The sequence below is a fragment of the Drosophila erecta genome, unplaced genomic scaffold, assembly GCF_003286155.1.
Source record: "Drosophila erecta strain 14021-0224.00,06,07 unplaced genomic scaffold, DereRS2 tig00000021-arrow-pilon, whole genome shotgun sequence".
Taxonomy (NCBI): Eukaryota; Metazoa; Arthropoda; class Insecta; order Diptera; family Drosophilidae; genus Drosophila; species Drosophila erecta.
This window is the reverse complement of record NW_020825198.1, coordinates 21832509-21897061: the sequence shown is the minus strand read 5'-3', so window position 1 is coordinate 21897061 and position 64553 is coordinate 21832509. Positions and strand designations below refer to the sequence as shown.

Below are 64553 nucleotides of genomic sequence, written 5' to 3'. Positions count from 1 at the left end.
GAATTTTATATTGTGATTAAGTTCTGTATTTTCGGGCCTGTGGATAACATGTGAAGACCGTCGTCTAAAGGGCTGTCCGGATCTGTAATCAAACATCAAACCAACCAATCCGCCACTGATCGTGGGATTTCGATTCTAAGTGAATCTGTCCCGGTCACTTCGGGTTGGCTTGCTCTCTTTAGAGTCATAATACACATTTAAGAATTATTTAAGTATTATTGTTGTACACAGATAAACAATATTCATTTCACTTATGGCTTAATTTTATTTTATATCTGAGATAGCCGTTCTAACATTGCATCGGTTCTCCTTACAGGCGTATATATGTTCCATAGTTTTGTTTTGAGTGTACTGTAACGCAAGGGTTCCTGTTCTGCTGATGCTTTCAAAGTTCACCCTGGAACCCATGAATGCGAAAGAGTGGTGACGATGTTATGTATCTAAACGTATGTGGGTTGGTTAGCCTCTACACTACACTACACACTTTGGTTCAGATCGAAAACTATGCGGTGCTGGTGCTACGTGTTGGTTACGTTAGTCCGACGGTCCTGGCCTTCTTAGGTCCGCGGTGTCTGTGATTTGAAAGTCTCCCAAAAATTGGTGGTTCTGAAACCAACTGTTCGTTTGCATTTACTTCTTTTTTACTTCGGAGTATCGTAAGTAACGTTGAAATGAAAACAAATACGCAAAAATTTGCACTAAAAATTGGCACTAACTTTTGGTTTTGTTCTTTAACCCTTCTCCTTTTTCATTTTGCTTTAACCACAATAACAACGCAAATAGCTTAATTCATTTGTGAGTATTGCTCAAATATATATTTATCCAAAACACTCTCTAGGCATTTTCAACTGGATTTTTAGCCATAATTACGCCCCGTTATGACTTTTGTCCTTTTTTTATTATTGAAGCTCTAGTTATATGATTGCCTTGCAGTTTTCTTCAACTTGTAAATATGTCTAGATAGTTTTTGCTTTGTTTACTTTTAATTTACCCATTTCTTCGGTAATTTACTTAAGGTGCGACTGTGTTGCCTTTTGTCCCTTCATCTAGAGTCTGCAGAAAAGCAACAAAATCTCTGGGTTAACCGAAGAGCAACGCAAGTCTTAACGCCTTAAAGTTTTGCCTAAAAGTACGCAACGAAACCAATGGGGAATGAACTGCTTTGGTTCAACTTAGCTTTGGTTCATCTGGGATCTTTGGCACCTTCTAGCAATAAAACTGCGAGTACAGCCAGATTGAATGTTATTTTTGTTGAAATGATTACGCACATCTAGAATTAGTATTTGTTTGGTTTTGGTTTCGGTTTCGGTTTGGTTTTGGTTTTGTTTTTTGTTAAATAAGCTCCTTTAAGTGCTTTGCATTGAGCAAATGTGAACATTTAAATACTTTTGTGAGTAGCATTATGTCGACTGTGAATCCATTGAAATTCGTATAATTCCTCTGTGTTGTTCCCCGAAAAAAGCAAAGAATTACATTTACTTTGTGTTCTCGTTTGTGGCTGCTGTTGCGCTTTTGGCCAGTTCAAGTTGGTGTCTATTCGTCTTCTACATCATTGTTTTGGCACAAATTGTGTGATTCTCCTCTACGTTTTTGAGGTGCTAGATTTACGTAACTTCTACAAACTTCGGGGCTTAATTAAGGGCTTGCCTACGTTTGTTTTTACAATTTAATCTTATATTTAAAATATAAGTTGATCCCAATTGTTCAGTTTTATCAATTTTATGCTGCTTATTCATTCTTTTCGTCTTCTCCAAAGGTGAGAGTAAGAGAGAGTACGACATGGCGGCAAATAGTTTGCCCCTTCATAATCCACATGCTGATTAACAAGGAAATGCAGTGACCTTCTTGGTTTTCGGCTCCCATTTTTGGATTGAGATCTTCAACTTTATTGTTACACATATACAAACACACACATATTTATAAACATATGCTTACTTCATTGAAAACACCCGCTGAAGTTGAAGTGCTTCTATCCGATTCCAATACCCATTATGTCAATACCCAGGGATACGGCTAAATACCTATATTGTCTGAAGGAGCTACGGGGCCCTGTCTGAGTGTATGCATGCATGTGTTGTGTCAGTGGTTAAGTTGTGACTCTACGTACATAGGGCTATAATATATTATGAACGATATTTGTTTTTGCTATGATTCACTTTGTTATGCTGAGAAACCTTAGATGTTTCGTATATTTCTAGTGGCAAGTGGCCGTAGCTCTATACTTGCCTAGGTGTTCTATTAATTCTTCAATTGCTTTGATGAATTGGAATACACGTAGTTATATTTCTCCATCTGTCTTTGTGTATGCGGCTCATACGCAATAAGGTTGCAACTAAAATGGATACTCGTATGTAAGTAACAGAATCGAATTACAGGATTGGTAGCTTTCTTCTGGGGGAACAATTGGTAGGGCAGATCCTAATACACTCCCCCGATGCTTGCGCAGCGTCCTCTCTCAGATCCTATCAGAGTTCCTTAACAATTCTAACACCGATATTTAGTTAGTTAAATACACGTAAATTTGTTAATTACTTAGACCCGATCTCCCATTTCTCTCTCCATAACTCTGCGGCTAAATTAAAACTCTGCTCGTATAATTTCTTGTCTGTTTTCTGGATATTAAATAAGAATATCTAAAATACCTTAATGATAAGTTTCATTTTTGCTTTATATTTGTATATAAATATGTTTTTTGGATTGGTTTTCCTTTATACTGCTTCTATTCTCTTATACTCTTTCCCTACAGTTGTGTTTCCTTTAACAATGACCTTGCATCCATCCAACGATCCATCATTCATTCGACCGATCAAGTGCCTTAAATGCTTTTACGTTTGTTGCTTATTGTGTAGAGTTCTTCGACATGTATTGTAAAAATGTGAGCAAATACATTCAAGTGATTTGTAATTACACTGAGAGAAACATTAATATGTGTGTTTTCTGTATATGTATATAAGTTTATTAATATGTTCTTGTTCGCTTGTGTTCTGGGTTATCATTTGTTCGGGCTAGTTGTTAATATTCTCTTGGGCCTCAGTGTCCTAATCGTAATACACTACGTGCACTTGCAGCTTAGTTCGCCTTTCAGCCGAATCCACGTGGAACTCGGACTCAAATTTGCAATCGGATTGATGTGTAACGGGCAACTGCACACATACTCGGATAGCTTTGAGCAATTGTGGGTCACCATGTGTCGCTAAAAGGGATAAGTTCTTATGTCGAAACGATAACACGATGACTTAGCATATCGCACGATATCGGCACGATATTCTCCCAATTGATCTGACCCGATCTGATCCGATCGATCAAGGACTAGAGCTCCTGGGAAGTACCGAGAAGAGTGGGAGAAAGGAGTGGAAAACTCACATGCCATCCAGTTGAGTACTGAGTTCGCTGAGGGGGGGCAGGCAAGGCAGGCTAGAAGAAATTTGCTTGGTTGGTTTTTAAGGCACCATTAAAATTGCTTTTCTTACACGTATTTTTCCTTTGCAAATTTACAATTTATCAACAAAATGTCGTTAATAATTACATTAATTACACGCATATTTAGTAAAAATTGTTGTGAAATCTTTTGAGCTACTCCTCTTATACACACACATAAATTAATTATCCCTTTTATTTAGTTTATTTTACAAATAATCCCAGTTAGCCACTGTTGACCCGTCTATCTCCGTAGCCGCCCTCACCTTTTTTTTTTAGTGTTTTTGTTTGTTTTTTCTGTGTAACTTGCGCAAAAAATTTACTAAATATTTCAAATACATTTAAATACAAGTGTACATAATAAGTATATATTTAATTTATGTATATTTATATATATATATATATATATATATACATATATATATAATTTATTTATATAGATATACGGTTTCTTGACTGATTTACCATTTCTGTTTCTCAATATTTTCGTTCGGTTCCCCTTAAGTTGGGAACCGAAGTTCTTGATTTCAAAATGATTGCTTCAAATTGTTTGTCGTCAGCGAAATATATTTGTCACTAAAATCACGAAATAGTTTCGCCATATGATATCATTTATCCACCGCCTGCCTGATACTTGATCCTTAAATAGGCTATCGGTTTTTCAAGAAGAGGAGCTAGGGTTTGGGCTAGGCTCTTCCTATTGTTTAAATGGGTTTATATGTTTCTTTTTTATACTTTTACACTTTATGCTATTAACAATTTCCTGTAATCAAGTTTTGTTGTTCATAAGTTTGTCTTTCTTGTGTGAGCAGAAGATGTAAAATTGTGAATGACTGAATGACTTAAGTTCAATTTCAAGTGCTGACAAGAGAAGTTGTTGAGGGTAAATCACTTCTTAGTGGTTTTTAGTCAATTCCTCACGTCAAAATATAAAACTTTGGAAAGTTAAAATCATAGACATTTATAAAGATTCATCTTTTGCGTTCTCTGGGATATGCTTGCCTTTATATGTATGCATTGATCGGTTTTATAATGTGATCTTTCTGTATTTTGTGTTGGTTAATATAATAAGTTGTGGTTAGATTGGTTTTCGTTTGCAGTGGATATGTTTTTTGTTTTCTTTTATGCTTTGATAATTCCTCTTACTAAATAATTAATATGTATAATAAAATTTGACACATTTCGCCATTTGCAAACTGATTCTATCGCTTTAACCTTCGGCTTTCTAAACCGATTAGCTCATATTCAGAGGCTTTATTGTGAATTAGTGTGTATAAGTAACTAAACCTTTTAGTGTGTCTTAAAGTAATTACCACTCTTGTGTTTTTGTTGATTTTTTGGTTTTAACTGCCCAGCCTATGAACTAAATTAGAATAAAATTAATTTAATTGTAACATTGAAAATCAATTTATTTTTGATGTTCTCTTTTGTTGTGGTTCTTTTTGTTTTGCTTTTAAGTTACGTTTTGCGTATAAATTTAACAGCTAATAAAATTAAATTATACTTTAATTTAAGCATAATTGTAATATAATATATAAATCCATTTCTCGTTTTTTCAACGCTTTAGAAAGTCTTTTTAATCGCCGCAAAAGTGCTTAAAAAATATTATTGTAACTCGAATTGTTTTCGCTAATTTGTATGTTGATTTAATGTGGTCACCATAACAGGCATTTTTCACTAGAAATCAATCAAAAGAAACTACAACGTTTTGAAAAGAAATTCCATTGTAAATCCCTTTGCTAGACAGATTTTCGATTATCAAGTTTGTTGCTGCCAACAAATTAAATCTAATTTTGAATAAATGAGTAATTTGATTAGAATATAGAACGAAGGAGAGAGATATCTAATAATTAGTCCATAATTGTTTATGTGTAGTTTACTTGTAATTAATAAACAGATTCAATTTTGCACATCAGTCTAAACATATTCAAAAATCACAAATACAATTTCGATAACAATTACCATAATAGAAATAATAAAATAAAAATTATCATATCAATACATCGCCGTGTCTATATATAATATATATGTATACATATAAACAAACTAACAAACGCAAACATCAAGCTAGATGCAATTTGCAGTAAATATAATTTATGTCGTGTCTGTGATCATCGGTCTGTCTTTGCTTGCTTAGTTTGTTTGCTTGTCTGTTCAATGTCTAATTCATATCCGTTCTTTTAGTGCCCAAACATTTTGTTTCCTCGTGTTTGTTGCTCCTTTTTGGTCATGCTCGTGCACAAATCAATAGCTTACAATTAACTGCATTCTGAAATTTCTGCCTTTTCGTATTCTTGTATGTTTATGTGGTTAATTGATTCTTATACTTTTTATTTTGTCTTCATTTTGACTAATCTTACAATTAATTGCTGTTCTGTTCTTACTTCGGGTGGCCCACGTTATCCGCTGGGCCCCTTGAAAACGGTTTAACATAAAAGTTCTTGTATTTGTTTGCCCTTGCATTTAAAACTTAATGAAAGTATCATAATTAATAAGAATCAATGAATAAATATAACGTGTATGTATGCTTCTCTTCGAGTCTGTCTGTGAGTGTGTCCGTGGGTATGAGTGTATTCAATAATGTATTCAATGTATGATTGCCGACAGTGTCAAATGAACGAGCTAAGTTCTCCTTCATTTTCCGTTTTAGTTATATTGCTTATGAATTAACATTTGACGTTCATGTTACTGCTGCTCCTTCTCCTTTCCCTTTCCCTTCTCCTTCTCCTTCTCCTGTTCCTGCTCCTACTCCCTCTCCTGCTCCTCCGGCTTCGGGTTGATGCTGTGGCTGCTGCTTAGCTTGCGGTTGATTGTTGCATTTAGTGAATGGGTGTTTTGACAATTGCACTGGGCGCAATGTAGTGATAGCCAGGTATGGGCAGACCAGCAGTCTCCATTGATATTCTGAAAGGCGAAAGGAAGAGGTGCGTTAGGAGTTTGTCATTAGGTGTCCACAAAACTTTTCCCCACAACGGTAACTCTCCTCACCCGACTAAGAACATAATGGGGTGCCCCTTTTGCATTTGTTTAGTATTCATTTTTCACTTTATTACAAACTCGTGTGTCTTCCATCATGTTTTCTTGCATATAAACTGTTTTGCTTTGTTTCCGACGCTGTTGCAGTTCCTTCTGCTGTTCTTGTTCTACAGGTAAGCCTTTTCTAGTTGTGCCTATTTTCGTTATTACCAAAAGTATTATAATTCATTATAAGATTTAATGTTTATACGATTCTTCTTTACTTTTTAACTACATTGTGTATGTAATAATAAGTATGTTCGCATATATGTATGTTATGTATGCAAGGGTATGTGGGTATGTATGTATGTAGATGTATGTATGAATAGTTAGGAATATAATTTGGTTATAAAATCGTAAGCCCGCTTAGCTTGATGCGATACATAATGTGTCATTCGTCTTAAAACTATCGGTAAATATAATAATAAGAAAATCATATCAAGTTCCCTTAAAATAGCTACAATAATTTCGTGTACTTTAGGGTAGAGAAAATTAAATTTCCAAATACTTTTCAACATTATTTTTGACCAATTCAAAAGTGTTTTGGTTACAAATAATAACAAAAATGTACAATCGCGTAATAAATACAATTTTGGGGTTGGGAAAATTGGTAAAGCCAACAAATAATATTTCATAAACAATCGAAGACTTAAAGTCTAATACATTATAACGTTCTCTTCAATCCTATTCAAAAATTCTCCTTTTGCGAAAAATATGCCTTGAATATATTTCTCTTTCCGCCATTTCTAAGCGTTTTCATGTTTCTCCGTGTATTCCTTTTTCTACTCAAATAGTTCGTTTTTGTACGCTCATTGCGTCGATTGCGTCAATTAGAGCGAATTGGTCCATAAAGGTCGTTGATCCCCCTCGCTCCGAGTTTAAATCTCATCGTTTTCCTCTTGGCTCGGGGGCTCTACGCATTGGAATTTCTTTTTGTAAACTTCTTATAGAAGGTTCTTTTTTATTTCTTCATCTGCCTGTTTCATTTTCATTGCTGCTGCTTCCTTAATCGGAAAATGGCTTTTGGGTCTTTATGCTTAATGTTTAAATAATATAATCGTATATATAGGAAAACTACGTTTAGTGCTTACGATCTAAGAGAGTACAATGGATTATAAGTATTGGATTGTGTTTTATGTTACAATGAATGGATTGGGTAAAGATTGTTGGCTGTTGAGGATACATTTATGCTCGGTACCTTCTCTATATCCAATATTCGGTATTCGGTATTCGGTATTCGTCTCCGACAAACGCGATTTAATCTAATCTAAAACTTCGAAGAACGCTATTAGGGGATGCGCTAAAATTTGGCAATTCTGTTATGTTCGATACAGTTCCGTGTACCGGTGTATATAAGTCATACTAGGCATTTATCAAAAGTTTGGGGTCCAAAATCTATAGCGCCTACTAGGGTCCTTCACTTGGTCACTTGGTCAAAATATTTTATTCGGGCCATACACAGATGACCCTGTCCCCCCTACATATTCGATACACAAAATTGTTGATTTTCGATTTTGATCCATTATTCAAATCTCTAGCTGCCCTATGCGGCTGATCTAAGTGTGACTTCTTATTGTTGTGGTTAGTTTGTTTTTCAAAAACGTTAATAAATATTGCGTAGGTTCTGTCTACATATTACTGGGATGATACTGCGGTTTAACTAGATGTAAGAATTTTCTTGAAACTTCGAATACGAATTTGAATACAATACCAAACAAGTTTAAAGCGAATTTATACAATTTTTCTTCTTCTTCAAGAATCTAAAGACTAAAGCTTTCGCAACACTACCATGGAAATCCTATAAATCCTATAACACTACGGGACTGTAAATCCACTGCTCTCCAGCTGACGCAGCTGCAGCCCTACCCCTAGTACGGATTAAACTTGTTGCGCGGCTTCTCCGCCTCGCCGCCGGTCTCTGTCTGGTGCTGCCGGAAGCGGGAGGTGGCATAGTGACCCTTGGCCCGATTTACGCCCGTCGTCTGCACAGGCGGTCCGCCCGGATTGGCTCCGGCCCCATTGGTATTTCCCAGCGTGGTCAGGTTGAGCAGGTCAAGGGCGCTCAGGTTGGACAGAGCGCTTAGGGCTCCAGGCTTGGTCAGCAGCTGGAGGGCCGAGGCCAGAGGACTGGACAGGGCGGCTGCCGCTGTCGGGTTAACCCCGACCGATCCGTTTGTGGCCTGGCCGCCATTGGCACTGGCGTATCCGGTGGCGGAGATGTTGCCATTGCTGCCACCGCCGTTGACCGCCGGAGTTGCACCATTGGCAACGCCGGTGGCTCCTGCGGCACTCGCTCCCACGACACCAGTGCCGCTGGTGAGGGCCACCGTCGTGATAGCTCCGTTTGTGCCCGAGGTCGGAGCTGCTGCTCCGGCGACTGCCGCCACTCCGGCAGCAGCAGCTCCGGGAGCAGCGGCAGCACCTCCGTTCTGCTGGGCCTGGGCCTGTTCCAGGAGATTGGCCTTCTGCAGCTCAACACTGTGGACGAGGTTCGGTTAAGGTAGATAGAAAGAGAGAGAGAAAGAAAGGAACAAATTGGGATATTGTTGGTATTTGTTTCGGTTTTTTTTTTTTTTTTTTTTCTTTTTTTTGCCAGGGTATAGGTATTTTCAAAACATTTGGTTCTTTTTCGATTTTGTGGAATTGAGTTGGTTTCATTTGATCTTCTCTTGATTCTTTTCGTGTTTTGTTATGCGAAAGGTTAAGGAGGTTTTGTGTGGAGGAACGGTTCGGAGTTGACGGAGAGAGAGATAAAAAAGAAGTGCTTTTTCAGCCATTTTGGGGGGGGGTTTTGTTGGGAGAGCGGCGTTCAAATTTTGGATGGTAGGAGTAGAAAACTTTTGGTGTGCTGTTCGCTATTAATGGGGAGGTATGGTCCGAAAGAGTATCATTGACTTGGAGGATGAACTAAATGGTGGTGGGATTCGGCAGGGTCGGTTTTTTTTTTTTTTTTTTTTTGGACGGGAAGTGAGGTTTTGGATCGTTTTGGAGTTGAACTGCAGTTTGAAGTACCAATTGGATCAGGTCCAGTTTTTTATTGTCATTTTCAGTTGTGTGAAAAGTGTGCGATGCGTAGATTAATTCGGTGCAGGCCTCATCATCCTCACAATCATTGGCCTCCTGCTCATCCTCGGATTCGGCCGGGGCCTGATGAACTTTTATATTATACATGGTTGGTAAGACTAGATGCTAGGTTTATACAGTTAGATATTTATAGTTTTCTATTAGCTAGAACAGTTGGTTAGGCTAGCGTTCGATGCGAACTACGATCTAGGGGTGTGAGGGTGGAAAATTATACGAATTGTGGTGCTAGTTTGGGCATTGGCATTGGCATTGGCAATGACATTGGCCTTTGGCCGGGCTTACGACTTACAGGCTAGGACATGTGTGTGGCTTAGGCTACGTACGCAACTTTGTTAATGACTCGACCGTCACCCGCCCGCTTTACCGCTTCACCGTTTTGCACTTCAGCCCACCCGCCCACCTCCCCGGACTTCGTAATGGGCTGAACATATGAACGCACCGCCACTCCGCCTCTGAGAGTTGGCCTATAACCTACGACCTTCGACCTACAACCTACGACCGACGACCTCCTTATACCTTCTTTCTTCTTTGTCAATTAGCAAGTCAATTCGACAAAATTGATGTTAGACAACAACACAAGCAACAAACGCTCACACATACAGAGAGAGAGATAGCTGATGGAAGGCTGAACAAGATCGATGCACTCACCTCATATTGATTAAGTATTGGGCCAGGGCCACCGAGTCCGGATTGCCGCTGATGGTGATGGTGCGGTCGGTATTGCCGCCCTCGCGCTCCTCGCAGTTGGAGATCCGGATCATGGCGCCGGATATTTGGCGAATCTCGGCGATCTTGGTGCCGCCCTTACCGATGATGCAGCCAATCAGGTCGTTTGAGACGGTCATCTCGTGCTGCTGCTGCTGGGCTCGGTTCGCGGGATTCGCTGTACGCAGTTGCGACCCGGCCAGTGCAGCCAAGGCTGCTGGGGCAGAGCCTAGATTAGATTGGAAATCTGTCTGGCATCTGGCCGCAGAAGCGCTCAACTCACCTGTGTGGTTGATGCCCCCAGTGCTGGCCGGATTCATCCCAGCCAGGCCCAAGGCGGCCAGACTGGCCAGCGGGTTCTTGGCCACCTGTTCGCAGAGCGAGACAAAAGTACGAAACGGATTAGATTGGATTAGATTCGTGTTTCATCTTATTCGTTGGGGCTCTGGGGCTTCGTGGGTTAAGGTGTGTGTGTATGTATACAGTTGGGTTAATTATCATCTATTTATCGGGGGCTGGTCTGTATTTTGTGGAGGGAGAGATCACAAGATCACAACACAACGCGTGTCAACTTCCAGTAACAGGTAACGCAGTTGGAACATAACAAAAGGGATGTGGTTGGAACGGAAACGGAAAAGCGTCAAACAAATAGATACAAGAACAGAATGCAATAGGAAAAGCAAACGGGTTACAAGATTATACTCCATCTTCAGTTCTTTTTACAAACACTATGAGGTTGCTTGTAGTGGGATCGTATTTATCTTTGTACATGGATCCAAGGGTTCGGTAACGAGTGTATGTAAGTATTTATAGTGCGGTGTAAGCTGATGTGTATGTATGTATCTGGCTTTTCCGCCGTCTAAAGCATCAATTTGAGTGTTGCTCTGGATTATGGTTCTACACAATTACAAGTTGGCTATACGAAATATATGGGTACGGAGGCAGATAGATGGATGGACGAGGATAGAGAAAGTTGACACATTTAATAGATTTACAGGGAATAGACCTAGAGGAAGCTTGCGCTTGAATTCGTTTCACATAAATAACTTAAACCATAAGGATTGAGGGCGACATGTCCTAAATATCTTTGATGATTGTTCTTTATTTACTCCGAAAAGTATGCTAATGCTTTTGTAAATGATTTCCCCTTTATTTTTCTTAATCTGGGCTAGGTTACCCTTACTTTAGGCAAAATTCAGTGCATCCTTAACTATTTCTGCTTTTCCTCTTTTCACCAATAACACCTACAGCAAATAACATACACACACTGACACGCACGCACACATGTGCATGTAAACTAGGACTCGAACGGGTCAAGATATGGGGTGACTTTGGGGCTCGTAAAATGGGGACTCGCACGCGCTCCATAAATTAATCAAATCAAATGCAACACTTGCAAATATGTTTCAAATAATTGCATCAGAATGCTGCGGGGAGGAAATGGGAAAATGGTGGCAGATGATTCACTAGAAAGGAGCGCACAAAAAAGGATAGAGAAAATCTCAAATAAATCATACAATATTCAAATGCTTTGTGTGCTTTTATTTCTGTGTGCATGTGCGAGTGGGGAAATGCATCTGGGTGTGTGTGTGTGTGCGTGTGTGTGTGTGTCTGAGTGGGGGGTGTTTGTGTGAAAGCTTAGGAAACAAGAACTGAAATATTTATCAAAATGCAATACGAATTTCAAATGAAACAAATAAAACATGCGCTATGGAAATATTTTATGACCCAAAAATGAATTGCAACTCAATAAAGTTCAGTGACAGAGTGGTGGGAGGGGGGCGGATAGGGGAAACTACAACGGATTATCTAGCAAAAACTGTCATACAAACTTGCGTGTGTTGGCATATTAACAAACACTTCTTGCCAAGCACAGACAGTACACATAAAAACGCTAATACACAAATACAAATAGAAAACAAGTTGTAGCAATTTCCAAAACTACGAAAAACTTTAGCTTTGGCGAGGAGGGGGAGGCTAGGTGGGACCAAAAGAGCATTTTTCTACTTTTGGCTGGGATAAAGGGTTCCAAGTACCCTCGGTCTCATTTTTTGTGTAACTTCGGCCAACGACTTTGTGGGGACAACAACTTCTGAGACCTGGACTTGGTCAAGGAGCTGCAGTTTGGCCCAATGTCATAGAAATGTGGCAAGCGGTTGCGCCGACTGGGGATCGTAAAAGAAATGCCAAAGGTAGTAAACTGGGTATACAAGCTACAAAAACCGGAACTGGGGGCTACTGAGGAGGTTGCTACGACGGGTAGAATAACAACAGCAACATATCAACACAACTATGTACACTCAGAAAAATAAACGTCAGTGATCATCATTAAGGTTTCGCTTATGTAAACCGACTATCTTATTATAGAAATTATTGCCATTCGACTAATTAAATGTTTTAACTGTTCGTTTTTCTGAGTGCTTTTTAGTGTGATGCGAGGGAGTACAGGCAGGTGTCGGGGGACGGTACATCATCATGCTCTGCCTGACGGAGTTGGGTTCTCGAGTCATGTTGCGTTTGATTATATTGGTTAGACGAGTACAGTTTCTTTCAAGAGTCTGGTGGAGATGTTCGTGCTCTTGAACCGAATCGCATCGATAACTTAAAACTCACATCGGGCATTTGCTGTAGGTGATGGTGGTGTGCTGGTATCGCTCCTTGTAAATGTGCCCCCTTTAACAAAGGATCCGCCAAGCCTGAGATACCAGCATGTAGGCCGCCGGTAGCCAGGGCAAGTGGAAATACTGGACAGGTCTATGTTCGTTCGATTGATTGATCATTTCGGTTTTGTGTGTGTGTGTGTGTTTGGTGTGCATGTGTGGAATTACAATTGTGTTTCGTGTGTTTTTGCGATTCAAATTATGTGGCCAAGGAAGAAAGAAAAGTAGAAGAACGAATATTGTATACCACAAATAAATGTCTTTCAGAGCAAGTTGGTTAAGATCTTAACTTTGTAGTTGCTATGGAGAGATGTAAGCTTATCAGATACATGTTTAGATATAGACGTATCGCTAGAGAAACTCTTGTAGAAAGCTTTCGAGACGTGTGTGCAGTTTCTGGTGTGGAGGCGGGGGTTCTCAACGGGGTTTGTTGCAACGCAGAACAAAGTTAAATGATATCAGGGGGATAGACATACTAAAACAAATGATGACATCTAATGGGGTTTATACTTTGAGTTCGAGGGTCCGGTTTTGGGGCTCGGATGATCCAAGGGTTTTGAGGTTCATACAACAACCAATGCCGACAGATTCGCAGGGGATGAGGTACAGTTGCCAACTGCCTAGACTGCTATCGCAATGCAAAATCACATTGGGTACTCTATTATATAGAAATGCATTTTGCATTTTGCCGCAGCTCAAAAACTTAACCCTGCAAAACAGTACCCATTGTGAACGAAATTGACAACTGTGGGGGGCGGGTTTGCACACTACTGCCTGCATTAGGCTAACGAATTGTAAACCAACACCGACAATAACCAGGACCAGGAGGAGAGAGTGAGAAAGATAGCGATTTGTGGAAGAGAGATAGAGAGATATCGCAAGTGGATGGTACAACTAGTTTTTGATTTATTACATTTTTTTCTGGACATTAATTGAATTTGATGCGACAACAAGAACTTTGTCTGTTTTAGTTTTGAGAAACTTTTATTTTTCGTTGGGGCAATGGCTGGCGAGGGGGCTCTGAAGGTCGGAGAACTGAACTGAACTTTACTGTGCTGTACTGTACTGTACTGTACTCTAGTGGACGGGACTGACTGTACTGGGGCCTGAATTGGATTGCATGGAATTTAATTTGTTTGCTCGTTGTTTTGTTTTAGCTGTTGTTTGCTGGTTCCTGCGGTTCTGCAGAGCACAAAATTCGATTTTGACGTGGGATTTTTAACAGAGTTACAACCAATATTTGTAGATTACAATGGAAGGATAGTGGCGAGAGAGTATTAGAGTGTAAGAGATGTAGGGCTCGGGCAGGACGGTATTGGAACAGTATGCTGTTCTTAAAATGGCAATGGGCATTGTTGTTCTGGTAAAAACTCCTCTAAAGATGGAGCCGCTCTTTATTTGTTTATGAGGTGAACTCCGCAGTTTTGTTGACTATTCATATGGATTTATCCGTTGTAGAGAAAGCTAAGCTTTGATGAATGACTCTACTACACGAAAATCAAGAGATATCACGAGAACGCAGGTCGTTGGCAAATAAGTGTATATAGTAATATAAAGATGGGAGTTGAATTATTTAATATTCGATACGATACGATTAGTTAACTGGCGCTCAAAGAGTTTATAGGAGTTTATTTTTATGTGGATCTTGTCATGTGTCGTGGATTTGATTAATAGATGTTTACTTTCGGTTCGGGTTGGATAGTTATGGCGGATATATGTATGTACGTAGATGGGGTTTGGAGAGAAAGGTGGACTAGTGTAGTTTGAACATACTTCTTAACACACGCTGCCAGCGAGCCCTCTTCAGAACAGAACTTAGAGACACAGATAGACTGAGCAGAGAGTGAAGAGAGAGAGTTCGAGCCCCCGCTCCCCGCGAGCCATTCTTTCTTTCACACGAACTCACTCGCCTCGCCTCGCCACGCCTTGAACACTTTTCTCTGAGGCGGAAGAAACCCATGGATTCTTCCCTCAGGATGCTGCGGATTCGATTCTCGGAGATCGGAGATTCCCGGAGACTATCGCAGACTCTCACAGTGAGACAGAGACAGGTGCCGGGGCAGACTGAGAGAGAGACCGAACGCGCACGCACTCTCCTCGCAGCCACACGCTCTTAACCTGAGAGAAGAGAGTGCAAAAGAAACTAAAAGCAAAACAAAAGTACATATTTTAAAGTTTATTTTAAATAATTTCGTTAATTATATTCGGCGATTCGATGGCTGTAAAGTTTGTTAACACATTAGTTCACTGTTCGGGGTCACCACTTGGACTTGAAAATAGATGAATCTCATGGGTACGACGATTGGGAGCGGTAATCGGTTCGGTATCGGTTTTGGAATCGGTTTCTTTAACGGTAATCGTTACAGTAGATTGTGAGGTTGGGTTCAGAAGGGTCAGAAACGGGTCACAAATCGCAGGAGGTTTTTCTATGGACTCAATCAGGGTCTCCAAGTGAAGAGATTACGGAGAAAGAGGGGAGGGAGTTGTGGACGGTGTTGCAAATTGCAAATAATAATCGGGGTCTATAGAGCAAGGGAAACTGGCAATGGATATTCGGCGGAAACACAAGAGAGAGAGAGAGAGAGAGAGTAAAATATGGACAAAGAAATATAATAACATAAACTAAAGAAATATTAAGAGGATAAATAGAAAGTGAAGTCGCGCAATAACCAAAAAGATAGTTGGGCTTGGACGGGACAAACTCAAATAGATACGAAATTGTTTAGCTGGACTCATGTGGGGTCGGTTAAGATAGAGACAGAGCGAGATATATAGCAGCGGTGGCTAGCAATAGAGTACACAACACTGTTCACTGATCTTAACAACACGTATAGCCTAGTTTTCTGGGTGAGAATTCGGCCAGACGTCCACCTACATACCTCTTGTGTGGGCACCGCGTAGTTTCCTTGGATGGTGAAAGCCTGTCCATTGGCCAGGATAACGGGGCCAGTGACCTGTGGTTTTGGTCGGTACGGGATGGTAGCACCGCGTGGCGGGGACTGTTTGAGAAAAAAATCATTAACTTGCGGAAATAAAAGGAGAATTCTAATAAACTTCGTCGAGCGAAACTCTAGTTGGAATAGTTTCCTGAATAGTCTATAGCAAGCTCACCTCCAACATGACAAGACATATCTGATAGATGCACTGGGTGATCTGCTCGGCACTGCCGCTCAAAGTTACCGCCCGCTCCGTGGAATTGGGTAGCATTTCACTGGCCACTTGGATGGAGCAGCCCGTGGTCTGACGAATTTCCTTAATCTTTGAACCACTCTTGCCTGTCCCGAGTGCAAATTGATGGCATTAGTGGTGGCTATTGTTTGTATTTTCAATCCGCTTACCAATTAACGATCCACATTGACTGGCGGGCACAATCAATCGAATGGGTATTTGAGTTTTTCCAACTTTGCCTACATCATTGAACTGCGAGCACCACTGAAACGGGTCAGAAGTTAGTAATGTGAACTGGAAAGGCTAGAGCCTGGTGGACGACTATAATAGGGACTGGCCAGTTGTACCGCACACATACCTCTTCGAACTTCTTTGTAATGAGCGTAAATGCCGAAAAGATTGCATTAGTTGTACCAGACACAGTCACAATACGTTCCGGGCATGAGCCATCCGAAATGTTGATTTTGGCACCAGACTGTGGAAGAATACCGAATTAGTTGCGGATTTTTGAGAGCCTTTGGGATGAGGGACTTACCTCTTCACGAAATCTGTTGACAATTTCACCCTTTTTACCAATAATACTACCAACCTCCTGCAAAAAGGCAAAACAGGGAAAATATGTTAATTATTGTAACTGGAGAAAATGTAGCCAAGAAACTTTTAAATGCTTTTAAGATGTATCTGGCTCGAGCCACTCCCGCACTTGTGGACATCGAAAAACCTTTAAGTGAGTTTCGTATTTTTGTTTTTCGCCTGATACTGTCAGCGATGAAGCCCAAATTTGATTAAATATTAAGTGATATTATGCCGGAGCACACAGCGGAAGAGCAATGGCTCTGCGTGTGTGTGTAACTACTTTTGCATATTTAATTGCCACAAAAAGCATTTCACACGCTCCACACCCCGCGTCACCCAGAGTGGCAGCCAGAAAACCCAAGCCAGCCCGAAGCGATCCCATTTCCCTTTCACAGTCAGTCGCCTGTCGTCGCTGGAAACTGTCGCACGTAATGAAATTTGCGGCCAGCGCGTTTTACGTGTTTTAATTGATTGTAAATATCAGCACTGCCACAGCCAGTAACAGAGTTTTTAAACAAAAAACCATTGCGAAAATTAAATGGGAGGAGCTGAACTACAAAAGGGATATGGCCAAGAGGTGTCCTCCTCCAAGCGCCGTTCCCACCTCGCGGGTAGGGTAATCAATATATCTGAATGGAGTTTTGTCGCTAAATGAAAGCTAAAGGGATGGCTATACTTAAAATATGATGGGAAGGACTTCAAAGAAAGCAATTATGTATGTTGAGCTATAAATCTAGTTAGAATAGCACATTTTGACTGTTTCAAGCGTACAGCCTTTTTCATCATTCGTACTGGCTAATTGCCTATGTTTAATGCTATGCTCCCCATATATATTTCAAACCATTTATTTGGTCGTTTCAAAATGTTGCCACTCTCAGCCATTCAATTTGCTGGCCATAAACCATAGAACAACCTTCACAAATCCAAAGTGCAGCAATCCATTGTGCCGACTGAAAGACTAAAAGAGCGCACCCAGAGTCAGCGAATACATCTTGATTCGGGCAGCTTGCCAGACAAAATGCAGGCTGGGCAAAACAATGTGCGAGGGAAAACTGCCTCCGCCTTTGACCCTCCCCTCACATTATCTGATTTTTATGCGGTGCTTGCGTTCTGGCCACTCTTGGCCAGAAAATTTATGCTCACGAGAGCGAAATGGATGCAGGCCAGTTTATTCGGCAGTATAGATATTTATTGCACAGAAATGTCAGAGCGTATTGGCATAATTATTGGCGCAATTATGGTCGAGCCCAACTCAGATGCATTCTACGCCTGTCTGCACTCATAGACGAATTTCTGGGCGACCAGTGTAATTTATAGGACAAGTTAGCTAAATTCTCATCTGGGCCACGACATTTAAGTGCAGAGTGGCCTAGAGACTACGCACTTTCGGTGGCACTCGGCCCTCGTTGCCATTCAGGTTGATGGCTGCTCATCAGCGCCTCGGCCTCGTCATCATCATTAATAATCTGGCCGAAAGCCGCTCAGATGCCCACCCAGAGCCCACATTCCGCCCAGTGCGTAGCTTCCATTCAATTATCTCGTTGCGATTGCGGGCCAGTTCAGTTCCGCTCAGAAGTTTGCGCAATTTGCATAAATCGGATCTCATCCCCTCGTCCGTCCTAAATCCAACGCCGTTTTATTACTGTGAATAGAGCGAGATTCGGGACTTTCACTCGATTGCATTGATTTGGCCTTCGCCCACCTCAGCCACCTCATCCACCTCATCCACTTACCAACACCCTGCTGCTCGGCTGTTGGTTCGGCGAATGGCCTCCCCGCCGGCAATTAAATCCACAGCGCTCCTCGGCACAGCTCCTGCTGCAACAATGAACCATTTGGCATTTTCGCATTTTCCGATTTCCACATGCGTGCGAGTCTTGTATGCGAAAACACTTTGCGGTGCGGCCCAGCTGGAACATTTCGACAGAATTTTGTCGAATGGAATGTTTTGGGTTCGAGCCACACAGCTCGCTGGGCTCAGTCCGATTCTGGCGGGGATTGCGATTGCTTGCATAAAATATGCATTGGAAAGTTGACATGCAGCCATTGACTGGCAGCCATTTCAGAATGCCCACATTCCGTTCTGTGGTCAGGAAATAAGATTTGACTGTTCATTGCTATTGATTTCGCTTTGTTTTGCAGCTCAAGGGACTATTACAAGTTAGTTGGCCTTTCGCCAATAAAAGCCTTCAATTAAAAATGGTAAAACTGTTGATGGGACTAGAAAATCAGAGCTTTGTTTCTAATCAATACATGTGATTTTAAATAGATAATGGATAATAGATAATAATAGATAATAATATATTAAAGCACTGAATTATTTAATGCAAAAGCCATTCTAGTTCAGTTAATTAGATATACCGTGGTTGCATAAGTGACATATGTAGATCTGATAGCCCATCCCAAATTCTTTGCGCACATCTCTTTGTATATTCTCACACAATGTCCATCCAAGCACAAAATTTGGCTAGTTCCATTTATTCCACCATGGGGCGAAACATGGAAGATTACGGCCCTGAAGATTACGGCAATAACAATGGCATCGGAGAGGAGAAACAAACAATAACTGAAAACGCATTAAAGCTAAGGTCCGAAGAATGGACAACGCTAATTGCGGGCCACAATAAAAGCGACTGAATGGGGGAGTTGGGGAAAAGAGTTTTTGATGTTAGTGGAGCAGCCAGTAGAAAGACAGAAAGGAGAAAATAACGAGAAAAAGAAAACAATCGCAGCTTTGGCCTTAGCTTTAACTCAGACAACAACCGAAAATTGTTGGAGTAGCATGACTTGTCCCATGTTTTTCCCCTCTTCCGATCTCTGCGATGTTTGGTCTTAATGTGTGGCGGCGTTGAAAATTGTATAAAAATAAGCGAAAAGCAGCAACATAGCGGCAGCCACACTAGCAACACCATCGGCAGCAAAAAATCTGCGACAGCCATTGCGAAACCGTGAGAACCATTTATGGGAGCTGCAGTTTGCTGTTGCAAAGGAAAAATGCAAGAAAAACTTGCCACAAATGCTGGAAAATGCAATCTGGGAAAGGAGCAGTGCAGGGGCCGGGGGAGCTCACATATGGCCTGCTGTGGCACACATGTGCCACTTCCCCTGCGCCTCCTCCAGCGCCATTCCACCACCCCATCCAATAAATCATCCGGCGCATTTGTCGCCCTGCAAACTTTTCAATTCGCATTTTTGGCTATAGTCTTTACTGTTGCACTGTTGCGCTGTTGCGCTGTTGTTGCTGCTGCTGCGGCAGGCGAAACGCAAAAAATTGTACAATTAAATTATTTACAATTTGCCAGGGCCAGATGCCGGACAGGGCCTTGCCACGCAGCAAGTGGCATATTTTTAATTTGATTAAATAACGAAAACAACGCACGGGCGAAAGAGAAATGTCTCCTACAGGCTCCTACTGAAGGGATACTGCAATGCACTCCGGGAGAGCTCTGAGCCTCAATTTAGGTAATTGAGTTGTGGCGATGATGAAACTAGCAACTCCTGAAGACGGAAAACGAACTTTGGGAACGAATGTATTGAAATCCATCGCGCAACCAAGCCCTGAAGTCGGACGCTTCGGAAAATAGTTAATTAAAATTAGACAAGTGCTTGGGAAATGTGGCGGACTGGGATGAAAATTCACATGAAGGTGCCTTCGGTCGTCGGCGTCGTGCAATTTCACTAATTAAAAATGCATGATTCAGAAATAAGAACAACTGCAAACTGCAAACTGCAACAAATATCTCTGTCTACTGCCCTACAATTCTAGGCGAGAGAGCAACCCACATTTCGGTTTCTTTCTATGCAATTTGCGTACGGCTGCCAAGAAATAAAAAGGTGTACAGAAAAACGACCAATTTAAAGAAAAGCAAACAGCCGGGCCCAAAACAAAGGAAAAGGTGCTCTTTTGCGCACTCCGTCGCTCGATTGCATGGCAAAGTTGTTGATTTTCCCTCCCGGTTTCCAGTTTCCAGTTTGCAGTTTTCATTTTTCATAAATTAATTAACTGCATCACGACTTTGGACGCGACTGCAACTGCGATTTTGACTCAGACCTAGAGACTGAGTGCGACATTCGTCATGGAAATAATGAGCCAAAGTTAATTAGAGACGCTGGAGAATATCAAAAATATATGCTTGGGCAACAATGGCAACTCTGGCCTTGCACTACTGCCTGCCCTGAAAGTGCATACGATTGTGTCGCTGACTGTACCTACCCACAGAGATGTACACTCAATTTTTCATTAATGAATAATTGCAATTATGACTCGCTTGCAGATTTATGCGATGATGACTCGAATTAATCACAAACGGCAATTGAGTTCAATATTATTTAACACGTTTTGCTTCCCCACTTTGTATTTATATATTAATTACTGGAAATGCAACGCAGCTATAATTGCCCATATTTTCTTCATTGCAGTGTACTATTTCAAAGTTTGGCTTCCAATTCCTAATGATTCCCCCTTGTGTCAAGGAAATTCATGAGACCTAACCATTCCCCACAATACATTAGTTATATCTCATCACATCTGTACCATAAAACAAGGTCTCCGCTCTTTAAAGGCAATTAAGCTTCATATATCGATACGGCCGTCGAGATTTGTGTTCAATTCATTTTCAAGCCAACTCAGTTGACAGCACTTGGCTGTTTATTTGCCGCGCTGGTGTTTCTTTTTCTCCTTTTCCTGCTCGCCACTTGATTTGCATTGCGCTTCAAATTTATTCACATCTGTGCGGCTGTTGAAAAAAGCGCATAAATCATGCTAATCTATAACTATCGATCAAAATACCAGCAACAACGACAAACGACAGCCTTAGTCTGTCGGCGCCGCACAAAAGTGTCTTGGGAATTTATTGCCCAAATCCTTGTGCTGGCAAGAAAAGGAAAAGCGAATCTCGGCAAATGTGCAGAATTCGCATTTGCATTTACACAATATTTATTTATTCTGGCACATTGTGTAAAAGCCCAAAAGTGCGCAATTACTCACGAGATCCGCGATCGTCTAAGGGATTCCACACCAGGTAGCCAAATCTCTGCTAGAAAGACTACCCCCCTCCATTTTGGCTTAATTTGCTTTCTTTGTGTGCTTGGCTGCTGCTTCTGCTATAAATTGTCGCGTCTGAACATATTTCTGGCCTTTTTGCCAATTTTCGACTGCACATCATGTAACGAGCCCCTTCCGCACACCTCGCTGCACTCCGCCTGCCTGTCGCCTTATGTGCACCTGCCGCGGCCCCTCAAATCTTGGTGGGATAAAAATAATGTGCAACAACGACCAAAGACTTATAATTAAATCGATGCCTGGGCCAACCCGCTGCAAATCAGCTTTTGCTGGGGAAAAGACTGAAAAAGATAAATGACGGCTTTGCCCACTCAACGCGTGCTGGGGAGTTGGGTTCCCTCCATCTTCTGGCCAAGATCTCTCAAGTGGCAAGCCTCTCATCGCATCGCATCGCATCTTAACTCAACTCAACTCAGCTCAAGAAACAACAACCACGATGCGGATTTGCGTGACAGCCTTCTCGGGATTGTTGCTGGCTACTAATGTCGTTGAATAATAGTTTTTAATGGCTGTTGACTGTTATTAAATAAATAAGCAGCTATTTAGTGTCTGTTTTCCTATCGCTTTGTTTAATGCCGCTCTCAGCTTGACTACTTTGAATGCAGTAAATCAGTCGGTGTAATAAAGAGGCTGGAGTTCAATAAGTATCTTTAACTTTAGAGATATGGGTTTTAGGCAAGCTTAAACAAACCCAAAATCAAGAGCAGCGCTATAATTGCTTTTATTGATTAAACAATATTTGAATGGATCTACTAAAGCATCATTTACGTCAATTGAACTCTCAGCTCACATATTTTTTCATAGCAAGAGAATCGCCTGGGGGTATTTGTGCTGAGCAATTGCTATCAAAACAGTTCCCTTGATTAAAGCACACACAATGCGCTGTTGTCCTCGATTTGTGGTTAATTTCGTCCCGGTAAATATTTTAATATTTATTTTTATATGCCATCTTTTTGCGACTGGTTTAACCTGTCGCCCCGCAGGCCGAGTTGCTATGCGAAATAGCCCGCTGGATGTCCGTTTCTCCGTGCAGCATTTACATACATGCGATATGGATGCGAGTGTGTTCGAATTTTGTTATTGTGGGCAATGAAAACAATTTATAAAGTGGTGTACTTTATTTGCTTTGTTTTTATTGCACATATCTGGGAGCCGTAATGATTGTTTAATAGCCGATGCCTTACTTCGTCTCGTTTTTATGGCCCAGTGCTTATATCTCTACGCACTTATATACACCCATGTATCCCCGACTCTGCCCCATTTCATCTACCTTAAATGCAATGGCATAATGTGTGACGGGCGCGTATTTAATTGTAATTTGCATACAAAATTCACGCGTTAATGTGTAATTTTTTCATTAATGTTTGCTCTGGCCGGGTTGCCCTTTGTTTGCCTTCCCATTCTGCGCCTGCCATCGCAGTTATTGATTTTGTGCGAATTGAAAAAGAGGTCCATAAATATTTAAGATGCCAGAGCTCAATGGTGTGCATTAAAGCGTTTATATTTTGGGCTGCCTATTTTGATTGGAGTGGCTCCAAAGACTTGCTTTCTTTTTTACACCTCTACATATGAGCCTATTAACTTATAATATATGTATAACTTTCAATGGGTTGTCATGGAGTTGTTTCGGCAACTCTCTGTGTTCAGCCTTTTCAAAGGGGAGCCCCCCATCGATAGATGCCCCTTTTTTAGCTACATTTGTAAAATATTTGAGAATAAAATACAGTTTGGCTTACCTTTCCTTGCATAATCAGCCTTATTGTGAGTGTCACCGAAGGATCCTCGTGTTTGATGGACGCACCGCCCGCACTGCTGCTCGTGTTATTGTCTTCCATGGTATCTATTTTGCTGGCTTTGTTTAAACGCGGTTTGGATGAAAATGTATGTGGATCTGACCGTACTCGGCGGTCTGTATCGCAGCAGTTGTCTTTTGCAGGCTCACCTTCCGATTAAGTTGTGGGTTTTGTAAATATAACTTTGCTATGCGAGTATATCAATCATAAATGACCGATACACGTACTAAACATATAGATATTTTGGCTACTTTGCTTGCGTATGCGTATTTATGTATCTAGATAAAATTAAATTGGTGGTGTCTTTTGCTAGTCGTACTACGTTATTGGCTTAAGCTCGCTGCGTTCTCTCTGCTGCCCGTATCTTCAACGTTTTTATTCAAATGCAACAAATAATCACGGCTACGTGTTCAGAGTTTTCGTATAATTATTGTTGAGCAAAAATACTGTTGCTTAGCTGATGCATTTAGAGATGTATATTTGTTGGGCGTCTAAGCTGCAAGGAGACAGAAGAAATGGAAACGGTTAGTTTGGCACGCATTAATCATTTTAGGCATTTCAAAAATGTAATTTGCCATTTAGAAATTTTGAATTTTCCACTCGGCCCAATAAATAACGAAATTAGTCAAATTTAGTTTATGCACAGAGTGACAGCAATGCATTTAATCACATTCCCATGCTGAGTTCACGACTTCCGGCACTTTTGGCTTTTGGCTGAGCTGAACAACGACAATGCGGACGGGACGAGAGATCCCCTACCGGACTCGTTCATCATCCACATTTTTCTGGCGGAGAGTTGGCCACTGTCCTGGGCCTGTTTGTAATTTTGATATGAAATTCTTCTTTCTCTGCTTTTTCGGACTTTTTTTTTGAACCTGCGCCAAGTTTTTCCGCATATTCCAAACGCTGCGCCTCATGACTGTGTACTCGAGATACAGATATATACATATAATATTGATGTACTCCCTCTGCTTCTGCTGTTGCTGGGACATTTCTTACGCTTGAAATCACTTCATATGAAATTTAGTACAGATACTCGTACAAATTTTCACTGGCTCCCTGCTGCCCCGCCCGCATCAACGAATTCCCAGCATAACTCGATGTACCCCGTGTTCACATGCATACTCGTATGTACGGATATGTACAACATCGGCATCAGGCAAAAATGATTCCCGGGGGGCACAAGAAATTTTTGCGCAGCGACCAACGCGATGACTACCAAAAGCTTCCTGTCATTTCCCTCGGCTACACGCCCCACTCCCTGCACCACACACCACACATCCCCAACCAGGGGATCCCTGATGCCTGATGGCAGAGTTGTTTATGAAATTATGCGCACTAATTCCCCATGTAACGGCGGTTCAGCTCACCTAGACAGAAAGAGAAATACCGTTCTGAAGCTCGGACTCCCCGTCAAAAATGCGCATAATTTGTCCGAAGTCCCTTGCACTTAACTTTTGCCAGGATAACTGGCAAAATAGGAAAACCTGTTCCACGGCCACGTCTAATTTGAATGTTCTGAGGGCGGTCATCGGTTGTACTCCTCCTCTCCGAAAGTCCATGGGAATAGCCAGTCTAAGTGGTTATTAATGCCAGATCCATACACCTATCCATACTGTTCCCCAATTGGTTCTATCAGCATATCAGCGTAACGACTGAATCCGTGTAGAATCAGTTTTTCTGTTCGCTTTAAGAAACCTATCCAGAGAAACGGCAAGCCACCTGTCGTCTTGCAGAGCCCGCACAGGCTCTCTTCCCACACAATCCTATGACAGGTTCCATCAACCCATCATCACTCCTGACATCCCCCAACTGAAATATGTCAGAATAACTTTCCGCCTGATATGTCGATTTACTAAAGTCATTGAGTTCCTATCACCCTCCTTTCATATTGTTTTTGTATTGTAAAGAGCCGTATTGTAAAATGTATAATATTTAGATATGTACCTCTGTCTATTCGTATGCATGTCGGGATCTCCTGAACTATAGATCCTGAACTAGAAACACACACTTTTTAAAAATGATCTAATTCATAATATATTTCCTTAGAAAGCAACTATTGTGGTTCATTAAGAGACGCTTGCATGTATATTTTCTGGGCTTATATTCCAGGAATCCTTTTACCAGACATCTGTCCGCATTAAAGATGAAAGCAAATTAGAAATTACATTTCCAGCTTCGTCCTGCCCAGCTGAGCTGGCAGTATGTAAATTGCACCATAGGTATGACAATAGCCTCCATTGGAAACCAGTCAGTTACCCTCCCACTCCTTCCCAGCCACCGAACAAACCCATGGTAATATCTATTGCTCGACTCTGGGGAACGCCCGCGGTGATGTCTTAAGGTTACACACCGGGGAATACCGCAGTTGAAGGTCGGAAGCGGAGGAGGAGTTACGCAGCAGGAGCCGGCAGGGCAACAACAATGACAGTTCTGGTTGCCCACAATAGGGGATTTTGTGGGGCAAGGATAAAGAGAGGGATCCGCGAGTGTCCAAGCCAAGTGCAATACAAAAAAATTGGTTTCGTTGCAGGAAATGTGTAATCTCTGCGTTGGCCAGAAAGGATGGGCTGAGTAAAATGAAGAAGTCTCAACAAAACTCTATTCTTTCGACGCATCCAACTCGTTTCCGTCTCTCAACTCATTATCAATCATACGCACTGTGTGACAGACAGACAGATACACGTACTTTAGCTTCGACTCCGACTGTATTCCGACTTTTTAATGACTTTTTCTTGGTGGAGAAGGAGCCGTACACTAGCATAACTAGTTTTCTTTTAATTAACTCGACATAAAAATGCCAATGTCTGTAATGGCAGCCAAACCAGTTTGCTTTCTAATTTTCTTTGGCTTTCCACACGCACACACCGAGGACGTCAGAGATAGTGAATGCGGCTTGGCTGGGTGAAAAGATTTCTAATTTCCTGCAAGACAAAAACAAAGCCACAAATCACAAAGAATCTGCTCATCCATTCTCTTCTCTTGTTCTCTGCAGCCAACTTCATCAGAGTCGGCAAATTGAAGTAAGCCCGATAAAAACATTGGTTTCTATTTCATTTACATACTCTGCCATTTCAATTCAATTCAAAATCCTGGCAAGCGGGACAGCGAGTTATAGTTTAATATACCGAAGGACCTAGGATCACATAGGCACCCTTCAGCCAGTTTTTCAATTCAATTTTGGAAAAACCTCGAAAAAAGAAAACAAATACACAGACACAGACACAATAAACGCTAAATGCTCAACGTGACACACACATGTCTCAAAAGTGCTGTCATGTGCTCCATGTGACGATGAGTTGGGAAACGGAAAAGCGGAGTGGAGGAGCGACTTTGTTGACGCCGTTGACTTTATACGTCAATTTCATCGCCGTCGTGAGGAGGTTTCGTTTCGTTTATGGCAGTCAAGGGAAAATGAGAGGAGGCACTGTGGCAGGGACCCGGAGTTTGGGCTGCAAACAAACATCAACAGCAGGCGGAGGAGGCTGTTACTCGGAGGCTTTCACCCCGGCTGTCTCTCCTAGTCGCCAGACCTGGCTCCCATGTCAAGTTGTCGTTGCCGTCGACGGCGTTGTTGTAGCCAAGTCAACCGCATCATCATCGTCATCGTCATCGCCGCCGTCATCTGCCTCTAACAACATTTTCGTTACACTGCTCACCTTGGCTGGCTGTATGTTTTCGCAATTCTGCAAATATCCCGGCATATTGTTTATTTACCTAATTAGTTATTAAAACGTTTGATGAGCAGATCCAAAAAGAAGAATCGGCCTTCTTGTTAATGGGTAGCATATAAACACGCTTCCATCATTTAATGTATGCTCGTATGTCAGATTAACCTGTGATCGTATGATAAAATATAACCCAGCACCTTCGACATCTCCTGTATATAGAATTAATTTTTCAAATTAATTATGCACATGTGCAGTTGTCCTAGCAAAGGGGCTGGAGTTATGGGCTGGATGGGGAAATCTGAGGGAAGGCAGAAGGTAGAAGGCTGGGTAGCTTGGGGGCTGCGACAGCAAAGAGAAAACTCATTAAATTGCATAATTATGTGTACACACACGGCCTGAGCGACATACCAAAACTTGTGTCGTCTCCTGTAATAATATTAATATTTATAACGTAAAATACTCAAACTTTCCAGTCGAAAATGGTCAAGGGCTTCAGGATAGCTCGACGTTCTTGGGCACGAGTTCTATGTCTCTTGGTTGGGTCCCTGGGTAGCACTTAATAACATTTCGGTTATGATTCCCGCTTCTGGTCAGGTCGTCATAATTTGATTTATGATGCGGTGGATGCCACTCACACACAGTCCCAGGAAACTTTAAAGCATTTGCCACTTGCCAGTTGAAGGGTTCTCTCTTTTTCCCCAGTCGAAGTGGCATTATTCTGTGCTACCTAACCCAACGAGGAGCAGCAAGTGTGGCAGAAATATTTAATTACCCAAGAACAGAGTTTAGGGGAAAATTATAGCATACTTACGTGGATTCGACACGGGCGCTCGGAAAGGGCGAGGCAAATGGCGACTGCCATATTAATTTGTGTCAAATAAGTAAAACGCAATTAAACGCACATGTCATCGCGTGGGCAAATGGCCAATAACCATGCAGAGAAATGGGTGGAATATGGGCGGAACCTGGGTGGCAAGTGGGTGGTCGCACCCAGCATCCGTAGCTACACAATCGATACACAAACAGTGCGCCCCGCTCCGGGAATACCAACTGTAACCATAACCGGAGAGCGAACGAATTGCTGGGGAATCCCTTAATATGATGACCTATTAAAATTACTATATGCCATAACCATAGACCCCCCCACTCGCCAGAAAAAGCAATCTTTTTCCGTGCCCATTACAGCATTTCTATGTGTATTGTATAGTTTTCTACTCCAAAAAGGATTCCCTCGTGCTCCCCTATTAATGGTAAAATGATATTCTCCGCGAGTCAGTTCGCCATGATAAAGCAATTATTGGCCATCAACGGGGAGCAGCCGCTGGATCCAAAAAGCCAGCATTGAGAACGTGAGTCGTGAGTGGGTTACGGCTTTGATTGTCACGTGGATGTTACTTCCACTCACGGAAATCCCCCAATTTAATTTCCAATTACTTTGGCATAAGCTTCTTCCTTCATGTTGGGCAAAGGATTTGCATATTTAGCAGAAACAAACCCTCATGTCGATTCCCTTTTAATGACTAAAACTAAACTGCTGGATTAATAAATAAAGCTGCACGAGGCACGAGTAAACTAAACACTTTCATTCAGAATGCCTAAATTTCAAGAGTTGAGTTTTGACTTGATTATGTCAAAAACAAAACAGTCTCCGGAGGCTAGAACATCCGGCGACCTAGTTAAAATATTCCCCCATTTAGACCCCCTTGGCTCTCTTGGCTGCTGCTTACTTCAAAGGCTGCTGTTTGTGATTATGGTTCTTGACCCGGTCATCAGTTTGGAACAGTCTAATTAAATGTCACTTCGCATTGCCGACGTTTCGGTATCCAAATACTTTGAATGTGCAAGGGGCTTGCTTCTGGCTGTGTCACATATATCATCGTTTTGTCTTCATTTTTGACAAAGCCATGTCCACATCGTCTTCATCATCATCCACACGAGGATGGATGATAAAGGATGCTGATGCCAGGCCAAATGAAAAAGTTAAAACAGGGCAGGGAAACCTGTTCCAACATTTTTGTCACTTCTGTCATTGTTTGTTGCATTGTCTCTCTGTATCCATCTGTGTATCCAGATGTATCCCCATTTCTCCATTCATGTGTGTGGCTGTGACATAATCCTTAATCCTTCTACTTTATTGTGCATTTACGTTTCCATTCCGCCAGTCGTTCCAAATCATTTCCAGCCATAGCTGCTCGTTTCGACATTAAAATCCCCCAGATAGCTCTTTGTTGTGGCTGCCCGGACACACGCACAGTGTCAGCAAAAAGTTTAGCAGCAGCCTGTGCGCTCGGCATCCTGATAATAACTTTAATAAGGCCACTCACTGCCGCCGAACTGGCCGAAATGCATGTTTAAAATTTTTTGACTTATTGTATATTGTATGACTTCTGAAATTAGACATCTTTCTTCCCTGCATTCCATCAAATTATCCCTAAAGTTTCCAGCCGATTACCATTTACCATTACCCCGCATTTCCTCACCCTAGAACCCATGGAGATTCACCCATTTGCACAGCTCTTCTGTTGCTCCTCATTTATTTGCTCTAACGCGGTCAATCACACCATGTTCGCCATGTCTTTCTGCAAATTATCTGCTGTGTTCCGTTCTATTCTGTTCCGTTGTCGCTGGTTGTCGCCTGCGAGGCTTTAAGTATCTGCCAGATACATTCTCTTTGGCTGCAGATTTACGCTCTGCACCCTGCACTAATTACAAAGTGCACCCCCGCCCTCCGTTTCCACCCAGCGTCTTCCTTCTTTTCTCAGTGCAACGAAGTCTCGCGTCTCATAAATTAAGTAGGCCACCCATAGACAAGTGAATACGGACGCCACCTAGCTTTTGCTGCAGCTCAGCGGGCTTAGGTCCAAGATGGAGGCGCATCTTTATTAACGCCGTCGACGTCAACGGGGCGAAACATTACAAATGTTGCCTCGCAAAAAAAGGAACAGAAAAAGAAAACACACACGCACGGGGAGGCAGCATATGGACTTGCACCTGTGTGGCATGTACACCTGTCTTGAGACATCGTCATCGTCTGCTTGAAGAAATCTTATTAAAAACAAGAGGAGAAAACTAGAAAAATAGGGAGAAAAAACAACCGACTGAGAAATATGGCCCAGGCCACGTTTGTTTCTATCTTTGTTTGTTTTGTTGTTGCAGTAGCGGAAGGCACCGTTGCAAGTCGCATAAATTACAGGCACCACCCTCCGCCCCAAACCACCTCCTTTGCACCTTCACTCTTCAGGGGGCATTCGCCTTTTTAGCACCCAAAGATGATTATGCCAAAGCATGAAATGCGATTTGGCGTGCCACCATCATCATTATCGTCCATGCTCATCATCATCGCCAGACTTCAGCCATCAAAGGCGGCGTTAATTTCTTAAACAAGATTTGTTTCCCATTGAATACAACAAAGTCTCTTAGCCATTTCTATCTAGGTGAAGTATAATGGAGACAGCATTCAAGTTGGCACAAAAATGGTTTTAAAATCCCAACGAGTACGATGAATACGTTTACATTATTCGTAAAAAAAACGCTGAGAATTGAAAAATAATTACATTAAATATAAGTGTACTTAATACTACTCAGTCCCTAACAGATAACATGCACGATGTTCATTAAAGTTCTCATTTCAATTGAACCTAAATCTAAGTTCAATTGAAATGTAATCGCAATGCAACCACAAGTAGCCCTCCAGTAATTTTAAGTCTGGGATTTCGAAACCAATTAAGGCTAAGAGGGAACCCCTTCAGGGCTGGCCATTAATTAGCTAATTGAATAAACTGACCGATCTTGTTATCTCTTCCCTAATTAGAAGCGGATGTGCAGGATGTTGCAGCTATCGTTTCGCCGAAATGCTGCAGCAAAATCGCTGCAACGCCCAGAGGAAATTGGGAAAATATTTTGGGAAAAAGCCCAGCTCAGTCATATCACTCCCACTCTCTCTTTGATATATCCACACCTTTGCTCCCAAACATTTGTCGGTCAAATGTCAACGGATACAATCTGAGAGGCGTGGCGATTTCACCTTTTTCGACTGGTATTAGCTTACATGGAAACTGACGTAAAAGTTGGCCATTTGAGGGGTAGCGACTGAAGGGGAGCTTTTCGCTCTGGGCTTTTATGCAACAGTGCACTTCGAAAAGTATCTGACAGTGCACGTCTAAGCCACTCATTCACTGGGTGCCTAGTATGGTTTCGCAACAACAACAAGAACAACAACAACAACAACGATAGCAACTAGAACATGAACCCAGTCAGCATATGAAAGTCGCTTTAAAGGGCATTAAAATTCATTTAGGTTTCTCCCACACCCGGCACCCTCTCGAAACGCCCCAAGGAACTGGAAACGAGAAAACAGACGGAGAAAGGATAAGGTTACCGCATCGATATTGAAATTTTTGCTACAGATTTAACTAATAATGCAGTTAAATCCTGTCAGACCAGACCAACTTAGAGCGGAGCTGTAAGTAAAGCAATCACACGCTTCATAAGCCAAGGCAGACGCGACTTTGAGCCCCGGAGAAGGAGGTGGGAGGTTCAGCCCGCTCGACTGGTTTAGTGGGGATTGGAGGAGCATCGCAGGTGGGGGATACAACAAACACAATTGAATAAGCGAGGCAATCAATCAAAATACAAAATCTATTAAGGAGCAGGAAGACGCAGACATGCGCCCGAAGGAAGTTTTCCGATGTCAGGCACAGTGGGACAAAAACAAAAAATATGCAACTGAAATTGTGGAAAAAACACGAGTTATAAGGGAAAACCTTATGATCATAAAAGTTTGCAATTAAGAAAAACATAAATCAAATTTAATTTCGAGAAAATAATATTTATAGTAGAAACCCCAACTTTCTATACATTGAAGTGATTGAAAAAAGCAATTAATATCAATACAAATGGTAATTTCTCCATTTTAAATTAATAGAAACGCTATGTTAGTTCGGTTAGTTAACTCAGTCCATGGTAACATCCGACTCCAACTAACTATAACCCCTAATGAGCTTTGCGCTTTGCAGGCGGACCGAAACTCAATTCCAATTATAGAGCGTTAGAAAATCTCTTCCGTTCATTTTAATAAAACGTCGGGGCTAATTTAAAAATGTTTCAGCTCCGAGTAAGTAAATGACATAAATTAATAATTTCATCGCTTTTGTGCCCAAAGAGGGAAGTGGAGAGCTCTAAAATGAAGTCTGAAACAAAGTGCTTTCCATTTTAATTTATTAATTTAATGATGGGCCAATGGCAAGGGCGGCTTGCTGTCGATGCCGTCGAGAGGAGAAAGAAATTGCCCTGCCAGAGCAAATTTTGAATTTTTAATTCAATAAAGCGACAAAAATGTTTCCCATTGCAGAAGGAGCTCCTCTCCTCTTCCCGAAGGACAGGAGGGCAAGGAGCTGGACCAGGAGCTCGGATATTTAGCGCGACAGTCGTTGAGGCCATAAAATTGAAGGCGGGCCAAAAAGTTTTCCTCCCAGCTATTTTTAGACTCAAAATATGGGCAGTACATTACATTTTCAGGCGGCTGTGTGTTCAGCCGGGGCGGAGTATGTGAGGGTCGATTTCGGGCGGAGGCCAGGAAAAACGATGTCTTGAGGGCACTGGGAAAGCGGCAAGTCATAATGCTTATTGGATTTGAGATGGCCAGAAATATAATTATGGCTTAGCAAAATAAAAAACCTGTGGGGAAAACAACGCAATGGGAAAGGAATTTCAATTAAAGTAGCAACGTTGAGTACGAGTAAACGTATATTAGGACAAATTTGCTGCGGCAAATAAATGTTTAAAAATTTAATTAAAACGCAGAGCATAAATAACATATTGGTTCCTAATAAAGAGCTCTTTTAGGCGCTCCACAAAGCTTTCGCATAAAGGAAAGGCTGCCCACAGCCTTTCGGAAACCCTTTGTTACCTTCTGTTACCCTTCTCTTGGCTCCTCTTACTCTATATACTTCTCCGTGGTTAAAGTTTGCTTTTGCCTAATGAAATCTGAGCAAAACGCTTAAGGAAATGTTTGAAAAATGCTTTTGTTCAAGGTTTACTTTTATTTTGTATTTTCTCTCCGTTTGAAGATCTTCATATAGCGCCAGGGGCCACCTAAAAGATACGTTCTGGGTCTGGTTCTGAGATAGCCAAATAAAACTTTTGTGATTGATGGTCCAGTCTTCGACTCCATCGCCGTTGCCTTCACTCTGGTTCAGTTTCGGTGCAAATTGGTTAACAAACAAAGTTGGACAAGAAGCCGATGATGAAGTTGGCAGGCGAGAAAGCAAACATTTCAAGTGCCGTTTGGCGGCCTCTTTCAAAGATAATCCGCAATCGCAATAGCGATTCAGGGCCAGCGAAATGACAGCAATGCCAGTTCTTAAAGGTTAACTAAGGCTGAATTTAAATTCCTTAGCTTTTCCCGAAATTCATACATTTTTCCGGACCAAAAATGCAAATAAAAATAAAAAATACCGCACAAAGTTTAGGACGGGCTACAGGGGGAACCCGAACCAAGCCAAACCAAACGAAACCATAGCCCAATCCAACCCACACGCCACCATACCATACCACCAGCAGAGCAGTTATGCAATATTTTTGTATAACTAAAATCACTTTTTGAAATAATTGCCAGAGCCAAAGCTCTGGGGTAATGTGTGGGTAGCTGGAAGCTGCTGAAAATATGCCAAACGGTCGGTGAAGAAGAGCTCTAGAACGGGAGATATGCATGTCATACATGTACGTTATGTACAGGTGGATGATGTGCAGCTTGGTTAGCACAAGAGAACAATTTCGGTCAGTCCATACCCTACCTGTTTTAAACACAGTACTATGCTTGGATCATTGCGTTGAACCACTTACTCTAAGCGGAAATTTTGAAATTGGCTCCCACTTATAGACAAATTCAGCGTTGGCCAACCTAGAAATCGTTCAATATACAGCATTTTTCCGTCTTTAGGAAGGACTATTTAACAAACTTCTCCACTCACCACTCAGTTTGATATACCAATTAAGCAAACAGAGAGCAAAACTCTTTTTAAATTCTAGTATATCCTATTTGTATTTTTGGTGCAGTCGAGAGCATTTTTAATTTGTTTACCCGCTTTTCAGAAGGAGATCCCGAGAACTAATGCTGCTTCACTGCTCAGAAGCACACACACAACCGCCCTCTAGTCCACTCGCACACACACAAAAATACACAGATACACAGATACGGGCGAAAAGGAATAAATAGCATTTAGAGCATATTTAGTACAAGCAACGACAACGTGAAAAGCCATTCCGAAAAAAGAGAAAGAAAGCGAACCACACGGCACCGAGCCGAGCCGAACCGAACCAGACCAGACCAGACCGGGCCAACATACCTACAGAAAGGAGAAAAACGGCAGGGCCCCGCCCTCCTCTTGGCCACAACTGGCCATTGTTAGCAAGAAAAATGCATCAATGCATGCTGCAGTGGGCAAAAAGCGACGAGAAACAAAAAGAAGCCAAAGCTACATAAAGTGCAGGGGAGAATGGAGCGGGAAGCGCGGAAGTCGGGGCTGCAGCCAGCAGAAAATGGCCAAACATGTTCTATGAATAAACGGGGGACCATGGCTGGTTTGGCCAGGAAAACTTGGCGTTTGGCGTGCCTCCTCCTCACCATCCGATCCTCACTGAGCCGAAGTCAAAGTTGTGGAACCTGCAGGTTTTTCTTCTCTTTGTCTTGGCTTTTTCCAACAGTTTTCATTGCCACCTAGCTGGAGTTGCAAACATGTTTTCCTGGTTCAAGTTGAGTTCCAATCTTGGCCCGGCCAAAACAGCAAAGATATCCGGATTCGGAGCCACCGCACACATCAGTCGGTCGGTCATTCAAGTCGGGCCAAGTCTCTCTGCTTTTGGCCACAGAAAATCCTTCAAGGGTATTATGATGGGTTCAGTTTGGTTTGGTTTCGGTGCAAGTGGCTGGTGGCTGGTAGCTGGTAGCTCACTATATGCCCCAGCTGAACCCGAGAACATGCAACGTGCAGCAATTAGGAACAGCTAAAAGAGCTGGAAGAGGAAGCTCAAGAGTTTCCCGCAGAAATCCCAAAAACTTCTAGTTGAACTTAAAGTTTCGGTTGCTTTCCAACTTGTGTCAAACTTTGGAGCAGTCTTCGGTGTATGCGGATGCAACTTTGATGGGTTGATACATTTCCGCGAATCCGATATATTGAACTTTCAAGCCATATACAGACTCAGCAGGCCCATAAGCACTAAATGTACCCAGTTGTAGTCCACTTCATTCGAAAGTTTGCCGTCGTGGGACGGCTAATCTCTTTTTATCAATTTCAACTGTTTTTTGGCCACGTCATCTGGAACCCAGTAAGGGTAAAATCGTGGCAGGCAAACCAGTGCACAAACCAGCGTTACTGCACTCTTTAATATAGATAATAGATTTAATAAAGATAAAATGGTATAGATTGTGATCGATGTATAGTAGAATATATAACAATGGAGACGGGAAAAGTCCGAGCTTATATAGAATTTCAGGTTACGTCTGTATTGTATTTTCCACGGACTGTAGAAGCTGGATATGGCAAATTTCAATACTTATTATGACAAAGTTATACATCAATTTATTTATTTACTACCACTTAAACAGTATTCAGGGTGAGCCCATCCAACCTCAAAAACATGCAATCCAAGGGTATCCCATGAAGGCGGCAATTAAACTTTTGTTTGGTGTATAGTTTAAACATACTTCCGACGCACCAAAATTTGCATCGTAAAAATGCTGAGCTTGAAGGAGTACAGTTAATTAATAGATTTCTGGGAAATTAGTTTCCCGAGTGCGTTTTAACAGCGCTTCGCTACCAATATATGCACACAAAGTCGACGCGCGAAACTTTAAAGAGGAATTTAATTATAGCCAAAGCTACTACTCGCCATCTCTTTCTGGCCCGTCCCCTTCCTCTCTTTCGCACTGTTATCTACTTTTTAGCTTGGAGGGAGGATGAAATAAAAATTAAAATCAGCAACAGCAAGTACCGGGTCCACTCCCCTCCACTCCCCTCCATTTCCTTGCCGCCGAACGGATCCCCCTCGAGGCCCAAAAGTCCGCCTACGGTGGTTCTCCACTCGCTATCGCCGTCTCTTTCAGGAGGAGTATTCCCCTCTCTTTCCGCTCCACATTGCTTCTGCGGCTGCTGCCGCTGCTGCTGCTGCCGCTGTCGGGTTTAATGAACGGAAATCTCTTGCAAATATTCAATTGCTATACAACTCTGAAGCGCAGACAGTCGCAATATACACTCCGATATGTACATATCGTACCGAGTGGAGTATGCACATGCCCGGTATACATATACATATGTAGGTATACTTATAGGCACACAGATGCACCCAGTGGAAGTCAACAGACAAAAGAGGCTCATGTCGGCGTTGCCCACGAGCAACGTGCAATGTGCAATGTGCGCTGTGCGATATGCGTTCTCTGCCAAGACGATGATGAAGTTTTGATACCGATAACGACGTTGCCCTACGGCTGAGAGCACCAGAGGAACAGAGGTGGAGCAATGGAGCTCAGGCTCCATTATTTCTAGCAATCAACGGATCATCTGCAATCTCGGTTGCGGAGAAATTCTCAAATATTAATCCTCTTTTCAGCACATGGGTTTTAGGAATTTTGTTTGTAATTTTTAAAATTTTAAAACAGAAAATTGAATTCTACACCTCTTATAAGATGATCTTTTTATAAAGTATCAATCCAGATGTACATGCTAAAACCAAGAAGTTGTAGTATTTCTTTTACTCATAATACTAAGGAGGCTGCCTCAATAAATCGGAATACCCTAGCAATTAAATAGGTGGACAGATTTATCCCGTTAATGACCTCAAGTTTAATGGCATAGACCTGACGCTCTTACCAAAAGGGGACTGCCTTCTGAGCACCTCCATTTGCAACCGGTTCCGTACCGCTTATCTCCCTGCAACGGCGAGCCACTCGCCTAATCCACCCCGAAATGCCATCTTAGAGGCAGATAAACCCATAGTCCTAATGCCAAGTCACATTTATAGGCTCGGATGCTCAGTCGCCGCGCCGCCCTGCTCCACACACATTTGCAATATTAATAATCTGCTTGCCATTGAAAGCCATACAAGGCGCGACTTCGTCGTACGTGTCAACATTCGACGTCGACTGAGGCAGCGACTGCATGCGCGACGGCGCATATAAATTTTGTGCTTTTTTATTTTTCTCTTTTTTGGAGTGGTCTAGGAACTTTTGCGCCGTTGCGAGTGGCATGCAACCCAGCAGAAACAGCGACTACAAAACTCATTTGGAAGCCAGGCAGTGGCAGTGGCGCAGTGGCGGAGTGCCGAGGGGGGCCAGAGCTGGCACAGTGGAGGCCATAACCATAAACAATCAGGTGTGGGAAGCTTTTGTGGTCGAAACGGGGATTGCGGCGCAGTTCCCCATTGAAGCTAAATTATTTATTTCTTGAAAATTGTGTCAAGTCATGTGTAGTAGAGAAATGGATCTGGAATTGTAAGCACAACTACGCTTACGTCAATAACTCACTGACTACAAGAAATTCACTGCTTTCCTCTTTGGCAGAACGATCAGTTGTCTAAGTTAAGCCATACAAATCCACATGGACTAAGTGCAAGTATTTCTGTAATATTCAAAATGTTTTTACGATCAAAGCCTGAAATTCAATAGTTTCCTACGCCTCGTAAGCACTTATAGTTGTATTACATTTATATTGAAATATATTTATGCAAGATCCATCAGAATCTAACTATCGAGGCCGTTTTTACTATGCCAGAACTCGTTTGGCTTTTGTTCACATTTCCGCGCGCTTGGCCCACTGTAACCGCAAAAATGCCTAGGCTCCTTCAGTCTAGTGCTAGAAATGCCGGACGGACTGCCTTCCCATTGGCCTTTGTCTGCCCCTCGCCGTGTCCCTTCCCCGTACCCCTGCTATTTTGCAGTGTACCCGCTTTCGTGGATCCTGGTTCACCCCGCGCCACGTCGCGCTTTTCCTGGCTTTCCTGCCTCTCCTGGCGGCTCTGGCGTCGAGTGCACAACAAATATTGTCGCCGGCTAGGTCGGGAAATCAACGCACTAAGCCCTCCGCTCCGCCCCATTGCCACGCCCTTTGGAAATGCCGGCGGGGACAGAGAGCGACAACAACACAAAGTAAATAGTAAACAAAAATAGTTGGCAGGCCAAAGTAAAAATGCGAGGCAAAAGGCAGCAGCAAAAACAAAGCAAAAAAGCGGCAAGCAAAACGCATGGGCAAGTGAATAAAAATAGAATTTCAAATAAAATGCGAAACAGCTTGTATCGCCCGCCTCTCTTTCCTGCTGCATTGTGATTGCGATTCAGTTAAATTAAAGCGGCACATTAGCCACAATACAGAACGAGTAAATGTGGTCTTTTCACGCTAAGTTCTTTAAATACAGAAATTCACATTCATATACGTTTAGCCAACTGATTAGTGACTGAATAACCGGCGAGTACGACACCAGAGCCAAAAATGCGACTTCGACCATAAAACCATAAATTGATAAGCAATCGGCCGTAGCGATCAGTCATCAAAAAGAGGGGAAGTGGAATACAAGCGCGATAAATATGTAGTAATAGGGCCCCCAAATCGATGCGATTAGAACACGATCAAAAACAATTACAATTAGTTATTAAGTTTGAGTTAGGCGGATTATGTTTGACTTTTAAGCCACCCACTTGTTATTTAAGAAACAATATACTCTGTATTATCCGTTAATGCTTTTTGCTTAGAGGGAAAACCTTTTAACAACACCATAGCGTCTAAGAATCCTAACTTTTCGTTCAGTGTGAGAAAACATTCCAACAAGAACTTTATAATCGGTCGTGTTTTAACGATAACAGAAAATAGCACGATCTTACCTGAAATCTATGAAGACAGACAGCATAGGAAGTACAAATGACAAATCTGTCATAATCGAATCATGATATTTAACGTTATTACCCCATAATTGATTTCACAATAAGAGAGATGAAGAGATGAGAAATTCGAAGAAGGTCAGCACTGTGACCTTGAAGGCGTTGATTGCTAACACATCACCCCACCTAACACCCTTCTATCCTTTCCATACATGTACATATGCATCTGACTGGATCCTAACAAAATGTAAAATTATGCAAAAAATAAAAACAGAACAGCACGGCGAGTCAGATTAGCAAATTGTGTGTGCGTTAAAAATAAAATAAAAACAAAATGCAGCACAGCCAGAGCAATGCAAACAACAGGGCGAGAAAAAAGCAGAAACAGCAAATGAACGGGCAATGAACGCTCGACATTCGAAAAAAACAAGCAACCGACCGCCGAAGAAGAAGCAAGAAGAGGAAGAGTGCAAGTAGCGAACGGATCGAGAAACACACAACACACACATGCAGTACCGATTTCGCTGCACAAGCACTGAAAAAAATAACGCGTCTCTAAGCCTGACCTCTTCCATTGAAATTTATAAAATCGTACGAATTTGCATAATAGTACGTAAGAATTTAATGTAGTTAACTATTGTTATTATAACTAAGGTATTCCTATGTTATGTTCTAGCTACCTAAGCTTTGTTTAAACAACTGGTTTGCAGTGTAGTAAGGGAGCGGGATAAGAACTTAAACATTTCATTGAATTTCCGATGTAATAACGACAGAAACGGATAAGGAAGAGGAGAATGAACCTATTTTCTTGCTCACACATTTCAAATGCACATAATTTGGCGAAGAATTGAGCTAGCCTCCGGAGAAAAGTGCTAATGCTCCACTTGGCGTATGAGTAATGTCGCTTACTGTGGGGGAAAACTGGTTTGCAAAAGTCTGATGCGGAAAATATCACAGTTCAAGTGATTCAAGCGATGGCGGCCCAAGTCAAGCTGAAGGTCTTTGGGTTGGACTATTTTCGTACATTGCTAGCTATACAATTACCCTGTCAGAGGTGCAACTGAGCCCTTAACTAATGCACAATGCATCCGACTATCTTTTTCCGCTTAGTAAGAGTCAAACTATCAATTACAATTATGCGCGCAAACGAGACAACACTGCTACGGAAAATAGATACTCGATACTCACAGATACATCCACTTACTCGCTCAGATAGATACTGCCAACAGCAATAACAAAGCGGCAGCAAACAATTAGCCACAAGTCAGTAGAGCACAATGCCTTGTACTCGTACCAAATGGAAAAGAGCGAGTGAGACTCATGTGCCAATTTTGAAAAACGAGAGGCATTGGGAAGACGAGGGCTTTGGGGCTTCAGGGTTCAAATGGCTTGACCCATGCAGCCGAATCCCCAAATCGAGAGCTGGAAATCCAGCCCCAAGATGACTGAGCAGGTCAGACGAAAGTTTATTATTTGTAGGGCAATATAATCATAATGTAATATAAGCATCCGTAAAGCAAATCGATGCCTGTGTTATAGATTGCCCATGGCCCATAGCCAACTACTATTTGATATCAATTATTACCCTTAATCAGAGATGTTTTTATACCAGAACTCTATAGCTTAATAAACGTTTCAAGCCTATTAGAAGAATAATGTATTTCTGTACTAAATTGTATTCTATAAAACAGCTCAAGTTTTCAACGTAATCTTCGGTTACAAAGCACCTCTGGACCATTCTATTCGTTTCACAAGAGGAGAAATCATTTCCGTCGTTTGCGATGTAAAGAACATTGCCCTTTGTTTGTTAAATACTCTGTAACCTTCGCTTCTGGGCGAAAGCAATAGATTTCATGTTTTTGTCCAATACTATTAACAAGCTCAACAAGACTGCACTGCCAGCAGAGAGTAAGGAGAGGGTATTGGAATAGGTAACAGCAATTACGCTTCAGTGCATCTTTAAGATATTGTATCTACAGAATGCATGTGCCGCCTGTGGGCTGTATCTATATCTGCGAAGCTTTTGTGTGTGTACTCTGTTTCTCTTTGTATACATATTTCGATAGCTTTTGCTTGTAGGAGAAACTCGTACACGGTGCCGTAGATGCGTTTGTATCCGCTGCGGAGGCTACACACACATATTCGAGTCCGGACGAAACGCAGATGCATCCGCAGCCCAGACTATGCAAAAGACAGGCAGCAGAAATTTGCAACTTCACCTCCCCCCGTTTTGCACTGATAAGATAAGCGGGAATGACAGCCGCCTCTGCCCCTTCGCCGTCTAAAAAACATTGACAACTTTTCTATTAACGGCTGGTCCGCTCAACAAATGTGAAGAGCACAGGCAATGGCACTGGCAAAGGAAAAGTATCTCTCGGTTCGTTCTGTATCTGCACAAAGAAATCTTGCACAGATATGGTTGGAGAACTGCCTGAGAGGAGGCTGTGTAAAATGCAATGAGGCGGCACAACGCTGCTACACAAGTCTGCAATTGATTGCAGCAAAAGTTAAGTAGATTATGATGGAAAAGTTTCTGGTCCAGGCCGGGCACAGAGCAATCGGATGGAGACGAACGTTTCTCGGCCATGATACCAGTTTTTGCTACTGGATAACCGCCGGCCAGCTGCCCGGTCTGGGAAAACTTTTCATAACCCAAAAAAACAGGCAGAAGAGATGCAGGAATAACTAGTTTTCCTCCTTGCCGGAGAAAAATGAGTTTTCAACAATTTCTTTGATACTTATTTGTCAGCCATCAAACTTATACGCTGTTCTCAGAAGCCACTCCCGAACCGACCGCAAATGAAACTGATTGAAAGCCGGGATCAGAAGTCCGCAGTGCGAAATAAGCAACTTCCTCTCTGGCCCGGAAATTGTTAACTATTCTTGGGAGCGCCTCAGGTTCATAAGCCTAATTGTTCAAATATTGATTGCGCTAGTGATTATCCCAAGTTTTTGGGACAAAAGTTTAAGTCTATAATAGCTAATTGTAGAAAACCAGAAGGGATTGTCTTGATGTCATCGATTTTCGCCCATTAAAATAATCACCACGCGACTGTCTACCCTTAATCTGCACCACTTTGTTCCTAGTATTAATCCTAATTTGTTGATGGCTAAATCGCTTGCGAGCCAACTAGGCTGATGAATGCGTAATTACTAAAACATCTGCTACTGGAAAAAGTCCATTCCGAGAAATCTATTCACAGCCAGACATTTTATGGGCGGGGAAAAGACCTTACACAAAACGAGAGATGTATTCAAAAATCGTTGGCACAAAATTCAATGTAGATATGAACACGTACCTGAAACGAGAGAAAACAGAGAATTTAATGCACATACGCTGTTAGGCAAGTGGAAAACAAAATAGCTTAAATCATTCAAGTAGTAAATCAGAATCTCCACTGAAATGGGCCTCACTAAAACTTCAAATTCACTAGCATCTCGAGCAAAGTAAATAATTTTAAAACGGAAAACTAAATGAGCTAGGCAGAGTATCTCTAGGATAAACAAACTTGGCCGCTAAAAGATGAATTTATTGGATTTTTTCCCTTGGGCAAAGTTGCTTCAGCAACCAGCTGTTGGAAAACACATTCGAAATGTTTATTTTTGGCCAGGAAACGGAAAACTACTCCTCGGTCACTGCAAACGCATCACAGAAAATATATAACGTTCATTATAAAAATTCCGATTAATTTAAGCATGGAAATTAATAATCTGATTTAATCTACTGTCATGCGTGATGCAGTAGATTCTAAGCATCAGGAAGCTACCAGATATTGAATTCGGCTTGATTTGTATGCTGGTTTTTTGAACCGGTACTACACACATGTACCCTTGACTTGAATTCAAAATTAGGGGTCAGGTCATGCCTATCCTAAACGACGATTCGCACGAATATTTTTCGAATTATGACTGATATGGCATAATCCACTGGTGTCCCATAGTCAGGTGCTCAACTCAGCCTAGTCTCTTCTGGTTTTTAATCATTGTGACGTCATTTTGGACTACGAAACGGAACTGGTACTGCTAACCCCTAAACACACAGATGTTAAAAGCTAAAGTAAACCAGCTCAGCAGCTACTCAGTCAGTTAGTTAGTTAGCCAGTTAGGCAGTCGGTCAAGTGGGGCAGCAACAGCTAATCAACGACAACTCAAAAAATTAAAACCATAAACAACTTGGTCTGGGCCTTCTTAATTGCTTGGTCAAACTTTTATTTGGTAGCTCGAGTGTCAAACATAAATTGGGAATTATGGAGAAGTAATGCTCAGCTCACACCGCATATGGGTCAGTGTGGATCGAGAAACTGAGAGAAACCGAGAGAACGATAAATAAAAAAGCATAGACAGAAGTTATGTACATATAATCCAGGAATATAAAACAATAATTAAAAAATCGCATGTCTGACAGAATTTTTGACAAATTGTTGCCCCCGTACACAATTCAAAAGTTAATGAACTTGCCTGGGGAGGAGAAAAAAATTCCCAAGAGCTAATGATAATGCCGTACCACACAGAGCACAAATTTTCACCTACAGATACATGTGCATGTATTCAGATATAGATACAGCCGTGATGAGTGTTTAGTATGAAAAAGAGCGCGTGCTGCCCCTCGCATAAAAAGATTTATCATCTAAAACTGTCCGACCGACTATGAATGAAAATGCCGCCGACACATAAACAAAGTCCAACCAAGCACTGTGACACACACACTCACACTTATTTAGTTTACTTGATCAAAACGAACAAGCAAAAAATATTTAAAACCAAATAAACAGAAACAGTAGGCGTTTTTAGAGAGTCTTCATAATTGTTTATCAAACGCCGAGCTGGAGAGCTTTCCACACGAAGAGAGAGCAAAAGTTAACTTCTCTCGCTATGCGTCACTTTTGAAATAATAAATTGCCGGACAAAATGTTTACACGAAACTGAGAAAAATCCATTTGCCTAAATAAGAAAGGTAAGCTAGTACGGCCATCAAAATGCTAATCTCAAAACGTTCTAATATTTACAAATTCAGGAATGGCCTTATTATTGGTGACACTTAACAAAAAAGATATTAATGATTGGGTTACATTTCCTTTCTTTCAATCTAATTTCTGATTGCCAACAGATTTTAGATAGGCAAAGTTCGCAAATCTGTTCAATTGAATAATTCGCTTAGGCGAATTGAGACGGGACCCACAGGGATTGGCATCGACTCAGAAATGAAGGCTTTCATGATATATTTTAAATTACAGACAAGAAATTCACTAAACGATTTTCCTGTTAAAGTGGGAAGTAAGTCGCTATAAGCTTAGAGCGCTGTAAAACTAAATTCCGTCCAAGCCAATCATCCCCAATACGCTTCCATTACTAACAGCAACAAGTATTAATCATCAAATTGCCTTAATAATCTCGTACGCTACGCAATTGAATGCTCCCCCGACTTTCCGAGGCCCCTCGAAGCTTTCCTGCTCGTTGAAAGCCTTTATAGGCCAGCCCACACATTGCAGGCAGTTTAACTCAATAAAAATGTTTTTACTTTTTTCCCGCTTTGTATATTTTTGATCAACTTTTGAATAGAAATTTGCGAACAAGATATTCTCGGCCTCTCGCCTGATTTGCATAAACAGGTCGGAGTCTCTGTCGATGTCGACCCGTTTAGAATTGTTCGCATTGCCGCCGTGCCATAAGATTTGTAGCCGTATAGGCGTATCGCAGAGATACATATATTAGGTACGGAATACGAGCGGAATTGATATGTTGACATTTGGCAGCGGGGAGGCAAGGCAGCTTACATGCGCCAATGGTTCGGAGCTGGCAAGGTAAAAACTATCCAGGCAATGCGACTCCGACAAATTGGGCAACTTTTTGCTGCAGTTTCTTGGGAATGAAAGATCTTTTTGCCCTGGCCAAATAAGGCCCAGCGACGACGCCAATATGGTCAAGTGGTTAAAGCCGCCTCGACGTCTTTGGAAAATCAATGTTTATTGCAGTTTCTCTGGCTTGCCTTTTGCGATTCGCTATTTGGCTGTGTGGTAATTAGCAACAACATGGAAAGACAGCTGCTGCGGCGGCTCAAAAAGTTCCTAGAAATGGTCAAAACGCATGATTGAGTAGATAGATGAATGTCTGGCCAGACACATGCCCCACGAGATGCCACATGGCAACAGGGGGAAAGGGGAGAAGGAATGTGTTTTTGATCCGAAAAAAGATTGCCTGCTATATCGGACGGACTGCAACAAGATGCAATTTAGCCAACTAGCCGATACATTTTGCAACTGACAGTAGCATTGATGAAACATCGGCTACTCTCGGCTTAATGTGCCCACCCAACTGGTTATCCGCACTGCAGACACACATTTCGAGATGCAAATCGAACTGGTTGAGATTGCGAATATTTTTCAGTTTAACCAGATACCATTTTGATCTGATAAATACTTCCTGGACAACAAGTTGAATCGAACATCGGTACAGGAGAAATTATGTATTCGGAATGCTCTCGAAGAAACTAGTCTATTAAATTTGTTATCACTGGATAGTAATATAAATTTTCTTAGTTTTCGTTATTAATATTTTCTTATTATAAGCTTTAAGCCATTAACTTTAAATACATTTTTTCCAGGGTTTTATATGTATCAAGTTCTTAGATCTTCATATCAACATTTATAATTTAAAAGAAAAATGTATGTATTAGATGCGAAAAATTTTGGCACAGTGGTGTCATTATAACTTTTTCTAAAGTTCTCAATTTTTCAGAGTCGAACAGGCTTACTTAGTTTTATAATAGAATGTTTATTACAACTGATTACTTAAATGTTTATCAAAGACTTCTTTGACGACATTTATCTATTCTTTCCAAATTCGTATTGTGCACCCCTTCAGTGAATAATGGCTTCGCCATGTATTTTCAGTCTGCAAAACCAAGGAACAAGCGCAGGATACTTGCAGTTCCAGCTTTGCCCTTCGCGTGCAATTATGAAGATTGATAGATACATTCCCTCCGATCCCATATCCACACCCCTCATCCGGCCTCCCAACAAAGCTCATGCATTTCCTCCTCCCGTCCTGTGCCGCCAAAGCAACTTCCTGCCACACAAGCTGCCCCAAGTCGCTCGAGTCCTTCACTCCTTTGACAAATCTGACAGCTGGCCCGAAAAAGAAGCGAGTGTTTCTGTTTCTCCAACCCCCCGAAGGAGCTGAACAACATAAAGCTTATGCTGGCAACAAAGGGGGTGAATGGAAGGAGTGGAAGGGATGGGCTGGTTGGCTGGTTGGCTGGTTGGTTAGAGAGGCAGCAGTCATTATCAAGCCCTTCAAGGTCTCTCAAGGCAAGCGTCTGCTTTACAGATTTTTATGTTCACGACACGCACACACTCGAGTGGGGGTGGTCTCATATATTTTATGAAAATTAGGAGGGCCTGACTGAGTGGTATGGTATGAAGTCGGTATGTGGCCATAAATAAATGGTCTCCTTTACGACTTTGGACATTAACCTGTTAAATTTCTAATGTGTGTTACGGGTCCTTGGTCTCCTTTGGCGCCCCCGCCCATTCGACTGCCCTCTGCTCCTCCACCCCGCTCCGCCGAAGGATCGTCAACGGCTTGCATATTTAAGCAGCCTCAGCAGCAAACGACTCGGATAATCTAACATACTAATGTGTGCGAATGCCCAGTCAGCCCCCTCCTTTCCGGACCGGTTCAGCTCCGAGTTCTCCGTTCCAGAGAGACCACAAAATCAATAATGATTACATTTGCCTTGCATATTTCACCAGCCAAGAGAGCGGACAGGAGTGGGCTGAGTGGGCTCGGGTGGGTTAAATGACATTTGGTGGCATACGCCAATTGGTTGGCAGGTTAGGTGGTTGCTCCTTCACCGAGTCCCCCGCCTGGTCCACCACACCTCATCCATTCGGTGGAGAGTGTGAAAAGACAAAAGCCAAAAGACGGAAAAGCGGTTAAGTGGCAAGGTAGCAGCAGCACCACCAGCCAAAGCCCTTACAGAGAGAGCCTATGCCTATGCCCACTTCTGCACAACAGGGCAGACTCGATATGACCACTCATTCCTAGCAAAAACGGAATGCAGTGAACTGCAGTCATTTAGGAAACTCTTTCGAATTACCTTCATTCTGAGTAGCGAGTAATGCTGTGCAACTTGGAAAATACTACAGATCAGAACATAACTCCATAAATATGCTCAATATTGCTGGGATATGCTCAATCAATGTTCATATGCTCAATCATTTAAGATATGTAGCCCAAAATAGCACAACCATACTATTTAAAGAACACGCTAAGTCCTCCTACAGAGTGCTCACTGTACCACAACTGTGGCCACCACCAAAAGGGTTGAGTGCTCGGCTCTGGTGGGGCTTCGAAGCAAAAGAAATGCACCGCACTGCCGCCAGAAGCAGCAAAAATCAGAAGATGCAGGCGAAGAGGAACGCAATAAGTGGCGCGCAGGGTCAACGATAAGCGGCGGTAGAGGGGGTGGTGGAGTGACAAGGGGCGAGGGGGGAGGGGGGAGCGGCGACAGGAAGGCGACGCCACTCGATGCAGTCAACGGCCTACAGAATGCAGAATATACTGTGCAACGGCGATGGGTCCTAGCCCAACCAGTTAGAAAATGCAACAAAGTACAGGCCTCAGTCTGCAGTTCAGCCAACGCACACACAGATACTTACACACCACCGTCCCACCCACCGCCCCCTTTCGCCCGCTTGACAGGTTGAAATCCAACGCAGCAGAACGAACGAGCGAGCAAAGCGACGGGGGAAAAGTAAAAGGAAAACGGCAAGGAAAATGCACACAACAAAGGCAAAACGCTGATGACGTTGACGACGAAGGAAGATGGCAAAGAGGAAAACGACGGCGACAAAGCCATTGCACAAAACGGGCCGAGTGCGAAAAGTTTGTAGGGGAGGTGGAAACCCATGCCCAAGTAGAAAATGCAACAAAAGCATGAAAAGAAAAGCGGTACGGAAAACTGGCTGGGACTGAGCCTAACAAGATGTGTGGATAGCTCTGTACCTACAATCATATCTTCAGATTGTAAAAAGTCTAAAGGCTTGAAAAACCTAATGCGTGCTAGTTAAAGTATTAAGTTTTACATTTATAACCAACATGTTAAATTATTGCGCAGTTCTTAATATTTTTCATGAGCGAAAAGCAGTTTATATACAAACTTAACTTAGTCATTTTAGTTACTCCATGTAATTCAATAAAAAAAATAATTTCAGCTCCAATTGGTGGCTATGAATAACCCATGGAAATAATTGCAGTGGGTCGAGCTCGACAATGTTACTCCACCATATTTGAAAATATAGTAAACAATATTACCCAACAACAAAAAGGAAAATCTGGGGGTGGGGAAAGTTATATTGAGCGCGGCACTGAAAAAATAAACGTAAGAATAACTTAGCATTTACCAGTCGTAACTGAAAATTTATTTTAAATGGTTGGTAGCAAATATTTGAATTTTACAATTACTTCGGTGCTAAGAATTTTGAATTAAATGTTTTTCTTGTCCAAATCACATTTTTCATTTAATTTACAATGAATTTACTTTAAGTGATAAGAAATGAACACTCCGTTAAAAATCTCGAATTTCAAAAATTCATAGTCTTTTTTATAGAAAAACATCCAATAGCATATTTGCGATATTAAAATTAACAAGTATGAGATTTGAAAAATGTTTGAAGTAGTACCATACAGAACTACGTCTTCAAAGACAGACATGCCCACAATAAACTGAAATAGTTTTGAAAAGCCCTCTTGGTATTGAGGTGGTGCTTTTTTTAATTTTTGGGACGTTTTACGATTCAAAATCGTTTTCGAGTGCAGCGAGGCGATGGCGGTTTCGTCTTCAGAAGTAATCACAATTGAGTTTTCCAGCTGCAGGCGGTAACAAAAAAGGCGAAGCTGCGAAAGTTTCGTCGGGATGAATTTGTTGCCTTGGCACTGGCTGATAAGACTTACATATAATATATTTCGCTCGTATTATACATATATATGTACCAATATGTACCAAAAAGGAGCACTGGCAACGCCTTTTTGCAAGTCAAACGGTTGGTGATGCGGAAGTGATTAAAGTGGAAAATGGGAATGAGGGAAAAGGGCTGGCCGCCAAAATTGATTCTTTTCCCTGGAGATTGAAGACTCTTATTTATATTGTTTGGCCAAGCGTCATCTGACTTTTCCACGATAAAGATACTCATTTAAATGCTCTTCACACAACTTGGTAACTTACAATGTGTGACATTTTTGACGGCATGAAATGGAATTATATATTCAATGGCGAACAGTGACGGTTGTCCCATAACTGGTTTGTCAGAAACAAATATTTGGGATACGCTGTTGTAATATATAAATTAATAAAATTATCATCTTGATCTGATTTTCCCAAGCTCATGATTTTGATTCTCAGACATAGAAATACGATTTAAAACTAAACACCTCAAAGATTCAATAGAATATCATTTTAACTAAGACAACAAAACTTAAAAGGGAGTAAATATGTATATGCATAGATATTATTGATAGTTCTTCTAACACAACCTGCAAAACACACAATAAAAAAACGGATGGAAAAATTTCATTATAATAGCTCTTAAACTGGGTTCGCAAAATAAATATATACAGTATAATCGACTTGTTCGAAGGCGCGATTCAGGAATAATTATCTAAATATTCCCATACAGGTATCTCCCATTCCTTCCGATTAAAGGTAAAAGTATGAGAATAGTTTTTTAAAAATTTAGGTGTAAAAGGGTTACTAAAACACAGTATAATTTGCAGCTAGAATAAAAGTCCTAAGTGTGCAGAAGACAAGTACGTAAGTCCTTTGTGGAGTTAAAAGGGCAAGAGAAACAACAAAGAAGCGAAATTAAAGAAAACGCGCGTTTTGCTCGAGTCGTTGCCCACGCCAATTAGAATTTGTAAGTCCAACTGGGCGGCGCTTTGCAACACTACCCGACGCCACTCGCACACACACGCACACCAGTGCACATAGAGCCAGTTTGTCTGGCAATTGAACAATTGAGCGAGAAGAGCGACTTGTGCTCAGAGCGGGAGAGGCAACGAAAGACGCGCGTTTATTCTTTTTCTTTGCCAGGGTATAGAGAGCGTATTGGGACTGGTTTTTGGATTTCTGATTTCTTGGGCAGCAGAAAAGCAGAACTCCTTAGGGAAATAGGAGCAAAATGCCTGCGCCTCCCTTAAAATGGTGTAATTAGGGGTGGTTCGGCACCAAAACAAACAGGGCTCATCACATTCCTAACCATTTCCGTATTTTACAGGGTATCACGGCGAATGCAGGCACAAAGGGAATCGGCAATGACAACAAAGAGCGGAGAACGCGAGAAGGCAAATAGGAAAAATAGCGACGGAGAACAAAAATCAATTTTAGTGGATGCTGGACTTATTTTGTTCGTTTCCTTTGTTTCTGTTTCTTTGCTTTCCGTTTTTACACAAAGTTTAAAAAGCTGTATGCAATACACACACACACAGACACACACGCAGCGCAGGCAAACACACAGACAGCAACACGCGACGGCTTTTTTTTGCCGGTTTGAGTAAAGTAAGCTACAGAGAAAATACGCTTTACGGCGAGAGAACGCCTTAATTATGTTTAATTTGTTGTTAATCAAACGCACAGAACGCAGAACACAAAACACCGTTTGGGAAAAAGCTGCAGAGGAAAGGAGCTCACGTTTTTATGCTGCAAATCGGAATCGGTATCGGGTTTATTCGCTTTGCCGGATTGTTACTTCACGTTTGTTAATTGTGTTTCTTTGTTTCTTTATTCGCCTGCGGACACTTTGATTTGCGCTTGCAACTCGCAATTTGCAACTGGCATTTGCTATGCGACAATTGCCGTTATTTCGGGCGTTAATTTTCGATCGCTTGCTTACACACCGCAAATTTGGCTGAACTTGGATATTTGTTGCCGATTTTCTGAGATGTATTCTTAGCTCTGCGAGACTCTAGAGACTGTGCCTTGCGCGACGTAGAACCGAACACCACCATTAATTTTCGCCGAATGAGTGGCCAAAGCAGGGGCGAAGCAGATACACCGATGAACAACGGGACAGGCGGCGCATGGGGGTGGGTACTTGCGCGCGATACGAGGGAAATTCTGGTACTTTTGCGCTTTCGCGGTATTTTTGTTCTGCGCACGCGCGGTCACACCGTGTCTTGGGCGCCACTCAAAGAGCCAGCGACACTATGGTCATCCCACTCGCACCTGCAACTGAGTGAGTTTTGAGTTGACCCACTCGAAAGAAATCCCACTGTTAAGCTTAACAGAAGCAAAAATTCTGATTTGACTGCCCGATCACTGCAGTTTCCCGTTCGATTGCTGAATATGGGTTAAATTTAAAACCCCCTCTTTCACCTTCGCATTCTGGCTCCAATTAATGCAAGGGATTATGGCCAACAACAACAATAAACAAATGCAAATGTAATGAATTGCTTTTCAAATTAAATTATGTAATTAATTTTATGCCAAAACAGCGACAAAGGATTACACAAATATTTTCAGTTCATTATAAATGGGCGAGCCGCAATAACGCCCGATTCCAATTAGACCCGACCTCAGTGGGCGTTTGCATTTCTGATTGGATTTCGCTATTTCTTTTCAACGTCCCCAATGACCTTCAGAAGTGCTAGAACTACAAATGATGCTAAAATCGCCTTTCCTATAAAAACGATTTGTTTAGAATCGATATTTCTAGAGCTATAGTTAATAGACGGGAAAATATTGTACTCTCAGTATCTTATTTACCTAAATACAAAGATTTTGTTTAACGAGACCATAAATACAATTCAAAGTCAAAGTGTTTTAGACTCGTCGAAAAGTATGTAACAGGTAGAATAAAGTGTTTTTGTCAGGATCCCTAATTTAATATTTCTAGCAATGAAAACTATGTCAAAGCAGCCGTTTCTGGTGAAGTCTACGCTATATTATACTATAATATAATATTTTCACATTAAAGTAAACTTTTTCAAGATGAATTTTCAAAAAATCACGATAGAAACAATTACGCGCGGATACTAATAATATAATACTAATAATATATCGGAAACTTTCAAAATACGTATATCTGCAATACTTTCGAAATGATCATTCAATGTAAAAGATTTTATAGCAAAGTTAAGCGAAGTTGAAAAAAAATGTAATACCTGAAAATGTTTTTTAAAAGATTCTTTTCTTTTTAGAAGATTTGTATCAATAATATAAAGATAACGTACAAAATAAATTGATAATTACTTATGCATGACAATAATTGGGATAACACAGTTAAATTTGGTGCAGTTACATAAAATATAAATAATAATATTGGCCTAATATTTTAAAAAGTAATGTCGAAGAAATACTTAACCCAAATAAATCTTAAAGAAATGTCAATGAAAAACTGCTCTATTCTCTATTTTCTGTTTATGCTGTTTAATTATATATTTATATCTTTACTTTATTTTAAAAATGTAGAGATTTGTATTGCAACAATATTATGGCTGCAGCACCTGCCTAACCTAAACAACATAACCTAGAGCCCATCGGAAGAGTCAATTAATTGATTCAAAATAAGAGAACACTAAAGAAAAACATTTTGAAAAAACTGGCACTCCAAAGCGAAAAAAAGGGAAAAACTGCAGCCCTTTGGTAGTGCATTCGAATGGCAGCCCATCTTCCGTTTGAATCCTTTGTCCGTGTGGGTTGTGTAAAAACGATAAGTGCAAAATTTAATTAAATTTCATTTCAGGCACAAAAACCCTAGAAAAGGAAAGCATTGCGCGGCAGTATGCATTGAAGTCCGTTACAAGCGAAATGCATTAACCCCACGAGTTTTAATTAAATTATTATTAATCTCATTTGACTGCGTGCATGTGTGGGTTAAGTCCGGCCGCACCTGGCTCCACATGATAAAAAAGAAAATTCAATTCCGCACACAAACGAGCCGAAGTGAAGGAAATCAAGAGGCAAAAAACTTTGACATGTCCCACAAAATATTCCTATCTGTGCCAAAAAGTTAACTGCCTGTGGTCGGCGGTTAGTGGGTTGTGGTGGGATTGCTGTCGAACAGTTTGACATATGAAATTAGGTCGTCTGAATTTTGAATAAACTCTAATTGTCATGAAATGCGGCTGAAATTGTCAATACAGCCGATTGCCACCGATTCAGTGGTCCGCCCACTCCGCCCACTCCGCCCACTTATAAGCTGCACAATCCACTCATTATCGATTTTGATTATGCAAATCGTCGTTGGGCGAGTCCCAAATCGATTTGCTCCTGGATTGACGGGAATTTTTTCTCGAATCTATCTATAAACAATTTATATTATTTTACAAAGGTAATAAGTTAATATTTAGTAAATCTTGCAGAGTTTCAAGTAGCTGTTTTTAAAACCATAGTTATAGCAGTTGCATTTACTTATTAACAATTACAAATGCACTACCAAGAACAAGTATTGAGTATTCACAAAAGATGTCATAGATTAAAATACGAGTTATCTACGTCGAACACAGTTGTGGTAAATTATTAAGAATATGAATGCTATCCATCCATATTATAACACTCGTCGAGCACAACACTCGTCCTCTCAATATTTCCATTTACCTCCACCTTTCTGTGAATCATTCACCTTTCATAAGCTTAAATTCTTAGGAACGTTTAAATGTAAATCTATTTGAGTTGGCTCCAGTGGCTTAGTGGTTGCCAAGCTGTGCTCGAGCCAGAAAGCGGCAGTTCATTTAACTAATAGCCAACAATTTATAACTAGCTTGACTTGCTCGCCATCCTCTGCAACTGCAAAAAGCCGGCGACGACACACAACTAATGGCCTCTGCCCACCTGAAGCGTCCCGCCCGATTCCTGGGCAGGAAAAGTAATCCGCTTAATGTTTTGCCTATCTTCTAAACTATGTCCAGCACTGGCCAGGTCCTGCAGGAGGAGCAGCCTCCTTATGGCTGTGTGTGTGAGCAGGACCTTCTTCCTCTATCGATAAGTCGGCAGAAGTCCAGAAGGCATGTTCCTTGACGCCTCTTCGAGATGGCCAAAATGCAGAAGAAGCGGTCGGGAGAAGTCCGAAGTAAAAGTGTTGTACAGTGCGTGAAAAGTTTCCGGAGAAAACTTAAATAGCCTCCGAAGACGGGGCACGTTGATAATGTGATAAGCATTTCGTGATGGGAAATAAAGAAAAGCAGGACCTGCGTCTACATGTGGGCCGCTAATTAACTAAATTGCAGACAAAACTTTTGTCTCTGTGCGACTCCAAGCCAAAGCGGCAGCTGCGCGGAAATAGCTAACAATAGAACGAGTCAATACCTCGATGCCGCTGCCATTAAAATAATAAAAAAAACATGTATGAGGAAAAATTGATTCTCTGAACCACTTACTTGCCGTCGAAATTGATATCGATTTTATCCTGAAAAGTGAAAGAAAAGGTGTTAGTGAATAAGTAAGTCTTGTTTTTATTCGATTTATATATTTGACATTAACGCTTGCACTAAAATAATATTTTATTTATTTATTTTAATGACGCTTCATGTTGCTATTCCTATATCTGCCGACTCATGCACTACCCGCAATATTAAAGTTATTTTGGCAGAGTTTTCTGTATCATAAATAGCTTTAAAACTGATAGGCTAGTCAGGCCTCTTTTACTGCATTACAAACTTCCTATTGAAATCAATATACCCCCTGCAAGGGTAAAAGAAAGGTTAACAAATGATTATATCAGCAGTTGCTTGGATAATTCTAAAGTAGAGAAAAAAATGATCAAATACCAAAATTTGAGTTTTCGGATTATTTATTACCGTCCCGTAGTTTCTATGGCACATTTACGAATAGTCTATTCTAATTCTCAAAATTACAACCAATTGGATATGTGTTATTTTCATAAAAATTTAAAAGCTGTTATACATTTTACGTAGAAGCGCAAAAGATCCGTAAAAAGATCTAAAACTGATGACACTTATACTTATATACTTACACTTATACTCAATAGAATATGAAGTGTGCTTCCCTTCAAATTTGCACAAGTAAAATTATAATATCCTCCGCAGAATTTTTAAATCCGGTTTGATAAACAATGAACTAAATTTGTATCCTTAAGTACGTGTATCGTGCAAGTATTTATCATACTTCTAAGCCCACACAGATTGTTTGATCTTATTAAAAAAGAACAGCTTATCTTATCAGTTTCTTGATTGACTACGGAGACCGTAACCCGCTAATCCAGCCCAAATTTTTCCACATGATGTCCTCACAGACTGGCAAACTTACTTCCGGCAGCCCTTCTCGAAAAAAGGCTATCCTGCCACACGCACACCACAATAAAGCTGAGCTGAACGCAAACTCTTATTAAGCTTTAAATGCGGCACCAAAAGCGCGGTGCCGAAAATTTTGTTGCATACTTTGCTGCGCTCAGACTCGCAGCGGGCTGTTTCAACGCACACATGTACGTAAATGGTTGTATATTTAAGGGTTTATGTATGAGTGTATAAACGCTTCGCTTGCTTATTTAATTTGCCACAAAATTGTAGACACATAGCCAAAAAAGTCGAACCAAAAAGTTGGAAGGCTATGAAAGCAAATTAAAAACTTTTTATTTCGCAACTGAGCGAAGTCAAAACCAAAAGTGGAATAATAACAGTTATAGCTTGTGCTGTGGTGACTGTTGTTCTATAGCAGTCAGGATATTTATTTTATGCTACCGGGTAATTGAATGATTTCACACAACGGCTCAATCAATGAGGACTCAAATAAAATTTGTATATATTTTTTCTAAATGTAACTAATACTATTACAAACTCAAAATATTAAACACTCACGCTTGTTGGTTTGAATGAATAACAGGTACATTTAAGGGTTAATATCTTTATTTTATTTCAGAACATAAAGTTGTACGCAGATAAAAATTTGCATTATATCGTTGTGCATATATTTTGTTGGCACACTTTTCTTGTACGTCAGAGGTCAGGGATAACTTCGCAGGTGTCCCCTTGGAATTTCGGTGCGGGAACATTTAGTCTCAAAATTTGACTTCACTTCTGGACAAGCCAATGTGCAGTCAGTTCATGAATATTTATAAATTCGATTCATAAACATACCGATACGAACATGTGGTGGCAAAGGCGCCTCAAATCGACAAACCACCGTGCTGCATACCCCAGCTCTAACAAAAAGGAACCTCAAAAGCAAATTCAATTAACCCTACAGACCGTAGAGAGCATAAGCAAATACACTCAACCAATACAAATACGACGACCGAGTCAGACAAACCAAACTCCCTTCTTGCAGGATCTCCTCAGCCGCCTCCCCTAACTCCATTCTGAGCCTCCGTCGGACTAAGGCACGAGCCAACTACAAATCCGCCTCCCAACAACTGGCGCCCGAGCAGGGACGGGGTGGCTGACCAACCGCAAGGACACAAAGTAACTAATTATCTCGCCTTAACCCCTTGCCAACAGATTCCTGCTGTGTTTACTTAGCACACCACCCTTCTAAAGTTCTCCTGCAGCTTCATCGCACGTGGCTGGGAAATGGACCCAAAAAAAAAGTAGAAAACTGGGGAAAATTGAATGCAAACCCGATATGTTTTTCACATTTGAATGGACAATGGGCAGGCCTGGGCACGGAAAAACCGGAAAAAATGTAAATGAAATGTGTCAAATGCTGACACATGCCGCGTCTGAAACTGGAAACTAGAACTCTTTGGGTTAGGTGTAAAATAGGGACTCAAAGGATGCGGTGCTGCAGGGTTGCAGGGTTGCAGGGTTGCCCGAGGAAACACAGGGAGTTCCCGCCTAGAACAGAGACCTTCGCCGGGGAAGTGGGACTTTTCACAGCAATCACCGGCTGAGTGAATATTTATCGATAACAAACTGAAAACATCTAACCCCAGCCCCCAGTCGGCAATTCCATTTTGCACTCAACACAACGTCAAACAAGCGAGATTGGGTTTTGGAGTAAGGCGTAAGGAGTAAGGCCTTCCATCGGATTTGCATCCGCCTGCCAGGATGCCCGGGACTGGCCAGACTTCCATCTGCAATCTCCGACCGGGATGGATGGATGTGTGCCAGCTATTATTTGGACAGCACTCGTGGCGCGCACACGAAATGAACATGGCCAACTACATCGCAGGGTGGAGCGGGTCTGATTTAGGAGGATTCCACGTTGGCAAATGGCACGAGTCATTGAGCTAACGATCGAAATTGTATCTCTCACGCATGTTTTGTATCTGCAGCTCCATGCGCAGCACTGAAAGAAGCTACTTTCATGATTGGCGCAACTAAACGCTTCCAAACTGCACTTAGTCTGATTTGAAGCTTACAAGTTCTGAAACTGACGGCTAAGCAGTTTGAAAACCGGAAGTACAGCATTCGATTAAATACATTTTACTTGTTACTGTCTTAAGGGGATTTCTAGTTGTGGGGTTGAATGCATGATTAAAATACTATAATTAAATAAAAAAGTAAATTAATAATAATAATAAATAAATAAAATATTTCACTACTTCTTTTGCTAGATTAATTGTTGTGTTTTTTAAATAAATACCAACTTGGAGTCTTTTGAGTTGAAAGCGAACTCAAACTATTGTTCTTAAAACTATTGCTTTCAGGGGAATCTTTTAATTTGCGAATATCAAAAAAGGGCATTTTTAAACACATTTCCATCAATTAAATTATCAAGAGATATAATTAATATAGAAGTATTTGAGAAATAATTAAATTTACACACATGTGTAGCAAAAGCAAATCCTTTGTGCTTTTCAATACGAGATCAGTGTTACCTTTTTGTCGCAGTGCACTACTGCACACTTCGACAATCGAATCTGAAGTCCCGAGCGTTTAACGTCAAATAAAAGCGAGTAAATAATTTAGCAGCCAAGGCAGCACAACGAAGTGCCCGATGCGAAGTAGAAAAACTTTAGCGTATTTATTTGCAATTTTCGCATTTTAAGCCGATAAAAGCGGGGCAGCGGCGATGTGTGTGTGTGTGCCCAAGTGTGGGAGGTGTTGGGTGTTCCGGGCATGTCGGTGAGACGCCGGGGTAGTGACCGTATAAAATGACAAGCGTTTGACACAAGCACCGGAATATCCGTCAGTGCGGCGACGGAGCGGACGACACTGCGTCCTGCGTCCTGTGTCCTGTGTCCTGGACAAGGGAGCTCCGGGAAAACGACAGGATGGCGAGGATGGGGCGGGAGGAAGCCGGGGAGCGGTGAACGGCGTAGATGTGTGTCCTGCGCGTGCAGTGTTTGCTAGCGTGTTACGGCCACATCCATAATACAAAAGGATGCTCCGACCAAACCGAGCGAGCATCATTTCCCGGTGCCATTTCTAGTAGTGTGTCAACTATTCTAATAGTTCCCGCTTGAGTGGGCCGGAGTGAGTGTGTGGGTGGCTCTGTATGTGAGGGTGTGTGTGTGTGTGTGATTTACAGTTGCGCTGATTGCAAGGATAATGCCAAAGTACTCGCCGCCCTGGCAGGAAGTCCCTGGCGCGCTTTCATTCCTCGGTAGCCAAGAAAGTCCCTGCCAAAGCGGATGTTAACTTAAAGGTATTAAGAAATTGAATCAAAGTGGAAATATTATAAGAAAAATACGTACTTCAAAAGCAGATAGAAAGCGAGGAAGTGGATGCAGCAAGGGAAATTGCTTGTTCGAATTGGCTTGCTTTTATATTTAAAGTTGTAAATCACGTATTCTTATCAGCTAAAAGCTAAGCGATATGATAAGCTTGCATTTCACGGACAAAAGTTTTAAGGGGGCCCTAATACCAAATATATATATATCTTGTGTATATCTTCAAGCTTTTTCAGTGCATAGTTTTTCTTCAAGTGTATATTGATGTAATGGGGCGGGGAGGGGGCGTATTGGACGCGAAAGCGTGGTGGATGCAGCAGTTGAACTTGCCGTTGCCTAAGAGCCGCTCCCACTTTGAACTATGACGTTGGCTTTTAGTGTATTAAGAAAATGTCAAAGGACCTGACAGCCCAGGCTCCGGCTCCAGTCGAAGCTGTGCCAGGTGCCTGGCTGCGAATTCGGAGGGGACTGGGGCAGGGCACCTAATACATAATAATGCAATTTCGCCAAGGACAACGACAATGAGAAAGGCGGATTCATTTGGCTCAGGCCAAATGCCGGGCTGAATTTAAAATCTAAAAAGCAAGAGAAAAGTAATTGGGAAAAATTGAAGAGCTGAAGTGAGGGGAATCGCGGTGCTCATAGGATTATGATTTTCTGCAACCATTCCAGGCGCTTCTCGAACAGAAATGTATGCAGCCTTCCCGGCACTCAATAAACAGAATATACGTACATCCCAGCAAAATTCCATAAGCCCAACATAACAATTACTGCCATGTTGGAACACATAAAAGTTGTAAAGGCCCTAAGTCCCAGTATCCCCGTCCGAGCATCCACCTGTTTGTACACATACACATAATTCTGCCACCTATGTAAAACCACTGGCACCCCAAGTGTCCTCCCCTGCACTTAATCTCAATTTGATGCCTGCGCATACCCTGTATTCGAGTAAAGAGTGTGTAGCAAGACCATTAATGCTTGTTTACAAGGGTTTTCATTTAGATGTTGTTGAAATTGTTGGTGAAGAGTAATAATAATGCGTGTGAGATGGCTGAACTTACTTATTTGAGGCAAGTAATTAACTGCAAGCACATAGGGATTGAACAGGGAGGCATTTAAAAGAAATTTTTAATAATGTTATTCATCTTCCTTTTGAGAATGCACGGAAGTATTACGGCGCCTCTCTGATTTTTATAGGGATTATTGTTTTGGGCATTTATTAGAGAGCCCCAACCTTGGCAACACATAGGAAATATCCCCTGGCCCTCCAATAATCGTATATGCCATAAGCGTATTAACGCAATTCAATTTCGAGCCATTTTGCCTCCTTCCAAAGGCAGAAAAGCAACAGCAGCAACGATAGGAATAACTACAGCAATAAGAGCTGGCCGAAACAATGTAGATTGTGCCACCTGCGCAGAGCTGTCAGCTAAGAACGAATCCTAGATGACCTTTGGGGTCGGCTTGTCTTCCTTCTAGTTTATTTGTATCTAAGCAGATAGATTTAAGTGAATTTTATATGTCAGATGATATATATTCATTACATCAAATGCACAGATGCACAGGATGTACAGCTGTAGTTTCCTCAAATTCTGCTTACAGTTAAGGCGGATATGCCGTGCGGCCTAAGAAAGGGTATCAACCGGTAAACGTATTAACTTCCGTTCACTTTTATAGGCACAGACAAACACACCTACACCGCCACCAGAGCCCGTTGCGGCACACATATGCCAAACTGAACTCTATGATGACCAAAGGACACGTTTGGGCACCGCCTTCTGGCCAGGAAGGGGAAGAGTTCCGGTCCTGGGGGACCGGAGGCCCAGGCAGGACAGTACATCGCGTGTTTGTCCCAGCTCACATGTACATACATCTCACATCTGTATATATGGCGGGGGAGGGGATTAGCAAACAATTGGATGCTGTGGGTGAAAGTTGGCGTTGGTATTTCGTTCATCACGGAGTACGGAGTACCGTGGGTTGTATGACGACAACTTTTCCTTTCTCACTCTAAAAAACTTATGAACTTTTATGAACATTTCCGCAAACGTGTGGCTTTTATCATTAACAATAATTGTATTTCCTTTTAGTTTATATTTCACCGCCTTACTTTTTACTTTAAGCCCGAAAAATATTTAGAGCCCCGCTGATGTTATATGATAAGTCTAAACCCCTACACTTAATAGATGAATAATACTTACAAACTTTTACCAACCCAAGTTTGAAGTAGATAACTTCCTAGTTGTTGTTGCTTATTATAATTTAATAATAGGGCAATTTGCATTATCTGTAAAAACAGGTATTAGTGGACTTAGGACGTGCAGTATAGTATCCTAATAATCGAACCTGATATTAAAACAAAATCAAGCTCCAACATATAATAACTGTACCATAATAACCCGCTTAAATAGCCAAATAATTGTACTTTATTACATTCGTAAAATTTTTTTTTTTTTTTTTTTTTTTTTTTTTTTTAATAAAGCGACGAATCCGTACATGAAGTACTAGTACCATAACATTGCAATTAAACATATAAATAATATAACCAAACCTCTCACTTATCGCGGGAGGACTAACATACATTCGTGACCAAATAAATCATACTCTACAATAACCTTCTCGGAAGTACCGGGTATACAAGTTCCCAGATGGTTCTACTTGTATAATCATTTTTGTCACTGTATCTAAGGTTGCTGCCCGTCGCTGATGGCCAAGAGTGTGTTCAATTTTGCATGGCCTTCTTGGTCAACACACGGATGCCGACCTGTACGTGCAGTGCCTTTAGCTCTTTGGCCGTTTTTTGGTGCTTTTGCCTATTCCTTTTCCCCGATTGTGATTCCGGCTCTTCGTTTTTTATGGGTCACCAGAGCGAGTGATCACGGACAAAGCGAAGGGAAAATATTTGCCTGTTGTGTGTTAGACATTTTCGATTGTGCAGTGGACTTGGAATATGTGCTTAAAAAGGGTCAAGCGGCGAGCGGTGTTGGAGGTTTTGAGCGAAGAATAGGGACAGGTGACCAGTGTTTGCCCGCAGTCATGTTTTTTTTTAAGAGAAATGGAAAATAAGCATAAGTGGAAATAAGCATTTCGAAAAATTTATAAACATTTCGGACAACTTGATGGTCAAACGACAATTATCCTAATCCGTTCAAAAGATTCAGATTATTTCCCGACTATCAGATACCCGTTGCTCAGCTAGTGGAAGTGCGAACGAGAAATTTAAACTTTTTTCTGACATTTGGTGTGGCTAAAATATTTTTAATAAACCGGTCGAAAGTGAAAGTGAGACAAATATTAAAATGAAAATGAAACATACATACATATATGTGCATACATACACATATATTTCATAGGGTCGGAAACGCTTCATTCAACCTATTACATACTTTTCAACGAACCTAGTATACCCTTTTACTCTACGAGGTAACGTGTAAAAAAACACATTTTCAATATAAAAACGTGTGTCTGTGTGTGCGTTTGTCTGAATGAAATCCTTTGAGTTGCAGTTCTGAAACCACTTTTATTTTTTAAACAGGTCAAACTAAACTACTTTTTAAAAAACTTGCAGTTGTCAAAAGGCTACATAGTTGCATTAAGTTGAAATTAAGGTTTTTGTAACGTTTTTTTTTTCAAAAACGCTCTTGAAACTATAATTTCATTGGTATAGCACATTTAGTGAAAATTCGCTTACCGGAAAACTTTCAATCGCCTATGGGTACTTGCATACATGCAAGCTTGAGCTCTATTCTAAAGGTGATAAAGGTGGCAAACGGACTTAGCCATATTGACTTGGCTAGTGATTTAGGTCCAGAATACATACACTTTATAGGGCCGAAAACGCATTTTTCTACCTGTTACATGCTTTTCAAGGAATCTAGTATACCCTTTTACTGTACGTGTAACAGTCGTGGTAAATCTTTATGGCAGAACTAACTCTCAAAGAAATAAGAAAACAACAAATTATTAAATAATTAATAAGTAATGAATAAATGGATCCGCCAACCCATTAAGTTGGTAACTGTTAGTAAGCACTGGAGTGCTGCTATACATTGAAGATCGGGCACTGCATTTTAAAGGACTCCAGATTTAAATAGTATAAAGCCGTTCAGTTGGTTAGACATGAGCATGGAGAGGCACAGGGTACGAGAGGGACATGCCACCCGAACTTATCAGTCGACATCCGGTGTGTGTCCCACAACGAGACAAGACAACAAACCAGCATCCAGCATCCAGCGACCAGAAACCAGCAAGCCGGCAACCAACAACAGTGACAACGAGCCACCCACATGCACATCCCCAGCCTCATCCACATTCACACCCACAGAGAACGCCAGCCAATATCCTGCACAACATGGCGATACAGTGCAAACAATCCTGGCCCTCTCCCTTTCGGCCATGTAAACCAACTAATGAAACTGTCAACTGGCCACAACAGTCCGTCGAAAGGAGAGCGATCGGAGGGGAAGGGATTGAGTTGGTGGTGCCCGCTTCATGCAGCTGCCTTTCACTTTTCACTCCTCCCCATGGACAAAATCGCCCACACTCGCATCCATCTAACCCACCTGCCGTGGTGCAACAAGCCGATCCTCTGGAGCGGCGCAGCTTCATTAAAAGAGCTCGCCACGAAATTGATTGCCCAGTCAGCGCTTGATTAGCACTCGAAGGCTTAAAACTTATCAGCAGCGCGCCACGTACATATGGCCAAGACACAGGGCTGCTCCTTTCCCATTCGAAAATCCAATTTGGCCCGGACAATGGCTGCCTAGTGGCATATTGAAAATTTCCATGTGCCGCGGCATTTTAGCCCGCTCATAATCGCCGCCCAAGTCCCGGAAACGTACCCCGAAAACGAGAAAAGGAGACAGGGAGAATGGGACTCAGCTCTAGACTGACTCGGTTATGAAAATGGATTTTCCAGCCATTCACACACATGTGTCTATTATGCATAAGCCTTCGTCTGCATGGTGAGCATGGGTGGCGACGTGGCAGGTGGGTGGGTGTTTCGTCGCAAAACGGAACAGCTGCTCTTGGATGATAGGTAGTGCCTATCAAAAACGCTCCACTCATTGCCTCCTCCAAATTGGGGAAGCGGCAGTAAATGTGCTTGTGTAGTATTGCATGCAGTGTACTGCTTATGAAAGTTAAGCAAAATCATAAGAGCAGCGCAGTAAACTTTCTAAAAAATATATCAATTTATAAATAGGGGTTTCATTATTGTTATAGATTACCACTTTTAATATATTTGGACAGTAAGAGTATTTTTAATCAAAAGAGATTATATAATTGGGATTACACATTTGAAAATTAACAGGATGCCGGTTATACCCAGTAATCAATCAGTAATCAATCTAAATCTTTATCAACTTTATCCATCTTTATCCAGATAAAATGTAACACATATGCGAAGTGACACCACGAAGCTCGAACCATAGAATTTTCTTGGTTGTTGCATTGCTTTCGTACCTATGAGGCTCTTGGCTCCTGGCACCCAGAAACTTGTATTATTATTTATAAGGACTGCGAGTTTCAGGAGTCCATCTTCAAGACCGATATAGTTTAAGGAGGTTTGGCTACGCCTGCGAACAGCAATTCGTGTTTTATGTGCGACCCAACCTTTGCGCGCATGCAAATTTATGACAGGTGGCACTGGGCTGCTGGTGCGCTGGAAACAAAGGCGGAAGGTGGGCGGTGGGCGTGGCTGGAGGTGGGGCAGGTACATCGGATGTGTGCGGATATGTTTTGCCGCTCGAGTGAGTGTGTATGTGCGAGCGCTTTTTTCCGTGTGCTTCTTCTATAAAATAAAAGAGTGGCTTTGTATGTTAGAAGCGGGCGGTGGGGCGGTTTTTTGTTTGGGTGGTTGAATCTGTCAACACGGCTGACACACACACACACAAACATCCACACCCCCACACACACATGCACACACAGGAAGCATTTGTTTGCTCATGTTTGTTGCATGTGTTTGACGTTA

At 41.6% G+C, this 64553-nt stretch overlaps 1 protein-coding gene across 17 annotated transcripts; it reads right to left on the bottom strand.

The window, feature by feature from the left end:
* Positions 1–5278: 5278 nt before the first annotated feature.
* Positions 5279–51022, bottom strand: LOC6543690 (poly(rC)-binding protein 3). 17 transcript variants are annotated; one of them, XM_026978115.1, is made up of 11 exons: positions 50704–51022; positions 23424–23976; positions 16585–16641; positions 16408–16524; positions 16220–16313; positions 15993–16156; positions 15761–15880; positions 12835–12975; positions 10505–10589; positions 10165–10450; positions 5279–6321 (listed from the first exon to the last, which is right to left on the bottom strand). In XM_026978115.1, exons 2-11 carry the CDS (start codon positions 23520–23522, stop codon positions 6237–6239), a joined length of 1248 nt encoding a protein of 415 aa, XP_026833916.1. In that variant the 5' UTR covers positions 23523–23976; positions 50704–51022; the 3' UTR covers positions 5279–6236. The 17 variants fall into 17 exon arrangements, with proteins under 17 accessions (XP_026833916.1, XP_015014163.1, XP_015014167.1 ...); XM_015158688.2 differs by lacking the exon at positions 5279–6321 and adding an exon at positions 7359–8910; XM_015158680.2 differs by lacking the exon at positions 5279–6321 and adding an exon at positions 7359–8910 and having other exon boundaries at positions 10165–10438.
* Between the last annotated feature and the right edge of the window lie 13531 nt (positions 51023–64553).

Bases quoted from the DNA above. Each gene is read 5' to 3' on its own strand.
- LOC6543690 (XM_026978111.1), bottom strand. From the start codon at position 23,522: ATGGAAGACAATAACACGAGCAGCAGTGCGGGCGGTGCGTCCATCAAA. The intron at 12,976-15,760 runs GTATGTAGGTGG...GAACGAACATAG, and splicing joins ACGCGGTGCCCACACAAGAG to ACCTGTCCAGTATTTCCACT. The intron at 8,911-10,164 runs GTGAGTGCATCG...CCTCGTCCACAG, and splicing joins CAATACTTAATCAATATGAG to TGTTGAGCTGCAGAAGGCCA.